Source organism: Phyllostomus discolor, chromosome 14, assembly GCF_004126475.2.
Source record: "Phyllostomus discolor isolate MPI-MPIP mPhyDis1 chromosome 14, mPhyDis1.pri.v3, whole genome shotgun sequence".
NCBI classification, from domain to species: Eukaryota; Metazoa; Chordata; class Mammalia; order Chiroptera; family Phyllostomidae; genus Phyllostomus; species Phyllostomus discolor.
In genome coordinates this window covers 5,199,655-5,267,298 of record NC_040916.2, presented here as the reverse complement: position 1 = coordinate 5,267,298, position 67,644 = coordinate 5,199,655, and the positions used below count along the sequence as shown (strand labels likewise).

The 67,644-nt window shown below is 48.3% G+C and overlaps 2 protein-coding genes and 1 pseudogene across 4 annotated transcripts; 2 read left to right on the top strand and 1 right to left on the bottom strand.

Annotated features, from left to right (window-relative positions):
* The first annotated feature begins 7,415 nt into the window (after positions 1–7,415).
* PM20D1 (peptidase M20 domain containing 1) lies at positions 7,416–28,886 on the top strand. Of its 2 annotated transcripts, XM_028530831.2 has the most exons (13): positions 7,419–7,664; positions 10,985–11,071; positions 12,478–12,710; positions 13,155–13,241; positions 14,522–14,655; positions 14,961–15,080; positions 15,869–15,944; positions 16,314–16,375; positions 16,600–16,678; positions 18,668–18,739; positions 24,608–24,776; positions 27,202–27,301; positions 28,548–28,886. In XM_028530831.2, exons 1-13 carry the CDS (start codon positions 7,499–7,501, stop codon positions 28,669–28,671), a joined length of 1,509 nt encoding a protein of 502 aa, XP_028386632.1. In that variant the 5' UTR covers positions 7,419–7,498; the 3' UTR covers positions 28,672–28,886. The 2 variants fall into 2 exon arrangements, with proteins under 2 accessions (XP_035871400.1, XP_028386632.1); XM_036015507.1 differs by lacking the exons at positions 24,608–24,776; positions 27,202–27,301; positions 28,548–28,886 and adding an exon at positions 20,441–21,001 and having other exon boundaries at positions 7,416–7,664.
* Positions 28,887–41,391: 12,505 nt separating this feature from the next.
* Positions 41,392–45,196, bottom strand: LOC114512100 (annotated as a pseudogene).
* A 52-nt stretch (positions 45,197–45,248) lies between these two features.
* SLC41A1 (solute carrier family 41 member 1) lies at positions 45,249–67,435 on the top strand. 2 transcript variants are annotated; one of them, XM_028530602.2, is made up of 11 exons: positions 45,249–45,647; positions 47,294–48,333; positions 55,538–55,645; positions 56,725–56,796; positions 57,437–57,581; positions 57,720–57,866; positions 58,480–58,627; positions 59,491–59,570; positions 60,484–60,618; positions 61,385–61,533; positions 64,769–67,435. In XM_028530602.2, the coding sequence occupies exons 2-11, from the start codon at positions 47,959–47,961 to the stop codon at positions 64,952–64,954; spliced, it is 1,545 nt and encodes a 514-aa protein (XP_028386403.1). In that variant the 5' UTR covers positions 45,249–45,647; positions 47,294–47,958; the 3' UTR covers positions 64,955–67,435. The 2 variants fall into 2 exon arrangements, with proteins under 2 accessions (XP_028386403.1, XP_035871399.1); XM_036015506.1 differs by lacking the exon at positions 45,249–45,647 and adding an exon at positions 45,792–46,048.
* Positions 67,436–67,644: the final 209 nt, after the last annotated feature.

Genomic DNA, 67,644 nt, shown 5'->3' with positions numbered 1-67,644 from the left:
CCTTCCTATCTCTCTAAAAATAAATTAGTAAAATCTTTTTTAAAAACCAGCATGGTACTGCCATAAAAATGGACATATAGATCAATGAAACAGAATAGAGAGCCCAGAAATAAACCCACGTCTATATGGCCAATTAATATTTGACAAAGGAGGCAAGAACACACAATGGAGTAAAGACAGTCTATTCAATAAATGATGCTGGGGAAATTGGACAAATACATGCAAAAAAGTGAAACTAGACCACCTTCTTACACCATATACAAATATAAACTCAAAATTATTTAAAGACTTAAATGGAACACTCAAATCCATAAAAATCCTAGAGGAAAACATAGGCAGTAAAACCTCTGACATTTGTCTTAGCAATATTTTTTTCTGACTTATCTCCTTGGGCAAATGAAACAAAAGAAAAAGTAAACAAACAGGATTACATCAAACTAAAAAGTTTTTGCATAGAAAAGGAAATCATCAAAAAAAGAGAGACAATCTACTAAATGAGAGAACATATTTGCCAGTAATACATTTGATAAAAGGTTAGCATTCAAAATTTATAAGGAACTCACACTACTCAACATCAAAAAAACTGTATATAATCCAATTTTAAAAAATGGACAGAGAGCCTGAACAGACACTCCTCCAAAGAGAGCTTACGGAAGGCTAATATACATGTGAAGAGATGTCCCATGTCACTAATTGGTAGAGAAATGCAAATTAAAACCACAATGAGATATCACCTCACACCTGTCAGAATGGCTGTTATCAATAAATCTACAAATGACAAATGTTGGCAATATTGTGGAGAAAAGGCAACCCTCTCACCCTGCTGGTGGGAATGCAGCCACTATGGAAAACGATATGGAGTTTCCTCAAAAAATTCAAAATGAATCTGCCGCATGATCCAGTGACTCCACTTATAAGGATTTATCCAAAGAGACTTGAAACACTAATCCAAAAGCATATGTGCACTCCTACGTTCATTGCAGCACTATTTACAATAGCCGAGCTATGGAAGTAGCCCAAGTGCTCATCAGTAGACGTGTGGGTAAAAATGCGTTGGTGCATATACACAGTGGAATAGTACTTGGACAGAAAAAATAAAATCTTACCATTTGCCACAGTATGGATGAAACTAGAGGGTATCATGTCCAGTGAAATAAATCAGTCAGGCAAAGACAAATACCATATGATTACACTTACATGTGGAATCTAAAGAACAAAATAAATGAACAAAATTGAAACAGACTCATAGATACAGAGAGAGAAATGGTGGCTGCCAGAGGTGGCGGGGGGGGGGCGGGGGGGGCGGGCATTGAGGACTGTGTGAAAGAGGAAAAGGGCCTAAGAAGCACAAATCAGTAGTTACAGAATAGTCATGGGGAAGTCAGTAAAGCATAGGAAATACAAGTCAATAATACTGTGTTAGCTATGTATGGTGCCAGTTGGGATACTGAAAATATCAGGGGGAACACTGGTAAAGTATATGATTGTCTAACCAGTAAGCTATACACCTGAAACCAGTACCTAAGAAAATTGGGAAAAAGAAACTAAAATAATGCATAACAATAGCATATAGAGAGAAGGTGATCATAATTCAAGTGTTCAAAGTCTTCATATTTTTGAAAAAAAGGGTTACAATATTCACTTCAAATTTGTTAAATATGCATACTAAATTTTCAGTGGTATATCATAAGAAGACAAAGAATATAATTTCCAAACCAATGGAGCAAAGGAGACTAGAATAAGAAAACAAATTACAACAATAAAAATGTAATTAATTTTAAAGAAATAAATGGTGGAAAAGAAGCATAGAAAAAAGTAGTGCTCAGTAAAACACAGAAACTGTCTGATTAGACTAAAACTTAAATCCAGAGATCCTTCTACAGCATAAGAACACCAAAATATAAAAAAGATCCAAAGATAAATATCCGCCAAAAGAATAGGGTAACTATATGTTTTTTAAGATTTTATTTATTTATTTTTTAGAGAGGGAAGGGAGGGAGAAAGAGAGAGAGAGAGAGAAACATCAATGTGCGGTTGCTGGGGGCCATGGCCTGCAACCCAGGCATGTACACTGACTGGGAATTGAACCTGCAACACTTTGGTTCACAGCCCGAGCTCAATCCACTGAGCTATGCCAGCCAGGGCTCGGGTAACTATATTAATAGCAGACAAATTAGCTTTAAGACAAAGTGATTATTAAACATAAAGAAGACTGCTGTATCATGAAAAAACTTTCAACTCCAAATAAAAATATAACCATTCCACACTTGAATGCACCAAATAAGCCTCAAAATATATAAAGCCAAACTGATATTTTTAAACTGAAAAAAAATAATAAGTCCACCAAAACAATGGAAGATTTCAGTACACCTTTCTCATTGTTTGTAGGTTATAAAGATAAATAACAGCAAGGTATGGAAGAGTTAAACAATAAAATAAACAAGCTTTATTTAATGAGCATGTGTGGCTCCTGCACACACAATTAAAATTTGGAGTTCTTTTTAAGCACACATGAAATATTTATAAAAGTTGATCATATGCTAGGGCCTTTGAAATTCTTGGCAAATTCCAAATAGGTGTCATTCCACATTTTCTGCCCACAATGCATTGAAGTTAAAACTCAGTTACAGAAAGATAACTATAATTTATACAAATTATAAATTTGCACTTATAAACAACTTCTGAACAACTCTTAGTCAAAGAAAAAAATCACAGTTGAGGGGAAGTTCAAAACACTTAGGACCTAACAGTGATGAAAATACTGCGTATCAAAACTTGTGGCATGCAGGGAAGCAGGATTCAAAGGAAATATATAGCCTTAAATGCTTGTATTAGAAAAGAAAAAAGGTGAGAGTTAATGGGTCAGATGTTGAACTAGTGCAGTTGAAAAAGGAAAACAGCCCTGGCTGGTGTAACTCAGTGGATTGAGTGCGGGCTACAAAGTGTTGCAGGTTCGATTCCCAGTCAGGGCACATGCTTGGGTTGCAGGCCATGGCCCCCAGCAACCACACATTGATGTTTCTCTCTCTCTCTCTCTCTCTCTCTCTCTCTCTCTCTCTCTCTCTCTCTCTCTTTCTCCCTCCCTTCCCTCTCTAAAAATAAAATAAATAAAATCTTTATTTAAAAAGGAAAATAAAAGCAAAGAAAGTAAAGATAGGGAGATAGTAATGATAGTATTGCCAACATTTACTGAATGGTTACATAAGCTACATACTCTTCCAAGTGCTTTACATGTATTAACCCATTTAATCTTCCTCAAAACCCAAAGAGGTACATACTCTTCTTGCCCACATTCTAAAGAAGAGGAAACTGAGGCTCAGAATGGTTATGCATGTTAAGGTCACTCAGTACAACCCCATGAATGTGGAGGAGCTAGAATTTTAACCCAGGCAGTCTGGGTCCAGAGCTTAAGCTCTTAACTATGTAATGTTAGCTATATGAATAAACCGCTAAGGAAATGAAATTTACCAAAATGTAATCATGTAACTTAGTAATTTAGTAATTAGTAAGTTAATCATTTAAATTAGTAATTTAAAACCTCTCCACAGAGAAAATAGCAGGCCCAGATTACTTTTTAGAATTCTCAGAAAAATATGTTAGAGTTTTCGCTCGCCTTCATATTCCAGAGAATGCGAAAACAACAAAGACGTGGAAGATCATTCCTCTGTTCAGTGGTTTCAGTATGGTGGTACTCTCTTTCTCTCCCCGCCCCCTCTCCCTCTTCTCCCCCCTCTCCTCTCCTCCCTCCCTCTCTCTCCTCAGCAGGCCACAGGGAGACAGTCCAAAGCTGGTATGAGTGCCCAAGGACTCAGCTCTTGTCCTTCCTCAATGAGGACTTCACCATCATGGTCCAGCACGGAAGAATAGGTATGCTTTACATATTTTTTAAGTATCAAATGTTACATGATAAGAGAATTTAAAGAATATTTAAGGACAGGAAAGTGCTTATGATATAATGCTAAAGAAAAGAAACAGTGACTTATGATCCTATTTAATCAAATGTTTAAAATCTTTCAGTATTTTTGACAAGTTTCCCAAAAATCAAGTTCTAAATGAAATCTTACTGACCTTGAACTGGTTTTGGAATTTTTCAGAGAGTCCCTAGAACATCTCAAAGATTTGTTCTCTCTTCTCATAAAAAAAGAGATGCTTAATCAACTAGACTTATTTGATATGTTCGACTACATGAGAAATATTGTCAAATAAAAAGTAATACAAAGCACTCTTTATGTTGTATTTATATAAATGTTATAAGTGTTCCAGAAAATTATATGAAATTCTCAAAATTCTGACATGTCCTGGTGTAATGTTATTGGTTATAATTCTAGTTATTCTCTTCAACTGTCAAATTTACTTGTAAGTTCCATTATTTTCATTATATAGGTATGTGAACTGTCACCACATCTTTAACTACGGCTATTTTTAAGATTTTTTTTCATTTACAAACGGTTATTGTTATATTCTGATGTTTTTGTAAAAGAGTTCCTGCAGAAATGCTTCATCGTCAAAAAGGTTCATGAAAAAGATCCTAACAAGTACTCTAGAATGCAGGTTTCTGATAACTTTAAGATTATAACACTAAACTGGGTAAGAATTTCTAAAACTCTAGTGAAAAGTTAATTGGTTCATAAAGCTGCCAACCCAAGATGAAACAAAACAAGAATTAATTACATAACACTGAATGAACTGAGAAAATAATTACAATTTTTATGATTTCATTTAAAACATGGCTGGTTCTCTAAAGTTTTATTTCCCAGGTTTAAAGGACCCTTTTTCTTCTTCCCTTTCAAGCTATCTATAATGTATAGCAATTTGGTAAGTTGTGTCTTTGCAACAATGGTTGAAGCATTTATCTTTTTATTTCTCTACCTGGAACCTCCAGAATTCTGTAACTCTTATTAAATAGTCTTTTTCATGACAATATATGTATTTGTATAAATTCAACAGGAATCTGTTCTCCTTATAACAGGATGCAATTGAACAAGCCCTTGGTTTGGCTTTTCAGCCTAAAGAGACCTTAAAGACCTAATCTGAGATTCCTTATGAAAAGTTCTAACAAAGCAGGTTTAAAAGAGCCTATATTGTCACTACTATTCTTGCTGCACCTGTGTAAATAATCAAGCCAAATGTATTGAAACTAGGCTTACTTTGCAAACAAGTTAGTCTTACTATGGTTATCTTTGATAGAAATGGTGATTATTATAGAAAGAAAAATTATATTTCAGTAATATACCTTTGTGGATATCAGATCCTAGTGCTGTTCATTGTCTTTGGGCTTGACAACCTAGAAAAAATGGCCTTAGTGGGAAGCAACAAGCATTTATTTCAATAGCTATTTGGGAAGCACTGATTAAATTAGGAGACAAAGGCAAGGGGTATGGATGTGAAAGGGAAGGGAACAATAACAGCAGTGGAAGGGAGGCATTTGTATAGGTGTGGATAAGCTGACATAATGATGTTAATTCTAAATGATGTTTTCAATTTTCAGTCCAGGAACCACAAGTGTTCAGTCATAATACCTGCTTTTTTGTTGTTGCTATCCTTGGAAGCAGTTCTTTGGGACACAGTGTTGTTGCATTGGGCCCAGTCTAAAAGGTTATTTTGCCCTGCTTTAACATTCCAAAGGTTCAAGGCATAAGACATGCAAGGCAGTTGTGGGATGGCAGCTCCCTCCCCATTTTAAAATGGCTCCGTTTATATCATTATTTTACAAAGTTTTGTTTTCTACCTGAAAACTGAACTGAATCCTGAATTCTTCTAGTTTCTTCCAATATTTTGCTAGAATTTTCCAAACTAACATTTTCCATTTTCTCCTTGTCTTTTGACTTGGAACCACCATGAAACTAAAACTGCCTCTTTTCTAAAACCATTCCAGCTAAAACTTGACAACTTAGTATCAACTTTGGAGAGATCACTGCAATAGCTGATAGGGACAATCTTTGTGCCTGGTGGTCTGTGGGCCACTCAGATCATCAGAGACATTCAAACTGCAAACCAGGGAAACCTGTTGTTGTATTGCCACTGCTTGCCCTCACTCCTCCTGATGATGTTTCAGACCTGACATCTAGAACTCGGCTCCACTGGCTGCTCTCCAGACTCAGAAACTGAATTTATAATTTGCTCAAACTATTAACCTTTGTTTTTCTTTTGTTTCCACAGAAATGCCTTTCATTAAATTACCTGATTGCTCACAACATATAGACACCTAATTTAGAAGGAAGCTCATCTGCAAAACCAGCTCCTGAAGTAAAACATCCTTATGTTCATCCTGTCCTCAGTTATCACTTGGACACATTGTGTGGTGCCAACATAAACAACTTTTAAAACATTGAAACCCATTTGGATCATTTAATTGGTTAAATATTGACTCCTGGTAATCTCTGGAATGGGAAAGTTTTCAATCCTTGCCTATTATGCTCCCTGTGGTCATCATATTAACCTTTCTAACACATTATACTCTTAAGGGTTTTAAGTGCCTGTCAGCAGCCACTCACATGCCAAATGGTGCCCATCAGGATCAAACAAGTGAATGAAACAAACAACAACCACATAAATGATGAAAACGGTAACTACATGGCCCTCTGGCCTGACGACTCAACTAGTGGAAACAGCCAATGTGTGATTCCTCGACCTGACTACGTCATCGGGGTCACCAGGAGAGCTGCTCTGTGGGTGGGTCACACTCTCAGCCCACTGAGCAATGACCAAAAGGGGTGAATTGTCAAAATCGAAACCATGTGGAAACCAGCCATGAAGTTTCCCTGAGCAGATGGAACCAGTTTAGTCATACAAACAAGTTTAATGTAGCATATTTTGCAAGACTAACTTGACGTGGTTATTTCTCATTTATGCCTCTGAAAATCATAAGCAAAATCTAAACTGTTTCCCAAGGGTGATATGAAGTAATCACTGAAAATTCAAATATTGTAACCAATCACTGTGAAGAATAGTCACTGCTTTTCTCACTGTATAAATTCCATGTTTTGGTTTTAAATGCTCCAGGTTTGAAGACACTCTTTTTAGTGTGTGCACAATAAGTTTTTACTCATTATTACTACTTCAGTGATTGATTGGTTTTACTTTGGCTGTTTATGAACCTTTGACAAGCTTCACTCGTTTTATTTTGCTTTCCCCTCCACCCCCTTTAATTTGATTTAGTGTCATATAGCAAGAGATTTATCAGTATCTCAAAGCAGAAGATCAAGCACAGACACGACTTGTCACGTGCCTGGAGCCCTACCTACATCACCTCCCTCTACAGCTGCATGCTAGATAATTAAGAAACCACAACCCCCAAAAGGCCTTGCGGGCCTGGGGCGGTGCCGCCCCATCGATTGGTCAGCCCACAGACCTAGAACAGCGATGATTGGCTGAGTCTGAGAATGAGGTGGAGCTAAGGCCATTGCTGTAATTGGACCAGTGACTGGGCCAGGACCGCGGGCTGGGCTTTTGGGTTCAAACTCCAGCTGCAAAGCAACAGGAAGAACCTGAGAGAAGTATGGCTCGGCAATACGTTTGCAAGGTCCTGGCTGCTCTGCTGCTGCTAAGTGTCGCCGCTGTCTCCACATCCAAGGGTCTGAAGGGCAAGGAGCATCAGAGGGCCTCGCGGATTCCTTCTCAGTTCAGCCAAAAGGAACGCGTCACGATGAAGGAAACGCTGAAAGGTGAGCTTGGGTTCCCTTCGCCCACCTTAGTTCAAATATATGAGCCCCTCTCTCCTCCTGACAGCCCAGTACTGCCCTCTCCCCTTACAGAGCGTCCACTACTCTAACTGGAGCTCCGTTACACACCGCAACCTAGTCCAGTCCTAACCTCCATCCCTGCACCTGGAGCCCGAAATTAGGGAGGCCACTTCTTCCCCACACCTGACATCTGGGGACTCGGTGTCGCCTGCCTAGGCTGAAAGTTCCAGCTTTGCCGGCAGGGCAGTCACCCACCCTGGCTCCTGCTCCTGCTTGCTGTTTGTACTTTAGATTTTATTTATCTATTTTTAGAGACAGAGGAAGCGAGGGGGGAAGGGAGGGAAAGAAACATCAGTATGTGGTTGCCCCTTGCCTCTGGCGCGCCCCCAACCGGGAACCTGGCATGCCACCCAGACATGTGCCTTGACTGGGATGGGACCAGTGACACCTAGGGTTGCAGGCAGACGTTCAATCGGCTGAGCCACACCAGCCAGGGCTATTTGTACTTTTAACCTTTGAAAGTTTAAATGTATGTTAAATCTCTTGAGTTATTTTAAGACTAATTTATCTTAATCTTATCATCTACAGTGCGGGAAATTGGGGCTTAGGTAAGTTCAATGATCTTCCCCCAGGATCCCACAGCAAGGAGTAGGCACTGGGTGGGTGACGAAACCTCGCACCTGCAGGACCCGCTGAACACTAGGTGGCTCCAAGAAGGGGGTGTCACTGGACTGTAGCACGTTCCTAACTTCTTCTCCTAATTAGAGGACATCTCTCTCCTAGACCTCAAACCAAGGCTTAAACTCATTTACATTCTGAATCTGCATTTTTCAGGAGAAAAAAAAAAAAAAAACGAAGATTTCTGTTAGTGCCAGATACTGTAGGATAATGTGCCTTTTTCACCACTGGGCTTAGCTCCAAGTAATGGATTACAAGAAACTGCCTATGTCAACATGTGCAAGCAGATGCAGAAGCCAAGAGTTAACCCCTGTGATTGAATATAACCCATGAGAGCTGGAATGATAGGCCTGGGAGGCAAAGCAGTGCATTTTCAAAGCTCAGAGTAAAGAGTGCTCGGGAAGGCATCGGGCAGCTGCTCACCAGGGTCTCCACACAGAAGAAAGCAAAAGCTAGATAAGGACCTAAAGTAGGAACCTGAGAGCGGCATAGCTTAGAACTGAACAGAAGACAAAATGCCAGACTCAGATCTTGGATCTGCCTCTTCTGTAGGCAGTTTATTTAATCTTTTTTGAACCTCGGTTTCCCCATCTGCGTAGTGGGCTGTAAGGTAGGGCTGATCCTTAGAAGAAGGGAATACAGAATTAAGCTTGTCCTTCAGAGGCCTTCCCTTGACATGGAGCTGCTCCAGGTACATTTTGTCCCCCACTGTGTTTTGAGGTAGCTTTCTAATCAAATAATCTCATAATTCACTGTGTTTCCCCTCCCGGTGGTGTTTGCATTTGATAATCGGACTCTTTAAAAGACTATAAAGCCCTCCTGGCTCAAAGGGATGAGCATATTGACAATTCAGGAACTAAGACATCTGGGTTGGGCAGATGAGATTGTTTAGGATTGAAGAGCTTGTACTCAGAGCTTCCCAGGCATGGAAAGCTGGCCCTCACTGGGAGGCCCATGAGACTGGGTGAGCCAGGCCAGGAGGAGGCGTCCCATTCACTTCACAGAGCACGCAGAGCCTCATCTGTGGAGGGACCCCGGACTGTGGGCTACTGGTTCGTCAAAGGGACGGTGGTCTCAGAGGCAGAGTGAGGCCTTAGGAAGCAATTTATAGCAGCTCCCACCCAGGGCAGGGTTCCAAATCTACTTTCCTCCACCTCTCCACCCCTCATCTTGGATTATGTTTCCCTCAAAAAACCATATCAGCCTCAACAAACCCAACAGTTCTGCATTTAAATTTCAGGTCTGCTGCTCGTTTCTGGACAACCTGGAGGGACTCACCTAACCACTCTGAGCTTGTTTCCTCACCTTCAAATTAGGAAAAACAGCAGTACCTACTTTAAAGGATTATCTTTCCCTCCACAATAAGATAATGAAGTCAAAGATGTTTTCATACCCAGAGTGCTGTGGAGAAACCAATGGCTGTTGTGACCTGTAACCTCCCACTTCTTTTTCCCCCCTCTGCTTTTCTTTTTTTCTTTCATTTTGTTTTATTGTTGTTTTGTCTTTTCCCTCCACCTCTCCCCTCCACACCCAGACATCCCCCACCTCCCACCCTTAATCCCAACCCCCCCTTGGTTTTGTCCATGTGTCCTTTATAGTTGTTCCTGAAAACCCTGCCCCCTTTTCTGCCCATTATCCCCTCCTCTCTCCCCACTGGTTACTGTCCATTTGTTCTTAATTTCAATGTCTCTGATTATATTTTGTTTGCTCGTTTGTTTCGTTGATTAGGTTCCACTTAAAGGTGAGATCATACGGTATTTGTCTTTCACCGCCTGGCATATTTCACTTAGCATAATGCTCTCCAGTTCCACCTATGCCATCCCACTCCTTGTTACAGGAAAAACTTGGTTCTTCTTGCTGATGCAGTAAAGAATTACAGATCAGCAAGTGTACTGGCATGCAAGCAGAGTTTATTAGTGATGTGTTCTCATGGAGGAAAATGGGCCTGGCCAAGGTGGGGGTGAAAGGCATAGGGTTGGGTGGCAAAAGCAAGGGCAGCAAGAGCACCGGGTCCTTTGTCCTGAGGACTTACGTAGCTGGCGGGATGGGGGTGAGGGAGTTGCATATTGATTGGTGGATAAGATGGTGCCAGCTTCCCTGGGAGAATGTGACTACCCAGACACAGATATATGTGGGGGCCTATTTCCCCAAATTCTCATCTTGCTCCAGACCACATTCATTCATCCTGTTGTAAAACAGATACGTGACAGGAGGCAGTCAGTTCAAGTTGGAGCAGTTACCCAAAGTTATTTATGGGTTCTTTCTGTAAGCGGCAGGGACCCCCTCATAAAACAGATAGTGACCAGAGGTAGGCAATTAACCAAAGTTGTTTTATGGGCTTTTTCTTTGGGTGCTGTGGACCCCCTCCTCTTCCCCTTTCCAGGCTTTGGAATGAATACACAGTTTCTAAGCCTTTCTTTCCCAGACAGTGGAAACGATACTTAGAATTTCAAGCGCTCCCCTCCTCTCGTGTTAGCATGGTGCTTCTTGTGATGCTGGAACACCTGGCAATCTTACTGCATCAGGCTCAGGACTGCTGAGTCAGTGTGTAAGACATACCTCCCTCCCCCCACCTCGGTTTACCATCCATCCCACCTAACACTCTGACTGCCCATCCCCCACAGGTGCCATCCAGATCCCCACGGTGTCTTTCAGGCCCGGGGAGTTCAACAGGACAGCGCTGGCTGAGTTTGGAGAATACATGTATAAAGGTCAGCACAAACTGTAGAAAGACAGTGGGAGAGTCAGGAATGGGGACACAGTTCTTTAACAAGGTGATGAAGAGGTTTATTCTGTGACTGACCAAAGGTCAATCTAGTTCCCGTGGGTCTCCTTTGAGTTTGTGCATGACAGGGAGGGGCGGTGGGGAGAATCCAGGTGCTAGAGTGAAGGCAGAGGGGAGACCAGAGATCTGCCCTTTGAAGAACTAACGCACGTAGCCGTTGGGTTGGAGTTGAACTCTCCCAGTCCTTGCCCTTAATATGTGTTAGTCAGGAAATCAGAAATCAGGACTAGGAATTCTTTGTTCCTGTGCAAGTTTCTGGAACCATGCCCATCACTTCTCCCCCACCCCCACCCCCATACAAACACCTACACGCCTGCACACACAGACTTGAGCTATCACATCAGTCCTCCCTCCTCGCCCCCACTGCCCATGAGCCGCAGGATGGGAGGAGATTTGGAATCCCCCACTCTCCATATGAAAAGCGCATGGAGAGTTGTAAGGCCACCTTCCTAAATCAGATAAAAAGCAACCCCTCCAGAGTTGACAGGGTGGGAGCAGCTGGGGGAGGGGCAGCAGTGGCCCGCTGTCCAACCCTCTGGGACAGGTGGACCTGACTGAGATTAACCCCCTGCAGCTGGGTGGAGGCCGGCTGGAAGCCTTCACTATATAGGAGGCGAACAAACAGAAACAAATGTACAGTGACAGTAAACTGGACAAGCTGGCTGACAAAATGAAAGTGTTTTCCACTATGGGTTTTTGTTTTCAGGTATCCACACTAGTATTTGCTGATTCTCCCAACAAATCTCGGTGGGGGAGCAAAGCTCCTCCCTCCAAGCACATCAGGCCACCTGTGTCAAGGCTTATCTGTAGCCCGAATATTGACCCCAGGAACATCCACGCTCGGGCACAGAAGTGTGGCCTTGTGCTGGGCAGAACAATCTCCTACGTCCATATAATACAAACAGCAGGAGTATTGTTTTGTTTTGTTTTTTAAGAAAATATCTCCGATTTCTTTTATATATGAAAGGATCATGTTTGGTTCCAAGTAATTTGGATACTGGGATCTACTATACTCAAAATTTAACACATCCCTAGTTCGCACATCACTGTAACGTGTGCTTGTGGCAACATGTTTCATAGGTCGGGCCATGCCAGGCCGTGAGCCACGGGCTGTCACAGCGGTGGGGTCATTACATTGCAACAGCACATACAGTGTGGGCAAGACACGTTCAGAGACTGTAGGCAAATCCGAAATCAGACTCCCTTTGTCCCGGAAGGCTTCTTAAAGAAGGCTATTTTTTTTTTTTAAGGGCAGAGGCACCAAATGGTAGGAAAACCAAAGGAAACTTAAATCTGGCTTTCTCTCCCTGCTTTTCATCCCTCTGCTCCTAGCCTTCCCTACGGTGTTCAGAACCAGCTTCATCCAGCATGAAGTCGTGGGAGAATACAGCCACCTGCTCACCGTCCGAGGCTCGGACCCACGCCTGCAGCCCTACATGCTGCTGTCGCACATCGACGTGGTGCCTGCCCCCGACCAAGGCTGGGAGGTGCCCCCGTTCTCTGGGTTGGAGCGTGATGGCTTCATCTACGGCCGAGGCACACTAGACAACAAGAACGCTGTGATGGTCTGAAACGCTCCGTTCTCTCTGCCTTGGGGCCCTAAAGATCAACCCAGGATCGGGGGGTGCTCAGCTGACCCCTGGGAGGCAGGACGTTATTACAGGAGAAAGAACCTGGTCCCCAGCAGACCTGGGTTCCAACCGTCAGTTTGTCACTTGCCTTCTGAGCCTTGATTTCTCAACAATGAAATAGGGTTCAGAGTAGATGATCCCCCGGGACCCTTTCAGCTCTGACATTGATTAATTTATACTCTTGCCCAGGTGGTAGAGGTTTTCCTTCCCTACGTGCCACCCCCCGGGACGATTTGCACTTGTTACTTCTAAAGAGAGCCCAACCCGATCCTGACCCTAGTCGTGCCAGCCCTGCTGCAGCTGCCGAGTGTCTCCCCTGCCCGGCACTCCCACGCAAATGACACCCTTTTTTCTCTTCTGTTGTGCTTGTGCCCCCAGGCCATCCTGCAGGCGCTGGAGCTCCTGCTGATCAGAAATTACATCCCCAGGAGATCTTTCTACATTGCTCTGGGCCATGATGAGGAGGTAGAGCCTCTTCCTCCCGCACCTACCTCTGGGACCCCTATTGGTCAGGGTCAGTGGAGGGGGGCGTGGTCTTCACCCAGTCCAGTTGGCTCCCCAGCTGCAGGGTCTTCAGGATATGGTGTGGTGGTTTGCCAACTTCTTTGTGTATCTGTGTGCCAGAACTATCTAAGGCCCTTGGCCAAAATGCACATTCCTGGGCCCCGTGTCATAGATCTGAATTTTTTTTTAAAGATTTATTTATTTTTTTTTAGAGAGGGGAAGGGAGGGAAAATGAGAGGGAGGGAAACATTGATGTGCAAAAGATACATTGATAGGTGCCCTGACTGGGAATCGAACCGATGGCCTTTTGATTCCTTGGGCCATCACTCAACCCACTGAGCCACACCATCCAGGTCTGAATTTGTTTGTAAAAGACTATTTTTTTAGAGCAGTTTTGGGTTCACAGCAAAATTGAGAAGATACAGAGATTTCCCATACGTTCCCTGCCCCTCACAGGCACAGCCCACCCCCCATGATCACATCGCCATCCCCCACCAGGGTGGTTGCATTCATTACAATTGATGGGCCTGCACTGACACAATAATCACCCGAAGCTCATGGTTTGCCTTGGGGTTCACCCTGGCTGTTGTACCTTCCATGGGTTTGACAAATGCATGACAACAGGTAGCCATCGTTGTGGTATCAGACAGAGGTATTTTCACTGCCCTTACCATACTCTGTGCCTGCCTATCCACCCCTCCCTCCCTTCTCCAGCCCCTGGCAACCACTGATCTTCTTACTGTCTCTGCAGTTTTGCCTCTTCCAGAACATCAGGTAGCTGGAACCAGACAGTTTATAGCCTTTTCAGGTTGGCTCTTTCCCTTAATGATATTCATAGATCTGAATTTTTAGCTAATTTCTTAGTAACATCTGAGGTAGGCAGGCAGTCTGTCAACTAAACCTTGAGAAACATCGGCATGATGGAAGGAGAACTAGCAGGGAGATCAGTGAATATGTTTCATTTCCAGTGACACTGCTTACTTTGACCTTTGGCAAGGTACTTTATACTCTGGGTCTCAGTTTCTTTATTTGTGAAATGAGGGGCGCTTGGCCCTCCCAGCTCTGACGTCCCAGGAATCTCTGAGGCAGTATTGTCTAGAACCCATCCCCCTCCCCTTTCCTCCAAGGCGGGAGATGGGCAGGAAGGTGCTGGCAGCCCTAGCTAAGTCAGGTGGGTCTCCTTGAGCTACCTCTGGAGGTCTCGCTGAGAAAGGCTGTGGCTCCGGGTTCAATATCTGCAGGTGTCAGGGGCAGGTGGGGCCCAAAAGATCTCAGCCTTGCTCCAGGCGAGGGGTGTCCAGCTGGCCTTCATCGTGGACGAGGGTGGCTTCATCTTGGATGATCTCATTCCCAGCCTCACGAAGCCCTTTGCCACGTGAGTAAAGCACCCAGCCCCCACCTTGGAAGGCATTCTCACCCATCTGAGATGTCTCCAGCCTGGTATCTGGCTGCACGCCATGCTGAAGCAACTCTATATTCTATTCCTCTTGCTTTAATTCCCCTGAGCTTCAACCCGTTCTGGGCTCCCCCTTTCCCTCCTCTTCTTCAAGTACAGATTTCTCTAGGTAACATGAAGCCAACCTCCCAGCCCCCAGACCACTGTGCAGATCAGCCTGATGGCCTGCGGACTAATTCAGGGTGAGCGGGAAATGGAAGGGCCCTCTCTGATCCTCCCCGCAGGGTTTCAGTCTCCGAGAAGGGTGCACTGACCCTCATGCTGCAAGTAAACATGACTCCAGGCCACTCCGCTACTCCTCCGAAGGAAACAAGCATTGGCATCCTCGCAGCTGCTGTCAGCCGGTGAGCAGCCCCTGGCCCTGCTCCCTGGCACATTCCTGACGGGACACCTGGCACCTTCTCACTTTGAGTTTGAAGCTAAGCTCCCTGCCCTGGCTGGGCTGAGAAGCCATAGGGGTGCTGCAGGGAGGACAGAGCCACCAGGACCCAGGCAAGAGTTAGAGGTTAGAAGGGGATCCACCTACATGGCACGCAAAGGCCAGCAAACGAAAGCCAGCTCAAGTAACCGGAACAGTCCGAGGTCCAGAACAGGAGTCAGAAACACAGGCTGGCAGTGACACACGGTGTCGAGTTCACCACCTGCCCGGTCAGTGCGAGGACAAAGGCTGCTGGCTGTGGGCAAGGACAGCAGGTCCTGTACCAGCAGAGCCTACCTCGGTCTGGGTTTCCTTTTCATTTTTGTTTCATTTTTAGCAAAGTGGGAAGAACTGTATTTATGGGATTAAATATTCTCAGGCTTTGTGCACAGCAGTGGGCATATGGTGGTGGGGAAAACAGACAGTGCCTCTCCTCAAGTAACTCAGTTAGCGGGGGAGACTGAAGACCCAGCCACAGTGTGGTAAGTGACAGGGGGCGAGTGGGCGCCCAGACTGGACGGGCAGGCAGACACAGCTCCTGCTGTTGGAGAAGAGGTGGTCTGGCTTGTGCTTTGAGATGTGTGCGTAGTTCACGGGTGGAGGTGAACAGGAGACCTCCTGGCCAGGCCTGCAGAAACATCCTGCCTCCCTCCTTCAAACCGTCGATCTTTGACTGGGGTTGGGTAAGTCTTGAGAACTCCTCTTCTCTTCCAGACTGGAGCACACCCCAATGCCGAACATGTTTGGAAGTGGGCCATTGGCGATGACACTGCAGCAACTGGCTAGTGAGGTGTGAGAAGAAGTCTCACGTGCTGCTGGTCAGCTGTGGAAGAGGAAGAAAGGGTGCCGGGAAGTAGCCTTTAGAGCAGTAAGAGGGCCTACTGCTTACCAGTGCTCTGCCCAGTAGTTCTAAGCCCCTAGTTCTCAGCCCCTGGCTGAGCCAAGACGCAGGGTCTGGCTTGTTCCCTGGGGCTCTTGGTACTGATCTGAGACCCTAAAACCCGACACCCCCAGGTGCCCTTTGGGAGCTGGTTCCCACTCATCCCTGAGGCTACCGCCGAAGGCAGATGTAAAGTAGGAAGAGACCCAGGCCGCAAGGACACTCACCTGCTGTTATGCTGGCCCCCCTGAAACCCTGCTGACCTGTTTTCTCTTTCAGTTTCCCTTCCCTACCAACATCGTCATGAACAACCTCTGGTTATTTGGACCCTTTGTACGCAGGTGAAGTTTTATCTTTCCTTCCCTCACACTCCCCCGCCCACCACCCAATCCCCTCTCCTTGACGCAACTGGACCCAACTAACAATTGACCAGACACTGCATGTAACCCATATATAGGACATCCTCCCAGCCTTACAGATCTCCAAGGCTCGGGAGAGTGGGTGGCCCTCCAACCCATTTCTTCTCCCCATTTGACAACATCTGACCTTAGTCCTCCCACTTTAGGGCACTGGAGAGGAGCCCTTTGACCAATGCTATGGTCAGAACTACCACAGCAGTGACCATATTCCATGCTGGGGTCAAGGTAACGCCCTCCGGTTCCTCCCATACACCTCTTCCCCACTGTCCACCCAGCCTCCATCCCTTGGCCTTACTCCCTGGGTCCTCCCTCCTCCTCTGGTTACAATGGGAATGGTAGGAGGACCCCATGTGGACTGCCTGTGTCATCCATATGGTGAGCCTCAAGGGCAAGAGTGCAAGCTGAGATTCACAAAGTCTCTGAAACTGCTGGCCGGGTTTTGTGTGTAAGTGTTTTACAGGGTGTCCGTGGCCTCCCACAGGTCCTTTGGGTTGTACAAGAAACAACCATGACACTCATGTGAAGAGGGTTTACTCAGGAGCTCATTCTTGTGACCTGAACTCATTCAACATGTTATGTGTCTGCCCTTATTTTGCCGTGTATAATGCACACATGGTTTTGTGCCCATTATTATACCCATGGTCTGTAATCATTACACCCATGTATAATGCTCATCCTTATTTTTCCTTCAAAAAACTTGGGCCAAAAAAATGTGCATTATACACAATGAAATATGGTACCTAGAATATTACTCATGTGGACTAAAGGTTTCTAACCTATCTACTATCAAAGATCTTTATTATTCTTCCTCATATTTTGAAACATATATCCCCTAACAAATTTAATGAGTTATTAATAATTTTTCCCTAGTGTTACCCTGAGTTGAACAGAGAAACTCACCTGCCATGAATAAAAGCTATCACATTTGTGATATACAGAGCGCTTAGAATGCATCCATTGTCATTCCCCAAATACACTAGATATTGTGTGGCAAACAATTCTCTGTGAGGTTCATTTTCATAGAAATAAATTCCAGGTGAATAATACTTTGATACATTTTTATTCTAAGAACCACTTTTCAGCAAATTAGCCTACTTCTGGTTATGGTAATTAGCATGGGTGTAGGCCTTTCTGAAGCTATGGAAGGAGTTAGACCATTCCCATCATTGTAAGCACCGCCACCAACTTCAGGTACCCCGTTCACCCAGAACACCGTGTGGCCTTGTGAAGCTCTGGTGATCGGGATGAGGAGAAGCGAATGGGACCTCAGAAATAACCCCTGGCATACCTGACTGGTGTGTCCAGTGTGTTGGCTGGACCTGAGCTGTCTTCCCTAGCTACCTGGGATGTCCACCAAAATAATAGTACTGTGTCCTTGCATTTGAATAGTGTTTTTATCTGTTCAGAATACTTTAACATTGTTACTCCCTTTGATCTTCCTAATAGCTCTATGAGTATTACTGTCCCAATTGCCAGTTGAGAAACAGGTACAGAGAGGTTGTACTTACTCAAAATCGGACATCCAGCCTGTGAGAGCCCAGTTTTCCTGTCCCTATCTGGTGCTTTTTGGCACCATACCAGTTCAAAGAAAGATAGGCAGTTGAGGAATCCGTTTTCTGATGGCCTCGAAGGAGGATGAAAATATTTCCATAGCTTAACTCTCGTCTCCGATTAGCCCTGGGTTCTTTCCTGGTAAGGCAAAGATCGGAGTCAAATGTCACAATTGGATGTGGGAAACCAGCAGCAGCAGTAGCACCACCACCATCAGGACCCCCCTCAGGGTGCAGACACGCCAGGGTGGGGCCTGCAGAGGCTCCGGGTGCCCTGCTCCAGGAAGCACTAACCCTGACCCTTGCAGAAAGGTCCTGGGCACCCTGGGAAAAAGGGTGCACAACAGACTGCCAATGGCGCTGCCTGGGGCTAACACCAAGGCGCTGGGGTCCCCCAGAGAAAACCTCACTCTGAGCAGTACTCCGTGGTGCCCTTCACCTCGAGAAGACAAAGGTCCACCCTAAAGCAGAGACACTCCTCTAGCTGTGAACACAACCGTAGGCCAAGGGCCCATGGAAGACATGGGCCTGACAAAAAGTTAAGTCTCAGACTTTAAATCAAATCAGCTCTCTCTCCCCCTGTTGGTGGTATAGTTGGCATTTCCTGGGCAGGGAGCAGGTGCGGGGATTTGACTCAAGCCAGGGTTTGTGGTTCTCCCTCTAGGAGAATATCATCCCCCCGGTGGCCCAGGCCACAGTCAACTTCAGGATTCACCCTGCGCAGACAGTCCAGGAGGTACGTGCTGTATTTTCCTGATGATAGATTAGCACCAGAAGTGTGGCCCTTGGGACCTGGGTTTAGCTGCAGTCCTGGGGCTGGCCCAGTTTCTCATTTGTTCAACCAACACTTTTCAAAGACTCCCTGTGTACCAGGTCCTTGGCCAGGGTAGGAGATCTCTTGTTTGGGGGAGCTTGGAGTCTGGGGGTGGGCCATGAGCACTAATAAATGATAATAATAGCAAGCATAGTAGGCTTGCTACGCATGTGGCACTGCCCTAAGACATACACACACTCGTTCAATCCCCACAACCACCCTATGAGGCAGAAGTTGTAGCCTCCTCATTTCATGGGGAAGCTAAAGCACAGGTGAAGAACCTGCCCAAGGTTATCCATCTAGCAGCCTAGCTCCAGACTCTATGCTCTTTGCTTTAAGCTACCACACTTGGGATGAACAAATGGAAGTAGGACCAGTCCAAAGAAGGGAACAGACGCTACCCCAGGAGAGTCAGGAAAGCCTTTTCTGGCCACTGGAAATTTGAGCTGGGATTGAAAGGACCAGTAGGACTTTACTAGAAGTAAGGCATTCAGGGAAAAGCTAAAGTAAAGCTAAAGAGTAGGATAAATTGGGGGAGAGTGGTGGGAGATGGAAATGGAGGTGGACTTTGGAGACGAAGGCCACATGCGTCATGCCGATGTGTTTGGGCTCTTACCCACGGACAGAAGGGCACTGTCAGAGGCCTTCGGACAGGGCAGTGGTCTGCTCAGATTTGCTTTGAGGGAGGAAATGCTGGCGGCAATGTGGAGGAAGTGCTGGAGTAGGAAGGGACAGTTAGGGAGCTGTGGTGACATCTCAGGCAGTTGGGTACAAAGGTCTCCACTGAGGCAGTGGTCATGGGGTGGAGAAGAATGTGCCCACAAGAGGTGTGAGAGACGATGAGGGGTGAGAAAAAGGTGGGGTGACTCTAAGGTTTTTCACCTGGGTAGTTGGCCAGGTGCTGATGCCTTTGACCGAGATTGGGAATTCAAGAAGAGCAAGTTCGCAGAGAAATATAATGGTTCCAAAGGTCGAGAGATTTGTGAGATATTAACAGGCGATTATAACTGTGTCAGGTCTGGAGAGAGGATGCACTGGAGATACAGGCTGGAGTGCTATTAACATAACTGAAACCCCTAGCATCAATAAAATCCCACAGGAAGGGTGTGCACGGTCAGGGGAGAAGGGGGTGGAGAGCAGAGCCTCCCAACGCTCTGCTACAAACATCGACTTAAAAATGTTAGCAATGAATATATGCTGGCAAACTGTGATGCATGCTATGATGAAAAGGAACCAGGTGCTGTTAGAGAATGTAATGAGGAACCAGACCTTGATCGGGGACAGGCACAGCTTCCCAGAGGAAGTGACATTTAAGCTAGAAGCTGAAGGATGCATAGAAGTCACACACACCGTTCGACATGCACAGGAAAGGCCGGCTCATTCAAACAGCAGGTTGAGTTAAACAGAATTCAGAAGATAAATCTGATCCTTCATAAGGCGATCAAAAGAGGCAACCGAGCCACTATCGGATAGAGAACACGTTCCAGAATTAAGCAGAGTTAGCAGTGGGTGGTCTCTCCTGGGTCTCTGGCACAGATCATCAAGGGTCAGTCACACTTAGACGTCTGTGGTCCCTTCTCCCAAAGTTCTCCCCCCACAGAAGGTTTTTGTCCTGGCACACAGGGTGGGAGGCCTACCCTCTGCAGGGGGGTGGTGGAGACAGGTAAACAGCCTGCCCAGCGTCACCCGGCGTTCCAGGGGAGCTGGGACGGGTGTGAGCCCTGGACTCTGCTGCTTTTCATCAAGTGCCAACCTTTGTCCTCTCCCTGGGGGCTCGTTGGACCAGGAAATCACTGAATTCCCCTCGCTGAGTTTCTTTCCACCAGTTTTTTTCCAGCCTCATTCCCACTCCATGCCCTTTCCAAGGACTGTTTCCACCAGCTGGGGCTTTCATCTCCCCAGGCTCTGGCACCTTTCCCTCCTCTCCGGTCCCGTGCCACAGCGGCCTTCCTTCCCGGCCTCTCTGATGAAAGCCCTGGAATCCCTGGGCCCACCCTGCCCACCTGTCCAGTGAGGAATGGAAAGCCTCCATCATCCTGAAAGCGCACAGCGCCCTTGGTCGTCCCTCGGCTCCCTCATGCCCCAACTCCATGCATTAAGGACACTCCCTGCTGGTCTGAGGGCTGCGGGTTCTGAACCCTGGGCTGGTCCCTGGGAACACAAACAGCTCCCAGATTCCTCTTCCTCGGTCTTTAACTGGTCTCTCCCATACTGTGGGTGCAGATAGGGCTCCATGGTCTATGAGGAACAGAAGTCTTCAGAAATGTGATAGGCCACCACTTGGAAAGGAAGACTTGTTCTGAGTGGGCCTCAAGGGGTAGAAATAAGGCCATTGGAAGATGCTCCAGGGAGCCCCCACTTAAAAAAGGGTTTTGGAATATGGAGCCTTGGCTGGTAATGAGCTTCTGAGAGACTAGATGTCCACACACCTAGAGGGCAGTACAGGAGATTCCTTCCTTCCATTCCCTCTCCCCTCCCCAAGTGTGCTGGAGTGGCTACTATGGGCTAGACATTCTTAGAAGCACTTGGGAAAGTGATGACAAGATTCCCACTCCAACGGAGCTTATGGTCTAGTGGGGAAGACAGCAACCAGCAAGTAATCAAATGAGCAAAGAGGCTTTTTTAAAGAGATAAGTATCACAAGGAAAATTACAAGGTAATGTGTTGCAGAGTGATGTGGGGGTGGGTGGAGGTGGAACAGTGAGCAGATGTAACTCCGGTGGCCAGCCCCCTTCTGAGGAGGCACTGACACTGAGGCCTGAGAAGGAGTGCAGGTCCAGGGAGGAGCATCCGGTGGCAGGAGTGCAGGCCTCTAACTTCCACGGGGGTGAAATCCTGCCGGGTGTTTATGACATGTCTAGTGCTAGATCATATCCTGTGAAGTATAAGCAAAACCAAATAAAATTGGACTGAGATGCTACAGAAGGCCATACTTCAGTCATTGTAAGGAAAGCATTCATGACCGAGTTGCTCAAAAGTAGAATGGAATGTGACACGTGACGGTGAGCTTTCTGCCGCTGGAAGTGTCCGAGCAGAGACTGGATGACAACCTGTCAGGGGTGTTCTGATGAGACAGAAGCTGGCCTTACAGCAGGATGGAAACTGGACTTACCAATTTGTAAGTGTCTGTTGTCCTTGCTTTTCAACAAATTGACCGTGCACTTGAGAGGAAAATGTATCTACACATAAAACAGAACAGCATGCCTTTGTGGGAATGTGCTATTAGGACCGCAGGAGTTTAGACAAATGAGAGATTAATGTGCACTAAAGTAAGTTGGGGGTCCCTCTTACCATTGTCAAGCCTCTCCTCCTGGTCCTGTCCTTGCTTTTCTGCTTATTGCCCAGGACAGTCCCTGCATTCTAAACAGGCAAGTAGCAGCTATCGCTTGTTGAGTCTTCAATGTGTGCCAGGCACTGGCCTAAGGACATTACATGTATTCCAGTAATGGTCACAAGCTCTTACCAGGTAGATGCTGTTAATATCCACATGTTAACAGATAAGCACGCTGAAGCACAGAGAGGTTAAGGAGCTTACCCAAGGCGACACAGTCACAAGTGGCTGGTGGAGGCACAAAGCTTGGGGCCCCCCCCCCCCCCCCAGTTTCCATGCACACCCCTTCTGAGTTCAGACTGCCTTCTGCCAGTTCTCCATCACCTCCATATCCTTTCTTCAAATTCTGGGTCAAAATTCATACCATTAAGGAATTCATTTTAAATGACCACCACCCTCTTGCTAGCTCTCTCCTCACCACATCAACCCGTAGGTTCTTTGGAAGCAATGAAGCGTTGTCTTCTTGATGTCAGGCGGACTGGGTTCAGACACTCAGACCAGCAGTGCTACTGTGTAACCCTGGATAGGCCACTTACGGAGACAACTCCCAGTACTATTTTCATTGGTCCACATCTTTTAAATGCCGTGTATCCAGCATTCCTTGCACGCCTTGAGTGTTCTTCGTACTGAAAGTATAGAATGAGGCAGACCCAGGACTTGCCTTGAGACCGAGCTCTGCAGCCACTCACTGGAAGGGGCCCGATCCATGCACCCTCTTCAGTTTCAGGGGGCAGGAATCTTAAGTAATTTAGGTCAGAGGCTCAGCAGGCACAGTCCCAACCCACCTCAAAGGGAACAACTTCAGGAGACTCCCGGTGCGCCAAGAATATGTCACGACTGTGTACTTTTGTATTAGAGTACTGGGGACATGAAGACTGGAGTGAAAATAAGCTCTGAGTTGACCAATCCCCTCTCCAGCAGGATAATAGCTTGGCTCAAATGGTGGTTTCTGAACCAGAAGGAGGAACCCCCATTTCCTTTCCAGACTCAGCTCCTAGTATGCTCCCAGGGACAGTGACCTAAAAGGGGTGCTCGAGACAATGCCCCATTTAGGCGACCCCCAACTCTGGGACACTCTGCTATCTAGGAAGAGACATGTTTAAAGCAACTGCTGATCCTGTGAGTTGCAACTAGTGCTGGGGCTTTGCCCACCTGGCTGGGTGGGTTTGGGGGCCACCCAAAGCCAGCCTCCTGGTCCATTCCCACGTGGCTTCATATGACCTGATCTTCGGGGTCTGGTCTATATCCTGCCAGCACTTTTGCTGGACTCAGCTCTAGTCATTTCAGACTGAATTTCTAGGAGCTTCCTCAGGTTCCTTCCTGAGGAAAGGAGGCAAAGAGGGTTTTGAGCTTCAATACCACTTCCCCAACTCCTGGCTTTTTGTCTGTGTTGAGCTCATCTTCCTGGCCCCAGTGCAGCCGGTTACAAACAGGAAGCAGGAGTGCCCAGAGAGGGAAAAGCAAAGTGGGTGGCCTGTTCCTCACCTGTTCACGACTATCCCGGGTTGAAGTGAGGTCATCGCATCTATCCCCCACCTCAAGATGGTTGAGATTTGCATTCTGCTGACTCTTCAACGGTCTCACTCGGCCCACGGCTCAACCCAAGGGAAAGACCCATCATTTCCTTGTTGTCCAATTCCCTACCTGCCCCGTGGCTGTGATGAGAGTCTCCCAAGCATGTAACCTAAACTGACTATGCTGCAGCTTGCTTTCCAGGAAGACCCAGCTCTTCTCTCTCCTACAGCCAGTTGGCTGATACTGTGTCCCAGTGCTAAAGTGAGTCTCTGTAACTCCTGCACTCTGCTGTGCTTGAGCGGAATCAGGGCTGTTTAAATTCCATAGTACTTGGCATGAAAGGCAAGGACCTACATCCCAGATTGCTCTATTCAGCAACGCTTTCATTTAGAATGGAAGGGCAGGTAAAGTGCTTCTCAGATAAGGTCAAGTTAAAGGAGTCCATCATCGCCAAGCCCTTATTATATGAAATGTTAAAGGGACTTATCTAAGAAAAAAGGAGATAAAAAACATGTACAGTAAAATTATAGCAAATTCACAATAATTAACCACACCTAAAACAAAAACAAAAACAAACTGAGCAAACAACTAGAACAGGAACAGAACCACAGAAATAGAGATCACATGGAGGGTTAGCAACAAGAGGGGGGGAGGAGAGGGTAAAAGGCACAGAGAATAAGTAGCATCAATGGTAGGTAGAAAATAGACAGGGGGAGGGCAAGAATAGTATGGGAAATGTAGAAGCTAAAGAACTTATGACACATGGACATGAACTAAAGTGGGGGAATGTGGGTGGGAGAGGGTATGCAGGGTGGAGGGGAGTGAAGGGGGGGAAATGGGTCAACTGTAATAACCTAATCAATAAAATACATTAAAAAATACATTCCATAGTACTTGGAGAGCAGATTCATAAGAAATCAGACTCGCTTTTGTCCTCCCTGGAGGTCCTTGAACTAGCCAAGAACATTGTGGCTGATGACCGGGTCCAGTTCCACGTGTTGGATACATTTGATCCCCTGCCTGTCAGCCCCTCTGATGATCAGGCCTTGGGCTACCAGCTGATCCGCCAGACCTTACAGTCTGTCTTCCCAGAAGTCAACATTGTTGTCCCAGGTAATGACTTCATCAGCTATGCCTGGGGTGAGGAGGGCTGGAACTGTTTCCTATCCAACAGCCACCCCCACCCCAGCTGTTGAGCCTGAAAACAGCTGGCTGTTTCCCCTCCTGGTGGGACTGGAACTGTATCCCTCCACCCTCTTCCCTGGAGTGGAAGTGAGAAAGCAAACAGGAAAGGAGCAGAAACAATAAATTAGGTCAGGTCAAGCCTGGTTCTTGCTTAACCTAGACCAGAGTGAATGGAGGAGAGCGTCAGCCCAGACTCCCCGTCCCCTGGAAGAGTCATGGAGGTGGCCGAGGTCCCCCCAGCCTGGTTCTGGTCCGTTCTAGGACACAGCTCAGCAGTGGAATGGGAAGCCCAGCAGTACCTCCCAGCCTACACCATTTGCATTTGCCCCCTTCTCTCTCAGCAGCAGTATCTCTGTGCCCTTCTCCAGTCTTCAGCACACTTTCCAAACCCATGCTGTGTAGGCAGTGGTTCTCAAATTTAAGAGATATAGAGGATCCCCCTAGGGAACTTATTAAAATGCAGATTACCTGGACCTGCATTTCCAAAGAGTTGGGTTAACCAGCTCTGGAGAGGACCTCGGAATCTGCATTTTAAGCAGATACACCCGGGGATTCTAACACCAGATGATGGCTGACCACACTTTGAGAATCTCTGGTCTGTGGTTTGAGAAATGCTCCAGTGTTCAGGACTGGGTCCAGTCCCTTTTTATCTGGGTTGAATCATGGATTCCCTGAAACATTGCCTAAGCTTATACTCAGGACCTGTCCCTTTGCTAGGCATGGGTCCTTAAAGAGCTCACTGTGAAATTCGACATCTGCAAACTCAGACATGAAAAAAAGCAGCCTTGTTTTTTCAATCGACTTAAATCTGACAATAATCCTCACTCCTCAAAAAATTCAGCCTTCCCCTAGCAGGTGCCACTCAGTGGATTGAGCACCAGCCAGCAAACCAAAGGGTCGCTTCTGATTTGATTCCCGGTCAGGGTATATGCCTGGGTTGCAGGCCAGGTCTCTGGTTGGTGGCACTCGAGAGGCAACCATAAACTGATGTTCCTCTTGCTCTCTTTCTTTCTCCCTCCCCTTTTCTCTCTAAAAATAAATAAAGTCTTCAAAAAAGAAATTCAACCTCAGACATTAATGAGGCCTCCAAGGACCCCCACCACTCCCACCTTGAATCAGGCCCTGAGGGTTTTATGTAGCAGCATAGCATTGGGGCGCTTGGCCAGTGGGCGTTGGTCCATGTGGTTACCTCTGAGACATCCAATGTCCTGGTCACAGGGTCTCTTCAGGTTGGAGATTTCCTCCCGTTCATTCCCTGGCCTGTGTGGAGAAGGGGATCTTTGCCTCTAGATCTAAGGTCCCACCTCCCTGAAGACATCAAGCAGCCATCCCCTCTGAGGTCTGCCACTTCCTCGGACTTCTGTCACAGAGCAGGGCCTGAGTCCCCCACCACCATCCAGGGACCCTGGCCCCCGCTGCCCCGTATTCTCCTTTCTTGGCCCTAAAAGGCTTTCTATCGTATCCTCTCCCTTCCGGGGCATCTGCCATAATCCCACTGACCGTTAGGCTTTAACAGAAAAAAAGATAGGCAGCAATCAACTGACAGAAATCCCCAAAGCAAGGAATTGTGAAGGGTCTAGTTACTCTTCTGAAGTCAGGAGTGGAAAATAGAACAAAAGACAAGTTACCATCTCATGCACCCCGCCACACTTCCACGGATGCTGCAGGGGGTGTTGTTGCAAAGCACACTCCTGTCAGGACAAGACCCAGCCCCAGCTTGGAGTCAGGGGAGCTGCTTCGGGACAGCGGGGCGCTGGAGAATACCCTGGGACTTTCCTGACCTGAGGTCAAGACAGAGGGTGAGAATAACAGAAAGTCATGTTCCGTTTTAAGAAGATTGCATTTCGTCACAGTCAGGTTCCCCAGAGAGTGTTTAGTTTTGATCTACAATCACACAGAAGAAAGCCGGGATAATAGAGAAGTGATATTTGGATTTATGGATACTACAGGGGTGGGCAAATATAGGTTTACAGTTGTGAGTCCATGAAACAGTTTACTCTTGTGTTATTATTTATTCTTGAGTTACATATTTTTATACAAGTATCTATAAACCTACTTTTGCCCGCCCCTGCAGATTTCTACAATAGACTGACTACGGGTGTGAAATGAAGGCACTAGCCTCCCTGGTCCTCGTCGTGGAGAGACGACACTTAGCTTTGGGTCATTCGAGGGCGATCTTACTAATGCCCTAGAGAGGAGCGTCCATGTTTCCGGCTGAAATGGCGTTTCAGCAAGGCTTTGAGAATGAGTAGGCTACGTGATAAATATTCATAGCTGCGGGCTCCCGTCTCCAACCTCTTCCTTGGCTTGGTTGCTCACCAAAGCACCCTTCCTCTTGATCTTTCACTTCTAGGTATTTGTATTGGCATGACAGACAGCCGACACTATTCAAACCTCACCACTGGCATCTATCGGTTCAACCCCATCTATTTGCAGCCTCGGGACTTCCTCGGGTGAGTGAGCAGAACAGTTTTGATTTAACTGGCCTATCCCCTTCCCGCCCCTTTCTCCTGAAAGTCCACAGAAGGAGGGAAGGCCAGGTCCGTTTGCATGAACTAAAGTGGACATGTTGTAGAACCCAACTGGCCAGCTTTCCTCACTGCCAGAGTCTTGCCGCTCCCCAGAATGTGTGGGAATAGGCCACTGTTTTTGGGGGGTGGAGATTTAAAAAGATGATTGGAGAGAACCTCGTAGAATTGGGGCCCTAGAGTGCTCAAGGGCCCAGCTCGTCCTCCCTCTGGGAGAGTGCTTACCCTCTGAACTTTGCTTTCTCCCCCGAGAGGGGGAGACTCCAGAGTTCTCGACCATGCAGTGACCAAGCAGACACACATGAGGTCAAAGGTGGGCACCTGCTTTGAACTCTCAGAAGGAAACACGCCAGGAACCAAAGACACACTTGCTCGTTTTAAATGCTCTGTGTGATCACTGCCTTGTGGGTTCTTTGGCAAATTTTAAACCTGGGCCGTGCAAAGGTGACTTCCATTTACCTCTCTGCTCCTTGTCGTATCCAGACCTGATTTCCCCACAGTAAGTCAGTTACCAACAGAATGAAAATATTTTAATATGAGCTGAACAGCTTTCATAGTATTTATTTATTTTTTGGTTTCATTTTAAAGAAGGGGCAAGTCGTTAACTCCATATCTCCCTTCATCTTTGAGATCACTTGGCTGCATGTTTTGTGTCGTGGGGAGTCAGGCTGTGGGCGTGAGGTCTGATGGCGAAGAAGTTTCCTGGGGAAGTAAAGAAGGTGGTTCCGTGGGGAAGTAAAGAAAGTACCGGAGGCAGCTGCCCTCCCTAACTCTTGTGCCCCAAGTGACGTGGGGGTGGGGTGGGAGCCGTGCTGGCTTAGAGATAAGTCTAGATAGGGGCCCTGGCCTAAGAGAAAGAGACTAAGAAAGATCATTTCTCTTCAGAGGAGAAGTTATCGAACGGTTCCAGAGCAGGAGATGACTGTGAATTCCCCAAGGCTTCATTATTATTTTCCCCCACTGTTGTTTGCCATGGGCTCAGATCCCTATATGTCAGAGGAAACCTCCCTTCTTACAAATGCCCCCCCGCCCTGCCTCCTTGCCCACTTCGCACCCCAGACGGTCAAAGGACAGTGGCTTCAGGGTCTATGGGGTGGGGCGTGCTCTCCAACAACACTTGTGCTTCAGCAGTGGGCTCTCTCCTTTCTTCCCCCAAATCTCTTTCCCTCAGCTTCCATGGAATCAATGAGAAAATCTCAGTCCAAGGCTATGAGACCCAGGTGAAATTCATCTTCGAGTTTATCCAGAATGCTGACGCAGACCAGAGGCCAGTTCCACACCTGCACGAGTTGTGAGGTCCAGGAGCGGCTGGACCAGGTGTGCCCCACTCTGGGCCGAGACCTACCCGAGGGAAAAGCCAATGTTGATGAAGCTTTGGGTCAAAACCACATTGTAACCCCAGCTGGGCAGCTCAGTTGGTTAGAACATCATCCTAATACAAGGTTGCAGGTTCAATTTCCGCACATAGAGGAATCAACCGAAGAATGTATAAATAAGGGGAACAACAGATCGATGTTTCTCTCCTTCCTCTCTCTCAATCAGTCAATCAATAAAATGTTGTAATACATCACCACCTACCTTGCTCACTCCTAAATTCACCCAAGAACTAGGTCAGGGGCCAGCCGGCAGGAATCGAGCTTCGCCCTTCCCCCTGCTTCAACTGACCAGCATGTCCTGCCTTCTTGTCCTGTCTGAGAAGGTATGTGACTTGTCTGTTGAATGCTGGTTGTATAACAGTGCCACATTCCAGGACTGACTTACCAAATGCACATTTGACAAGTCTTAATCAGATTTTACCTGCTGAAAGTACTTAATTCAGGGCACTCCTGCCAGGCTGCCTCGGCCATAGCTTATACACTTCTTCTTGCTGTAACTTCCTTTCCCTTTTCTCCCCTCTCTTGGATTATTTAGCTGGCTCTGTGTCTCTCCTCTCCTGCACCTCTCCCCCTACCCTCCAATTTCTTCTGGTGCAGGACTTAGTCAAATTGTACCACCACCATCATTACCACAACAATTGGTCAAAAGTAAAGTGCTCTGTGCAGCATCAGCTGGTCACTGAGAGGTGAAACTGAGTCAGGTGCTTTAGAGGAACCCCAAACCTCCTGGTCCTGGAGAAGAAAGTCCCTCCCCAGGCTGTGCTCCCTCCCCTGCCCTTTCCTGCCACCTGCTGCTGCTGCCCTACCTCAGGAAGCACTAATGAGCGGAAACATCTCCCTGGCACATCCTGTGGGCCGAGCTTCTCCGGGAAGGGCACTCGTGATCCAGCCTCTGCGAGAAGCCCGGGACCAGCGGGGCCCAGGCCCCTGGCACCCTGTCTTGGTTCAGATTTATCAAAAGGGAGTGGAGGGCGGGGGAGGGGGCAGGAGGAGGACAAGCTGCCCTCCCTTCGGGGCTGGCACAGCTCTGACTTTTTCTGGAATCTAACCCTAAGCGTATTTGAATCTGCTCAGTAGCTGCCAGGTGGGGGGCACTGGAAGGTAGCATTTCTTGGCTCAAGGCTGGGAGCTGTGCTATGTGGATCACACTGAAGGGGGTCGCAGAGAGAGACCCAAAGGGAGCTGGGACTTGAGACACTCCCTCCGTTCCTCACCAGCCCAGGACCTCCCTGGGGTTTGACAGCAGCGGGCCCCTTCTCCCTCCTCACACTCCCTGTCCTCCTCCCGCCCCCAACCCCTCACCTCCCTCCTGGGTGTGGATGCAGCTGTTCCTTGGAGCTTGAGCTTAATGGAAAGTGTTAAAAACACTACTGGGATTATTCGGGCTTTTTTCTACTCCCTGAGATTCACATTCCTTCCCTCACCCTCCCTTTTTTGGCCAATCCAGTACTTATTCAGCCTTTGTTAGACAGTGAGCTGAAGAACAAAAATAATCCTTCACATTTGTACAGAGCTGTACGGAGTGCTTTCACACACTTTATCTCATTGGAGCCCCACAAAAGCTCCATGGAGAAGGTGCTACCCCTTCATGTGAGAAGCAGTTGGTTCTCAGAGAGGTTACATATCTATCTGGGGCTGCACATCTGACCCATGTCACCTGGCCCCAGACTCACTGGAACTCTGAAACCCTAAGTTACTGCTGGAGCCTACTTCCCATCAGTGGTCTTGTTTAATCCCGGCAGCTCTAAGGCATCACCCCTGCTTCACAGATGGGGCAACAGCTGAGACTCAGCTCACATAGTTGTCCAAGGTCACACAGGTGCTATGGGCAGAGCCTATCTGCTAAGAGTACTGAAAAGGAAGCCGACTCTGAGGAGTCATTTGCCCAGGATCAGACAATTCTTAAGAGACAGTCCCAGAATTCAAATACAGGTCAAAAATCCCCAAGTTTAGTTCTTTTTCAATTGCACCACACTCTCTGCCCCAGGAACCTGTGGTGTGTGGCTTATTCATTCGGGTCCAAGGCAATCTCAAGGACAAAGGCTGTTCCACTGTTGGATTTCGTTCTTAGCTGTCTGTGTTCCCCTGGCTGACCTGCCCCTATTCACACCTCTCCCTCTGTCTGCCAGCCCTTCCTACCACCCCACCCCCAGCTTCTGGGTTGAGCTCTCCCTTCTCTCGTTTCAGGACAGCCAGGTCTCCAATGACCCAGGGGATAACTGGGAAAAGAATGAGCAGGGGACCCTGCCCCATATGGTGTCACCACCCCTTTCTAGCATCTAAAAGGATAGTCTTCTAAGGCCCTGGAGTGGGAACGAAGGCTCTTGGGAGGAAACTGCTCCAAATCCTGGCTCTGAGCACAGGTGTGGCAGCCCTGTAGCTTTTCTGGAGAGACCAGCTGGAAGTGCTGGCCGGGCCAGGACAGCATGAGCCCCCAGACTCTGAGCAGGTGGGGGTGAGGAATCTGGGACTGCCATCTGCCCCCGCCTTCGTCCATCCACCACTCCCCAAATCCCCCTGCGGGAGCTCTGGGGGATAATCACAGATATACCCTGCACTCCCACCAAGGACTTAGCTCGAGCTTCTTACACTCACTCCCTAAGGTGGGAAGGAAGACAAAATATTCATGAGCAAAGAAAATGAGAAAGGAAAGGAGTGAAGTTTGGCTGGAGTCTTTAGATGTTGAACCTTTGATTTTGAGTCCTGTACTTTGGCCATTCTAGATCTAGTATTATTTTTTTCCAGAGCAGACAATAGAAAGAAACAGGGTCCCTGCTGAAGAGCTGGACACTAAATTAATTTTTTTTAATTTAAATCGAATCAAATATTTTTAAAAAAATGAAAGTATTTACAATTTTACTGTTTGGTGTCCGTGTAGTTGTCAATAAAGAGGATACGAATCCCCTTTCGTGAGTGCTACATCCAGACCTACCAATATCAACACGGAAGAACAGTTAAATCATTTAACACTACGTGCTAAAACGTAGCACGTTTAACTGCAAATGGTTCTCAGCCACCATGTGCAGTGCTGCAGATAGCACACTAATTCACGAGTCCCTCGAGAACAGGACACTGGAACTCACAGAGGAGCAGGAAAGCGGATGGCCAGCGGCACTGGGAAATTCGGCCGGCCAGGGTCCACCGCAGCCCTGCGATCTGGGAGGAAGGACTTGACCAGTCAGTTTTCTTTCCTCTTAGCAAAGCGCTTTGACGACTCACTCCTCCTTGCACTCCAAAGACATGTCTGTTTCTGAGTTCACACCGACACAACCCACAAAACTTCAGAGAGTTCAGATGTAATTTTTTCCCTAAAAATGTAGGGCAAGGTAGGAGAAGTGTTTCCCCAGGGCTTGGACTGTGTTAGTCTTGGGACTGTGCGTTTAGGGTGACGAGATGCTCTGAGCCCGCACTGAGTGCCAACTTCCCAGCGACAGGAACACCCCTGGGGTTTTGATAGATGTAGCTCTTTTGTGGCTACACTATTTGGTGCCTTCTAAAGGGTGAAGTCCAGAGCAGGGGATTCTCTTGCCCGAGTCTAAGAGATAAGGTCTTATTTTATATATTCCACTGTGCCTGGTCCAGGAAGTCAGGAAGGCCTCAGTAGTGAGGAGGCCATGAATAAGCTGAGACTTCAAGACTGAGTAAGAGTGACATTATATAGAGAAAATCCTAAAGAGTCTACCAAGAAAACTATTAGAACTAGTAAATGAACTCAGTAAAGTAACAAGATAGAAAATTAACATTCAGAAATCAGCTGCATTTTTATACACTATTAGCAAACTATCAAAAAATTAAGAAAACAATCCCATTTACAATTGCATTTAAAAAATACATAAAAATAAATTTAACCAATGGGGCAAAACACTGTGCTCATGGATAAGAAGAATTAACATTGCTAAAATGCCAGACAACCCAAAATGATCTGTAGATTCAATGCCATCCCTATCAAAGCACCAACAGCATTGTTCACAAAACTAGAACAAATAATCCAACAATTTATATGGAACTACAAAAGATTCAGAATGGAAAAAGAAATCTTGAGAAAGAACAAAGTTGTAGGTATTACACTACCTGATATCAAACATAATACAAGGCCACTGTAATCAAAACAGCCTGGTACTGGCATGAAAACACACACATAGATCAATGGAACAGAATAAAGAGCCCAGAAATAAACCCAATCCATAGTCAATATACAGCAAAGTAAGCAAGAATATACAATGGGGTAAATACAGTCTCTTCAACAAGTGGTGTTGGAAAAATTGGACATATACAGGCAGAAAAATAAAACTAAATATTTTCTTACACCACATACAAAAATAAAATCAAAATGAACTAAAGACCTAAATGTAAGACTTGAAACCATACAACTCCTGGAAGAAAACATAGGCAGTAAAATCTCTGACATTTTTCTTAGCAATATTTTTTCCTGATATATCACCTTGGGCAAGGGAAACAAAAGAAAAAATAAACAAATAGGACTACATCAAACTAAAAAGTTTTTTCATAGCAAAGGAAACTGTCAACAAAATGAAAAGACAACCTACTAAAGGGAAGAAGATATTCACCAATGATGCATCCCATAATTTGGGTTAATATCCAAAGTATATAAGGAATTCATACAACTTAACACCAAACAAACAATCTGATTTTTAAAAATGAGCGAAGGACCTGAATAAACATTTTCCCAGAGAAGACATACAAATGGCTGATAAACAGATGAAAAGATGCTCAACCTCACTAATCACCAGAGAAATGTAAATTAAAACCACAATGAGCTAGCATCTCCCACCTGTCAGAATGGCCATCATCAATAAATCAACAAACAAGTGTTGATGAGGATGTGGAGAAAAATGAACTCTCATGTACTGTTGGTGAGATTGAAAATGGGTGGAGCCACTCTGGAAAATAGTATAAAGGTTTCTCATAATATTTAAAATGGAACTACCACATTACTCAGAAACCCCACTTCTAGGTGTATATCCAAAGAAATCCAAAGCACTAATTTGAACAGATGTATTTACATCTATGTTCATTGCAGCAGTATTTACAAGAGTCAAGATATGGAAGCTACCTAAGTGTCCACTGATAAATGAATGGATAAGGAAGAGGTGATACATATATACAGTGAAATATTACTTGGCCATAAAAAATGAAACTGTACCATTTGCAACAACATGGATGGACCTAGAGAGTATTATGCTAAGTGAAATAAGTCAGAGAAAGACAAATACCATATGATCTCACTTATATGTGGAATCTAAAAAAACAAACAAACAAAAAATAGAAACAAACTCATAGACACAAAGAACAAGCTGACAGTTGCCAGATGGCAGGGGGTTTGGAGTGCTGGGTGAAAAAGGTGAAGGGATTAAGAAGTATAAATTAGTAGTTACAAAACGGTCCCAGGGATATAAAATACAGCATAAGGAATATAGTCAATAATACTGTAGTAACTACGTATGGTGTCAGGTGGGCACTAGAATTATCAGGGTAGGGGGCACTTTGTAAGTTACATAAATGTCTAGCCATTACACTGTATACCTGAAACAAATATAAAATAATATTAAATATCAACTATAATTGAAAAATAAAATTGTAAAAAGAATAAGCAATCCCTGACAAGGACCAGACAGATAAAAATTACAATTAAAAAACAATTTAGTGGATAGAACACAAACTTTGAGTTTACATAGAAATTAGTAAAATACCAATTCCAGCAGATATTTTATTTACCAATTGGAATAACTTGAGCAGATGATGGAAAGTGTTAACATTTTATGTAATGCCTGATATAAACAAGGTTTTATTAAATGACAACAATTGTTACTGATTGTTAAAATGTATAAGTTGAATATCTTCTCTGTATCTAATTTTTTCTTTAAAAAAAAACTCCTTCTTCTTATAGAGTTATGCCGAAATTAGCTGCCAATTATGTAGACTCAAAAATGAGATTTAAGACATAATTGCCAAAACTTGGAAGCAACCAAGATGTCATTCAGTCGGTGAATAAATAAATAAACTGTGGTACATCCAGACAATGGAATGTCACTCACCACTAAAAAGAAATGAGCTATCAAGCCATGAAAAGACATGGAAGAACCTTAAATGTAGATTACTAAGTGAAAAACACAATCTGAAAAGGCTACATACTGTCTGATCCTAACTATATGACATTCCAAGGAAGGCGAAACTATAGAGACAGTAAAACCATCAGTGGCTGTGTGGGAGGGGTTATGAGCACACACACACGTTTATACACACTTGTCCAAACCCACAGAATGTGCAATGCCGAGAGTGAACCCTAAGGTACACTGTGGACGTTTGGTGATTATAGCGTGTCAGCGCTGGTTCATCCCGGGTGTGAAATGCACCAGTCTGATGAGTGGTCATTGATAATGGGGAGTCTATGCACATATGAGGGCAGGGTGTATATGGGAAATCTCTGTACCATCCTCTGAATCTTATTGTAAACCTGAAACTGCTAAAAAATACAGTCTTAGAAATTACTATGTCAGCAAACACCACAGTAATTTGTAAATATAATACACTTTTAAAAATTAATATAAATTTTAAAATATGAAGTCACTGCTAGAGGACCTTGTAATCTAGTTGGAAAAACAAAACTAACACATAAAACAGTAAGCACATGCAAAATAAGTATTAAGCTGTGTAACTTATTTTTTTCAGTTTTTTTATTATATTTTATTGATTATGCTATTACAGTTGTTCTGGGTTTTTCCCCTTTGCCTGCCTCCATCGAGTACCCCCTACTCCCTCGGGCAATCCCTACACCATTGTTCATGCCCATGGGACATGCGTATAAGTTTTTTGGCTACTCCATTTCCTATACTGTACTTACATCCCTGTGGCTGTTCTGTAACTACCAACTTGTACTTCTTAATCCCCTCACTTCTTCACCCATTCCCCGACCTCCCCACCCCCATCTGGCAACCATCAAAATGCTCTCCATATCCATGATTCTGTCTCTGTTCTTCTTGTTTGCTTAGTTTGTTTTTTAGATTCAATTATTGATAGATAGTGTATTTAATAGCATTTTATTGTTCATAGTTCGATCTTCCTCTTTTTCTCAAGTAAGTCCCTTTAATACTTCATATAATGTTGGCTTGGTGACGATGAACCCCTTTAGTTTTTTTTTGTCTGGAAAGCTCTTTATCTCCCCTTGGACTCTAAATGATAGCTTTGCTGGGTAGGACAAGATTGGCTGTAGGTCTTTGACTATTTCTTGCCATTCTCCTCTAGCCTGCAAAGTTTCCTTTTGAGAAATCAGCTGACAGTCTTACAGGAATTCCTCTGTAGCTAACTACTTTTCTCTTGCTGCTTTTAAGATTCTCTCTTTATCTTTAACCTTTGGCATTTTAACAATTATGTGTCTTGGAGTGGATCTCTTTGTATCCATCTTATTTGGGACTCTCTGTGCTTCCTGGACTTGTATGTCTATTCCCTTCACCAAATTAGGCAGATTTTCTTACATTATTTTTACATATAGATTTCTAATATCTTGCTCCTTCTCTTCTCCTTCTGGCACTCCTATGATGAGAATGTTGGAATGCTTGAAGCTATCCCTGAGGCTGCTTACACTGTCCTCATCTTTTGGGATTCTTTTTAATTCTTGTTGTTCTAATTGGTTGTTTTTTGCTTCCTTACGTTCCAAATCATTGATTTGATTCTCAGCGTCATCCACTCTACTGTTGTTTCCCTGTAACTTGTTTTTTATTTCAATTAGTTTATCCTTCGTTTCTGACTGTATCTGTTTTATGCTGCCGAGGTCCTCACTAAGTTCTTTGAGCATTCCTAATAACCAGTGTTTTGAACTCTGCATCTGACAGATTGTTTATGTCCCTTTTATTTAGTTCTTTTCTGGAGTTTTGATCTGTTCTTTCATTTGGGCCATGTTTCTTGATCTCCTCATTTTGGCAGCCTCCCTGTGTTTGTTTCTATGTATTAGGTCAAGCTGCTGACTCCCTGTTTGGTAGCATAACCTAATACAGTAGGTTTCCTGTACGGTACAGTGGCACAGCCTCCCCTATCACCCAAGCTGGGTCCTCAAGGTGCACCTTCCATGTAGACTGAATACACTCTCCCCTTGTAGTTGAGCCTTGAATGCTATTGACAGGTCAATGGGAGGGATTTACCCAGGCCAGTCAGCTGCAAGGATTGGCTGTGACCACTGACCACCAACCTCCATCCTCCGTGGAAGATCACCTGTGTGGGGGCAAGGTGGTGGTAGTCCAACATAGCTGTCCACTGGGTGCACAGACTCTGAGGTTTCCTGGGAAGTACAGGCCATGGTCAGCCCCAAACTGTGCTCTGCCCAGGGCCACCCTGCCTAAGCTATAAAGCAATCTGAGGTGGCTGCTACTTGTGCTGTGGTCGGAGATTCCCAGGTGAAGATAAGCTGTGAATTTAAACTGGCTGCTGCTAGTGCCAGGTCTGGGGCCACTTAGCAAGCAGTTCAGGTGCTGAGGGCTCACTGATGTCAGCTATTGCTTGTTTGAGAGGATTTAGGAAGTTGTGAAGTATGAACCAAATCACCGTTAACAGCTTGAGTGGGCCTATAAATTGGGTGGGACAGAGTCTCAGAGTATCTCCAGGGTGGGGCAAACAGTGTTAGCCAGGTTGATGGAGCCTCTGATATGGCACCCTCTTGCCAGCTCTGTGGCTCTGTTGGGGTAGAGCTCAGAAAAAGGACAACGACCTCTGCCTACCTTCCTGTCTGGGAGAGAGCTGCCCTCCAGCTCACATCTTGATGCCAGACACTTTAGTTTCTCCCTGTATGCAACTGGTGCCTTTCAAGCTGCTACCCTGGTTCTGGAGCTCAGAGGGAGTAAGTCTGAGTAAGTCCATGTGGGGTTTCTGTAGGAGGAACTGCTTGGGACTCTGGAAGTTTCTCTGGAAGTTTCTTCCATCCACTTAATCCCTGCTGGTTTTTTAAGCCAGAAGTTATGGGGATTTATCTTCCTGGCACTGAAGCCCTGGTCTGGGGAGCCCGACGTGGGGCTGGGACTCCTTGCTCCTGAGATATCCCTCTGAATTTTTACCCACCACTCATAGATGTGGGACCAGCCCTTTCCACATCTCCACCTCTCCTACCATTCTGAATGGATGTGGTTTCTTTAATTCTGTAGTTGTCAGACTTCCATTCAGCTCAATTTCTGACAGTTCTGAGTGATGGTTGTTCTGTATTTTACTTGTAATTTTGATGTGATTGTGCAAGGAGGTGAGCTGTGTTTACCTATGCCACCATCTTGACCGGAAACCCTTAAGCTATGTAACTTACTATATCAAATACTACCAATATGACCCATGTGGCTCAGTTGGTTGAGCATTGTCCTGCAAAGCAAAAGGCCACTGGTTTGATTCCTGGTCAGGGCACATGCCTGGATTGCTGCCCAGTCCTCTGGGGGAGCTTGAGAGAGGCAACTGATAGATTTTTCTCTCACACATCAATATTTCTCTCTCTCTCTTTTCCCCTCTCTTCCCCCTCACTCTAAAAATAAATAAATAAAAAATATTTTTAAAAATACCATTTCATCTTTCATCCTACATTTCTCCACATGCATCCAGCCACATGTTGAATTATCTCCTGTTCCCTAAAAATGCCACAGTCTCCCTTCCATGCCCGCTGTTTTGCTCTTTCCTCTGAGTAGAATGGCTTTCTCTTCTGTTTTCAATTCTTTCAGTCATATGCCTAAAGTGGAATTACTGAGTGATATGGCAATTCTATGATTAACTTTTTCAGGAAAAAACAAACTGTTTCTGCAGCAACCACACCATTTTACATTCCTACCAGCAAATGTACAAGGGTTCCAATTCACCCATATACTCACCAACACCTTATTTTCTGTTTTTTGCCCCCTTTTTTTTTTATGGCCAACCTAGTGAGTGAGAAGTGGTTCCCCATTGTGATTTTTATTTGCATTTCTCTAATGACTAACCTAAATAACTGATTTAATTTTGACCTGTTATATTGCATGAGCCTACGTCATAGGGTAAAAATTGGGATTAAATGAATAGGCTTTCTTTAAAAGATTTTATTTACTTATTTTTTAGACAGACTGGAAGGGTAGACGAATGAGAGGGAGAGAAACATCAATGTGTGGTTGCCTCTCAAATACCCCCCCATACTGGGGACCTGGCCCATAACCCAGGCACATGCCCCGACTGGGAATCGAACCAGCGATCCCCCAGGTTCACAGGCCAATGCTCAATCTACTGAGCCACACCAGCCAAAGCTAAATGAGTTAATATACAAATCCACAAAGGAAGATTCAATCAAAACATCTTCATGTCTTCGAAGACTTTCGGAGCCTTCCCAGACAAAGTTCAGAGCTTCCCCCTATGACAAATGTATATTCTGGTTAAAGTGCCCCGGAGGTTCTAATACGCACCCATGTTTCAGAACCAGCAGATTGGAGCACTGTTTCCCAAACTGGCCAGATCATGGGAGCTGTGTGGGGAACCAATTAAAACAGTGGATTTCCTGGCCCAGCCCCATATCTTTGGAAACAGAATTTCCAGGAGTGAGGCCTGGAAATCTATATTTTAAAACAAGTACCTACAGGTGATTCCTATGACCAGGCCAGTTTAGGAAACTGGGAGCCAGCAGATAATCAAAGGGCAGTAAACACGGAGGGCAGTTTGAAACTAGAAAATCTGGTTGCAAAATACAATTTTCTTGCATTCTGGCTCTGGAAAGATAAAGCTTACTCATCTTTGGCTGATGACTCACTGCAGAGAAGCGGCTCCTGAGACCAGCTGCCCACAGGAATCCAGGAGTCCACGGTGTGGTGCAGAGACTGTCCTTCCTTAACCCTTTGCAGTTAGGAGTGCCCTCACACTGTGGGAAGTCCAGGCTTCAGTATGGGTCCTTCCACGGGCATCGTCCCTGTTTGTGGCTCTTCTTTTTTGGTGAAATCATAATATCCCTACTATGTGAAAGCAATGTTTCAAACACTATGTAGCCACTAATTCTCACAGTATCTCTGAGAGAGAGTAGTGTCTCCATTTTACAGATGCAGCTCAGAGACACAAAGGAGGTTGTCCAAGGTTACACACCTTACATGGGTGAGCATGGAGTCAAGCCCACGTGATTGCAAAGCTGCGGCACCTTCCATCCTGCCTCTCGAAGGTGACGACTCCTCCACCTCCAGTTGCAGTTCACACTTTTGCTTGCTGCTAAGGCTTCCCAGCTATACCCAGTCATTTCAGAACTGAAGCTCCAAAATACCTGGAACCATTCTGTGCAGAGCACAGGTGGCAAACACAAGGCCTGCAGGACAAATCTGGCCCTCCACCTTGTTTTATCCAGGCCAGCACCTTGTTTCTACCTGCTGACAGCGCTGAGCTCTCACTTAACTGTCAAGGAGTAGTTACATTTACACAGTCCTAAATTTACATTCGGCCCTTTGAAGGCAACCTTGAGGCTGATGTGGCCCCCAGTGAAAATGAGTTTGACACCCCTGGCCGAGAGGACTCTCAGGGAGGCAATCCAAGGGTCTTTGGGAAAGGGGAGCTCCGTTAGACAGAAGCAAAGAGGATGGTGATAGCAACTGGCTCTGAGCACAGATGGCCGCACTTCCCCCCATTCCACCCCCATCGCTACATCCCCATCCTTCCTAACCGGAAGGGGATATCACCTCAGCTCCGGGTAGCAGGAAAGAAGTTGACCTCTAAGAGGGAGATAGCAAGGGAGGGGTTATAGCCTGGGGAAAAACGGGCGGGGGTACCCATCCCTAGAGGGAACAAAAGATAGAAAAGTTTCCAGCCATATCAGGCTAGTCTTATGACTATACCATGCTAGTTAGGGGACCCAGGATTTACAGGGCTCTAGACACTTGTGTTTCAGGATGAGTATCCAGTCGGTCCATGCAGAAGCCATTGGTAGACAGCAGCTGTCTCTGAAGGAAGGCCATGGGGCCTGAAGGACCTCAGGGTAGAGGCTAAATAAACCATATATTAGGAAAAGTGCCAAACCAAGAATAAAGAAGTCTGCCCCACAGAGCTGCTTCCCTCACAGGCTTCTCCGCAAGCCTCTGGCAGTGATCAACACCTCCCCCTGCCCCCAGATCTCCCACCTCCACCAACAATCTTAGATTCTAAGTGAAAACACTGCGTCACTTCATGACACATCATCTAGACTGCTGCTCTAGATAGCTTACCCTACACAGATGATCATGGAGCTACTACTAGCCTTGTCGTCTTCTGCAGGACCCAAGGAGAGGAAGCTGTGAGTTTGTTAGTGTATTGCAGGGGGAATCTTTCTCCTATTGTAATGAAGGACAGTCTGAGACTTCTGACCTGATGTGGTACCAGCTATGGTACCAGAAAGGAGGAGAAGGAGAGGACCCTGGAGGGGAAGACAGTAACAGAAAAGTGCTGTGGAATGCAGCACATCTGGGAAAAGACTTCTTGGCAGTGACCTAATGGTCTTCCATCTTCAGGATGGATATTATAAACCATGTGGAAGTTAAAGCCAGACCTGGTTTAAAGAAAAAAAAAAAAAAGATTTCCCAATGGAGAGATAGGAATAAAAGTCAACAAAGTCCTGCAACAAAAGTCACCTCCTTTGGAGAGGGAAATGTGTTTTGTTTTGTTGTTTATTTTGTTTTGTTTTTATGTGTGTTCTTATTTATTTGTAACTCTGAGAATATCTCATTTCTGACTGGACTCAGACTCAGAGGTGGAAGCTCTCAGGGAAGACAGCCTACGTCTCTTGGAAATCTGTTCCTGGCATCTTTCTTTGGTCTCCTTCATTCTTTTAGCCAAAAGTTTTAGCCTATTCTGTGGCCTCTCCCTTATTTTTCTTTGTATGTTGTTTCTTCAGAGCAATATGCCGATGTTTATGTTGCAGGACACGTGGAGTAATAAGACACTGATCTTGGATGCTTTGGTCCTAGGTTTCTTACTTTCTTTGTTTAGGAAGACATCATCTTTATTGGCAGACATCATCTTTAGAGAGAATGAAAAGTTTGCACATTCTGCCAGCTCTTTTGGGCCCCAGGCAACAAGGCACAGTAGTGGCAGTGAATATTTTTCTCCCCTTTTTTTTTGACAATGACCAAGTTGAAAACACTGAGATTGGCATCCACCATGCAATCCCAAACAGATTTGCTCTTTCTCTCTCCAATCCACCTTCATCTATAGCAGGCATGTCCCATACTCAGCAGCAGGCAGACAAGGTCATGGGGCAAGACACCCTGCTTCATGGGGAAACCTTGCTTGCCATTCCCGCCACTGATTCAGACCATGTAACCCTTCCATTCTGCACCCAGAGCATCAGCTGCAACTTCTGTGTCCACACGCTTCCAATAAAAGGTATGAAGTTTGTATTCCTCATCCACTTCAATGAGTTTCTGGCAGCCAGTAGCTAGGAAGGAAATATTCGGCTATATCCTGAAGCAGCTGACCACCTCCAAGGTGCCACAAAAAAGAGGGAAAAGTGTTTCTGGGGGTAGAAGAGCTCTTGGCTGATAAGCTTTAGTAGAGGGCATGTCTTGAGGAAGAAGGGTGACTGACATAAACTTTGGAAGTCCACTGTGATGCTCACCCTCAATGTCTCCCCTACACCACAATGTCCTCCACCCCAACTGAGTCTCTCCTTCTGAAGCTTCTGGCTGGCTTGCTACCTGCTATTTCTGCTTTTTCGGTAGGGAAGAACTGGGTGTCTTCCCCTTTCCAAGGTCACAGTTGTCTGGGCTGGAAGGAAATCTGCTCCCTCCAGCTCCTCTTGCTGTTTGACCCTAGGAATCAGCGGAACACATGGCAAACTACCTAGATGAGTATCATCCATCTTATGTATTCAATGTGCCTATTGAGCACCTACTAAGTGCCAAGAACTGGAAATACACTAGTGATCAAAACAGACATAAAGCATAAAGTCTTGTCCCAGTGTCCCTGAGGCTTCAGAAGACCCAAAAACTGAGGTCTTCTGTATTTATACACGTATATACATATTTGCAATACCTATAACCAACAAAGGACTCATATTTGAAATATAGGAAGAACTCCTACAAAACAATAAGACAGAAAGCCTAAGAGAAAGCTGACCCCCAAAATGGATAAAATACTTTAACAGATATCCAAGTTGCAAATAAATATATGAAAATGTGTTTAACTTCATTGGTTATCAGAGAAATATAAATTTAAACCCCAACGATATACCACTACATATACACACAAATGGCTAAAGAGTTTAAATCTTTTTAGCTTGACAGTACAGTGTGGACGAAGATGTGGAAACTAAAACTCCAAGATACTGCTGGCAGGAGTGTAAATTAACATGAGCACTTTGGAAAATTATTTCGTAGACGTACTAACACTTAAATATATGCCTACTCAATGACCCAGCAATTCCGTTCCTAGGTATGTGTCATAACAGGAATATGAACATAAGTATACCAAAGGACTCGAACAAAATTGATATAGCAGCATTATTCCTAAGAACTCCAAACTGGAAACAACCCAAATGTCCATCCACAGAATAACAGATGAGTAAATTGTGGTATATCCATTTAATGACATAATGCACAACAATGAAAATGAATACACTAACCCTACCACATTATGCATTAATTTCACCAATATAATATTGGGTGTGAGGAGCCAGACACAGAATGGTACCTACTGAACGGTTTCATTTATATAAAATTCAAAAGCACACAAAACCGATCTGTGGTGTTAGAGAGGGAGAGAGGGTGGGGCAGTGACTGGGAGGGGATATGGTGGGGGTGCTTCTCAGCTGCCAGTGATGATCCTGTTCTTGCTCTGGGTAGCAGTTATGTGTGTGTTTACAATTCATTGACCTGCACACTAAGGCTTTGTGCACTTTCCCCGGACTGGTGTAACATCAATTAATTTTTTTAAAAACCCACAGGAGAGGAGAGCTGTTTTCAGTGGAGGGGGGTGGGGAAGGAAGGTGGGAAAGGAATAGGAGGCAGATCAAGATTTACATAGAAGTAGCTGAGCTATAGCAAGATTAAGAGGGGCATGAGGACTGTTTAGGTGAGCAGGGCAGGAATTGTTCCCAGCCCCAACTGAAAAGTCTCCAGGTACATCAGCCTTAATTCCACACCCAACCCTACAGCCCCTACTCAAAAATAGATCCTTTGGGGTAAAACCCACTGTTTCTGTGCAGCTACTTCCATCTCCAGACTGAGACACCCAGTGTTTAGAGCCTAAAATGGGGTCCTGAGAATAGGTACTGTGAGATTGCAGGCCTCTTATGCAAATGTCTCAGCAGCTAAAGGAGAATCATCCGAAAGACTGAAGTGGGAGGTAGGGACAGGATGTTTGTGTTGTTATCCTTGTCCAAAGGAAGTACCTGGTTGCTGTGTTCTCGTTCTCTTCCCCCCACCCAACTCTCTGCTCCCCTACTCCCCCTCTTTCTGAAAAACAAAGTCAAAAGCTTCATGCCCAGCACTGTGCTTTCCTCTCCCTAGGCACACCTCTACTCCAAACCCAATCCAGGGGTCTGAAGTCGCGCTTGAAAGCCCCCTGAGCCACTTTCCCGGAGGAAAAGGACAGGAAGGAACCACTGGTCACAGGTTCCACCAACAGAGGGGAAAACTCAGGGTGGCGGTTCCTTTGTGGGGGAGGTCACACCCCCTGCACAACAACATCCCAAAGAGAACCGGTACTGAGTTTGTGTTGAAGAGGTGGAGATACCCCAGGGAGGAAGTGGCAAAAGGCTAGATGGGAACACCCCTCTTTGATCCCACAAGGTGCGTCAGGGAAAGTTGGATTTCGTTTAGCCCGAGATGGAGACATCTCTCCCCATGCTGCCACCAGGTTCAGAGGGTCAAAGGAAGCCGGCGTCAATCCGCCCAGACCTCAGGTGATGTGTGTGGGACCGCAGCCGAGAATCTGACATATTTTTCCTCCCTCCCGTCCGCCCATCCCCACCCCTTTCAAGGCCTGGCCTTTTTAAGGCCGGTTCCGTTCGGGCTGAGCCATCTGCTTAGAAGAATGCGAGATGTGGCGGAAGCACGAGGTGATGAGGCAGCGGGAGAGGAGCCGTAACCAAGAACAAGGTAGGGATGGTTCTTTCCGAGTACGGAGCACAGGGAAGGAGCCCGGGGGCTCCACTGGGTATTTTCCCTGTCTTCCCGAAGGCCAAAGGCTCAAGAAAACACTCAAGATGCCAGAGAGGTCGCGCACAGGCTCACTGGCCTTTACCGGGCGAGGGAGGCTCCGGGTGCGGTGGGCAGGCCCGAGGGAGATGAGATGGTACAGCGTGACGACCGCCAGGCAGCTCGAACCTAGGCCACGGCCGAGAGGCAGTGGGACACGCGCCAGCGCCGTGTGGGGGGACCCGGGGCTCCCAGTTCCCGTCACCCCACGCACCGGGTCTCCCGATGCCCCGCCCCTCCACACAAAGCGAAGGAAAGGGGCCGGACGAGGCGGAGCCCGCCCCCTTCTTCATCTCCGATTGGTTGCTGCGCCGTCCATCCGGAATCTATTTTTGATGGAGAGGGGGTGCCACCCACTCTGCCCCAGATCTCGTTTGCCACTAGCAGCCAACCAGTCGGGCCCAAGTCCGCGGACCAAAAGCGATTGGGGGCCAGTGAGCTTGGCCCCAGAGTCCCTGGTGCCCCCGCCCCGGCCCCAGGCGGTGTATCCAGCCCTCCCGGCCGCCTTCCTCTTGTGGAAGTGGAACAGCGGCCTCGCTGTAACGCAGAGGCGAAATGTAGCGAGCCGGGGTTCGTGGCTGGACGCTCGCCTTGGCTGGGGGTGTAGGGGAGGGCACGCCGGGGGCCAAGGAGGACTGCCGAGGAAGAGGAGTGATGAGAAGAGGGGGAACCTTGCACCCCCTAAGACCACGGGCCCCTGCTGCCACTCGCCAGGCGCCCCCCTTCCTCCTAAACGAGGGGCAGGTCAGTCCAGTTGGGGTAGGGAGTGGGGGGCGGAGGGCGGGAGTCCTGGCGCAAAGCGCATTTGCTGAGTCTGAATCTGGGAGAGGCAAAGGAGGACACCCATTTACTTCTCCCCTACCGTTGGTTTGGGGATAGTAAAATGGGTCTTTGTGTCCCCTCCTCAGGGCATCCTGGTTGCGTTTTGCTTCTTTCACCCCACGGTCTAAGGCCTGTCCGAAGTCTCTTTACTGGAAGGAATGGAGTAAGGGACTGGCTTCGCTTCCTGCCAGTCCCTTCAGGTTAGGTGGCCTGCGTGGAAGACAGGAGGAAGAGGGAGGGTCAAGTTTTAGCAGACTCAGAAACTTTCCTAGCACAGCAGCGGCGGACTCCCTCCTGCTCAGAGGCTTCCTCCTGGATCTCCAGTGAGTGTCTTTGAAAGAAACGCAAGACTAGGTTAAAGGAGACTGGAAAAGGGAGTCCTGGTGACTTGGGTCCATGGGCCAGTTCCTGGAGTTGGACCCACCCTTTCCCAAACTGGAGTTGACTAATTGTGTGTGTTTGGAATACTTAAGGACCTATTCATCTTACCTCAGGGAATTCCTTTTAAAATTATTTTTTTATTTTGTAAGAGTTATTCTGGTGACACAGAATGGGGTGGGATCAAAGCCTGGGGGGTCCTTTAGGCAAACAAATGCTGGATAATTACAGCTAAAGAGACATGACTTGGGAACAAGTGCATTTTGGCTTATGGTGCTTTGTTTTGCTTTGCTTTATTTTTATTTTTTTTTTAATTGGTGCTTTTGGGGGGTTTGTTTGTTTGTTTGTTTGTTTTTTAAGAATTCCAATATATCCAACTCTCAGTAACCCAGGGAACAGGGAGAACGTGGGAACTGAAATGTGTGCATAATAACCAGTAGTTTCACCTCTCTCTCCTCCAAGTGAGATAACGCCCTTGTCCTATCTGACAAGCTCACAGGGCCCAGACCAGGAGGAGAGAAGTAGAGACAGAGGCCTGGATCCAAGTCAATGTCTGAGCTTTTTGTAACACTGTTGACTCTCAAGGGCAGGAGTGGGTAGGCCTCTGGCTCCTGGCCTTGGTCTGGCAGGCTTGCCTCATTACCCTGGGAGTCCTCCTATTTATTTTTTCTCAGGGGCTAGGGCACTTGGGGGTCTGGGGACCTTCACTCAGTGATCAAATTCTCCCTGTTTAATTGCCCAGTGTGGCTGTCTTATGACTGTAAACAGTCATGTTCTACAGTGGTGTGGCTGCGTGGCAGGCAGTCTGTGACTGAGTCTGTGACTGACTTCACTGGGAGACCACATCTAAATAATCCTGGGTTCCTAGTGGACATTTAAGAAGGGGTATCCCCAAGACATCCCTGCCCACCCCTAGTTGCTGAAAAGAAGATGTAAAGTCTCCTGCATAGCATCTTCCCCACCCCGGCTGCTGCCACTGTGGCGATCCCTGTGTGGAGGGTTGGTGCCGATTTTAAGGACTGTGGGGATAGTGCCTGCTGGGCCTCCAGATGTTACGTGCAGGGGTGGTAATTTCAGTGAAAAGAACAAACTCTTTATGTCTGGCTCATGCCCACTTTTATGCCTCCCAGTATGGGCTGTCTTTTGCTATACCATAACACTCTCTTTTTCTTGTCTTCTTCCCACATAAGGTGTTCCACACAGGTTCTCGTGACTTGAAGAGCCAGGGATTTGGGGAGCTTCAGGGTCTTCCCAGGAAGGAAGGAAATCTCCAGAAGAAAGGTGAAAGACAACAGACGGTGCCCTGGGACCAGCAGAGCCCAAGAAGCTGTGGGAAACTTAAGGATCCCAGCCAGAGGTGTGGGAAGAAGCCACAGCTCCAGGCCTAGGCTGCCTTCTGAAAGATTTGAACCCAAGCTACTTTTCATGAAAGAAGGGCCACCTCAGAGGGTACCCCAGACTTGACTGGGCTCTTCTGCTCTGGATGTCCCTGCTCTGAGGAGCCTGCTGCTGAGAACCAAAGAAGATAAGAGGTCAGATTAATTTTCCCCCAGCCCAGTGCTGGACGACAGGAATCAGGCATCTGCACCCCTAGTGGCTGGCTGCTGGGTCTGGTGAAGAGTTTCTGGTTCCCTCCAGCTTGCGGTTTCAGTGCTTGATGGGGCTGCCTGTTGGTAGATCAGTTTTTGCAGCGCCTGGTATGAGCAGAGAGCCGTGGGAAGAGGTCCCGCGGCACCCAAGCCTGGATTCACCCCAAGACTAAGTTCTTTCCCGAGTTAGAAAGGGAGAGAGAAAAAAAACTAGAGAGAGAGAGAGAGAGAGAGAAGTTTCCCCCTTTCCATCTTCCCTTCCCGTCATGTCCTCTAAGTCAGAGCCAAAGGACATCCACCAGCTGAACGGGACTGGCCCTGCTGCTTCACCCTGCTCTTCAGATGGCCCCGGGCGAGAGCCCTTGGCTGGGACCTCTGAGTTCCTGGGGCCTGATGGGGCTGGGGTAGAGGTGGTGGCGATTGAGTCTCGGGCCAACGCCAAGGGGGTTCGGGAGGAGGATGCCCTGCTGGAGAACGGGAGCCAGAGCAATGAAAGTGACGACGTCAGCACAGACCGTGGCCCCGCACCACCCTCCCCGCTCAAGGAGACCTCCTTTTCCATCGGACTGCAAGTGCTGTTTCCCTTCCTCCTGGCAGGCTTCGGGACTGTAGCTGCAGGCATGGTGCTGGACATCGTTCAGGTAGGACCTGGGAAGGGCAGTTCTGAGTGTGAGCCTTGGGGCCACCTTTCCTCCTGGCAGAGCTTGCTCTCCGCCTCCCTGTCAGAAGCAGCTGCAGCTTCCTAGAATACGGTTTCCCTTTGGGTCGTGTCCTCAGTTTCCTCTTGGTTTGGTTACTTACTACAGAAGTCTCGAGGAAGCCCACTAGCCCCAGAGAAGTGGTTGGGGCAGTAGTGCTTAACAGAAGCAGAGTCGGTTCCAGGGCTCAGGCTTGGAAGAGGAGGGCTGGAATGGGGCTGTTGCCTGCCATTCCTCCGGGCATTCCTGCTAAACCCAGCTCAGTAGGAGACATTTAGATGGGCCTCCTCTTTTTCCTTTATTTGAGGTTTCAAGGATACCCATAGCAGGAAGCTCAGTTTCAAGTCTCCTCTCCATCCCCCTGCTGGGCAGGAATTTGTCTGGCTGCCAAGAGGGTCTCAGATTAAGTGGGAAGGTTCTTAAAGGCGTTTTGTGTTGCTTATCTGCTTATAACCTTGGCCCAGTCTCCTTGGGGAATGAGGGTGGGCACATGCTGTCTGATACATGCTCTGGGGAGTCGGGTGGGGTGGCGTGATAAGACCTAGAAGTGCTGATTATGTGACATAAATGGGGACAAAATGTAACCAGGCCTGGACAGAACTGGCCTCTTTGCTCCATACCTGTCTTCATGAATCTGCCTTGGGCAAAAAGTTCTCTTTTTGAGGCTACTGGGTAGAATTAAGGATAAGAATCAGAAAGTTCTGGAAGATAAGAGCCAGAGATATGCTATATTAGCATATTGTGGGTTAGCGCTTACCCAAAGCCTGCAGGTCCAAGAGATAATTAAAGTCTTCTTTCTAGATAAGTTTTTGAAGCACAATAAGGCACACAGAGCTTTCTGAAGATACTGCATTTAAGTTCATCATTAGCAGGTATCGAATTCCTGCTGAGTGCTGGGCTCTGTCCTCGGTACTCAGAGAGATACTTAGGCCAAGGGAGATCTGGCCTTTGCCCCTTAGGACCCCTCAGTGTGTCCCTGGCCATGAACTCTCAGGAGGATGAGGACGCAGAGCTCAGCATCCCCTCCCCTGTGCCAGTCCAACCCCACAAACGGTGCATGTGGTGATGCAGAGAGTTCTGCTGGTGGGCCTCACCATGCTCATGTCCTAGGGAACTGGGGGTAGTTGGTTCTAGATGCTTCCTTCTTTGACGTGAGCCCTTCGGGAAAACCCTGCACCTTCGGTTGCTAATGAGGGTGTTGTTTCTGTCATACCAAAGTGCCCCATACTGCCTCCTCTCACCCGTGACCTGTTACCTTGAGGATTGTTCCTCATCCAGGTGAGGAAGCCAGCTTGGAGCTGAGAAAGCTTTGGATTCCTCTCACCCAGCGGCTGCCTCTCCTCTTTGGGCAGTGAGTGGGGGGTAGTGGAAGGAGGAGAAATGAAACTTGGGTAGCAATTTCTCCACCCCTTCTATTCCTTTCCTGCGACCTTGGTTCTCATGTTTATAGAGTTTCTGAGCTCTGGTTTGCTATCTACAAAGGGGTACAGAACCAGGGTCCAGCGATGACCTGGGAGAGGGTTGTTTTATTTCTGGATGACACTGGTATGAGGTGCACATGCTGGGCTGCTCTGCAGGAGCCAAAATCATCCCCACTTTGTAGACAGGGAGCCTATGGCTTGGAGCAGTCAGGTAACTTGTTCTCGGTCCTCCGCATCAGAGCCTGCCTGCACCGCTAACCTCTGCGGCCTTCGCCATGGCCACGGTTCACCAGCTGGTTGAAGATTCTGGGAGGAGTCTGCTCTCTTTGTCTTCCCCTGAGCAGGGTGGCCTGAAATCTGGAACAATTGGAGTTATATTCTAAAGTGAGCAAGAACAAAAGTTCTTAGAGGGCCCCCTGCCTTCCCATCCCACACACTCTGAGAATTCTACAGCTAGAAAAGGCTCTGACATCTTGCCCCAGCCCACACCACCCCCATAAGCCAGAGACATTGAGAGACCTAGGTAGGGAACCTTTGGAGCCCGCCCAGTGTACCCGCAGAGGGCCAGCATTTGTCCTTGGTGTGGCACCTGAGCTCACTGCAGAATTAGGTCCAGTTGGTGGGGATGACAATGGCTGGATTGTCTTTGTCCCCCTCCCCCGACCTCCCTGCCAAGGGCTGGAGCAGGCCGTGCAGATAGCTGCAGTGATATCATGGCAGAGAGTGGGTGCCAAAAGAACAGGACATGGGGCCAAAGGGAGACTTTAGTCTGTACGCAGGGGACCAAAAGAGGCAACTGATAATCTCAGATTCAGGAAGAGCAGGATGATTTCTAAGGAGTCCTGCCTGCATTCCGCTTTCACGAGCTAAGATGGCCTTCAGAGGGCAGCGTCTGGGAGTGCTTCAGAGTCGGGGGCATCTGGAGGAGGTGGCTGGAGAGTGCCCACAGTTGTTCCAAGGCAACTGAGCAGAAGTCCATGTTGGTGCAGACACGGGCCCCCAATCTTTTCCTGCCACTGCAGGGGACCCAGTCCCTTCCTGGAAAACCCACTTCTGTCTGCTTACCTGCCCTCCACTCACTGTGTACAGCCAGCTCTGCTGTGAGATGAGGGGCTGGCCTACTGACCCAAAGCAGGAAAAGGCTAAATGGACTGTGACCCGCTCCAGTTTCCCCATGGTGGCTGAAAGTTCCTGCAGTCCCATTTGGGAGGGAAAGCAGGATTGGGCCCAGTGTTGGAACTGAAGGGGCTAGAATATGGCCCTGGCTGCTGCAGGGCCTTTTTTTGTCAGCCTTTTGAGGGATGGGGGTGGCAGAAGGCGGTATGCGTACCTTCACTGGAATTCTCAGCTGTGGTGAGACAGGTGGGATTCCTAGGTCCTTATTTTAACTCACTGCTCATCCGCTGAGGATCCCAAGGAAAGTAGACCCCCTTCCCCAAGCACCTCCTTCTCTAGCTTTCCTTCCTGCTCTGTATGTGGGAGCACCCACAAAGATGAAAGTCGATAGCAAGCAGGGGCTTGGGAAAGTGGACTGGGAAAGAGGCATTCTCTCCAGGCAGGCCTGCTTCCGTGTCTGGGGCATTCCTGGCCAAGACACTCAGGTCCCGTTACACTTGACCACCCCTTTCTCACACTTTGTACGGCTCTCTGTTTCCTAGCATTGCCCTGAGGCCCTTTCCTTGGACAACTAGAGGACACCTGCAGGGTTGGTGGGGGAGGGAGGCTCAGATAGGTGAAGACAGGGCTTACTCTAATCTGATCTGGAAGGTCAACTCCAGTCTCACTTCCCACGTTCTCCCACAGCCTGGGTTTAGAGCTTATCTCTGTGGATTTCAGGCTTAAAGTCTTGACTGCAACTCTTCCTGGCTGTGACTTCCTTTCTTCCCCCTTACTACCCTCCTGGAGGGGCAGAAGTTCGGGAAGAAGGCAGGCAAGGGTCCGTGTCTGCAGCTGGAGTCGGTAAGGGGTGGGAGGACAAAGAGGAGGTACTGGCAGGCTCATGAGAATGACGGCTGTGAATCGGGATTGTTTCTGAGGGCGGGCAGTCTCATTCCTCACCCCCAGAACTTCAGGGGCCAGTGAGCCCCCACCCCCATAAGGAAGAACTGGAAAAGGGGCTGCCTTTCTAAGAAGCAGTGAAATGTGTAGATATACCTCCTCACCCTGCCCCCCAGCGGAGCCCTGCCTCCTGGGCCTCCCCCTTTTCCTCCCCAGCAGAGCAAGAAGGTGTGGGTGAGGCTGGGCTGGCAGGGCTGGCAGGTTTGACTTCAGGGGCAGGCACTTCCAGTCAGGATGAACAAGACGGGCCTGGATTAGGCCGAAGCAGGAAGGACACACTGCCTGCCCCTGCCACAGACTGTGGACCCCTGACCTCAGGGCCACCCTGCTTCCAGCCTGCTTCCACACCGCCAGCATCTCCTCCCAGAGCCATGTGTGTGCACGCATGTCCTGAGCTGCATCTCTGAGAGAGTTTTGTGGGTAAAGAAAGAATGTGTGTAGGAGTTGGCAGCTCTGACCCAAGTGCCAACTTGGCATTGCTCGGGCCGTATGAGGTTCCAGGCTGCATTCTGTGTGCATTGGGAGAACTGGCTTATTCTCCTTGCCTATCTATCTCTCACCTCAGTGCTGCTAAAACCCTATACCTTCTAGGTCCTTGTGTAATTAAAGGGGGTGGGGACTTGGGATGTGCTTATGGTGGCTGCCAGAGGGGCTTAACTGAGCATCATACGTATTTTTTCTTAAATAATTATAAAGACAAACAATAGTCCTTAGAAACATTTCGGGAACTATTACTTGCATACACCTGGAGTATATCTTTCTGACTCTTCCCCTTAGCCAGTACGTATGCACTACGCAGTATGCATACCTGCCTGGAGAACTAAGCTTTTCACAGAGCTGGCAGCCAGGGAGCTGGGAGGGAAGATGATTTGCAGTGAGGAGGGGCTATGAGGCTGTGCTCAGAATGGAGCTTTGAAAGCCCACAGTTGGCCATCCTCCTGAGGGGAGGGGAGCAGAGGGAATGCTTCCCTCTCTGAAGCTGCTTATCCAGTTTAGGTGAGGAAGGAGGAGGCAAAGCGGAGCAAGGCCGAGCCTGCAAGGACCTGGAACCCTAGCAGTGTGCACCAGCAGCCGAGAGTAACAGTCCCCAGGTCCCTCCAGGGCACATGGGGCTCACTGGGGCTGCAGTCTCTCTGGGGCCCTGACGGTGAGAAGAAATTCAAATCCTTCCAGCCTTTGGAAGGGTCTGGCTCTTTCTGTGGGTGCCTGAAAGCCCAGCAACTCTTACTGGGGGAGAGGAGCCAGAGAAGGGGGTTTCTGAGAGGGGCTTCCCTAAATAGAGTTCTAGGCCCTCCACCTGTAGGGGCCAGGCCAAAGGGCCCGAGCAAGGGCTCTAGCCCTAATGAGATGAGCCCTTCCCCAGGGTAGGGCCCCTACCCCGCCAGTCACACACACACACAGAACTCTTGAGGAGATAAGAGAGGTCTCTACCTTGTAGGACTGACCCCCAGTGTCTAGCCTCCGCTGGTCTCTAGTCCTGTCCCAGTCCCCTCTGATATTCTCAATCATCTTTTGTTAATTATGGTTAAAAAAAAAAAAGGCGCGGAGCATGAACTTTATCATTTTAGCAGCTTTCAAACGTACAAGTCAGTGGCGGTGAGCACACTCACACTGTCGTGCTGCCATCAGCACCGTCCCTCTCCAGAACATTTCATCTTGCAACACTAGTGCTCCGTGCACACCACACACTCAAGGCCCCTTTCTCCGCACCCCGCCCCCGGCATCGCCACCGCACTTCCCTTTTCTGTGAACTTGGCTTCTTCAGTCACCTCATGTAAGTGGAATCCCACGGCGTTTGTCTGCTTGTGTCTGGCTTATTTTATTTAGCGCAACGTCCTCCAGATTCATCCATGTTGTAGCATGTGACAGGATAGCCTTCCTTTTTAAGGCCAAATAATATTCTAGTTTATGTCTATACAACATTCTGTTTTTCTGTTTATCCAACGAGGGACTCTTGGGCTGCTTCCCCTTCTGGGCCCTCGCAAGTAGCGCTGCTGCCAACGTGGTGTGCGGTACAGATGCCTCTTTGAGAGCCTGCTCTGAACCCTTCTGGGTGTGCACCCAGCAGTGAGATTGCTGGCTCACGTGACAGCGTCTATTTTTAATTTTTTAATTGAATTTTAAATTTTTAGAGGAACCGTTATGTCATATTCTGTAGTGATGGCACCATTTTATGTTTCTACTAACAGTGCCTAAGGGTTCTAATCTCTCCACATCCTTGCCAGCACTTGTTATTTGCTGAGTTTTTTTTTTTTTAATAGAAGCTATCCTGCTTGGTATGAGGGATGTCTCACTGTAGGTTTGGATTGCAGCCTTGCTCATCCACAGCTATAGTGTTGGTGCTGGAACTGCCTCTAGAGACCATTTGAGCTGGCCCCTTCATTGTATATTTTATAGTCAGGAGCTTGGGGTCCTTGTACTTGTCCCAGGTTGCCCCTGGCCCTTGTGGGGAGGATGTTGGAGAGGCAGCGTGAGGCTGAGGCCGGTGCTGTCCTGTAGGAGCCCAAAGGCTGTCAGTCCAGTACATCACAGCGCTTTGCCTCGACCTGCGACCTGCGTGCTTCTGCCGGGTTGCCTGGCCCCTCCTCCCTCTCCAAACCTGAAGGCTTTCCATTCTTAAAACAAATAAAGGAACCCACATTGCTGCCAAGGTCAGGGAGGGAGATGCAATTCCAGCCTTTTCTACAAGTCTTTGGTTTCAGTTACAACTAAAGTAGCTTTGAAATAGCCAATCCCGGCTCCTACTTTTTTCCTCTTAGCATGAATGAGCGTAGTGCTCTCTGAACCTTAGTTTCCTCATGTACAAAGTGGGGTTACCAAAAGCCCCTACCTCATTGGGATGTTGAGAGGGCGGAATGGAAAGGGCATGGAGAGCACTTCGCCTAGCATGGTCTACTTAATGGACGTTAGCTGATGGAGCTGGTGGGAAAGCCAGGCCTGGCAGTCCCGGGGCCAGCACCCACATCTCCTGCCCCCAGCCCAGTGCCCTCTCTGCAGGGGTATACTTGCCTCCTAGATCGGAGATTGGGGAAGGTATGTGGGGTGTGAGAACACAGAGAAGGAATAAAAAGCCTCTTGCAGGCGAGCATTTTGGGTTTAGGGGCCACAGTCTTTAATTCAGACCCTGTTTGGAAGGAAAACTGCTATGGCTCAGGCCCAAAACCCTTAGAGATAGAAACCAAACAAACTCTAATCTCCTCAGCCCTGTGGAGCCCAGCTCTCAACAGCTGAGACAACACTACCCAAGGCCGAGGCCACAGAGAAAATGGACTAAAGGCAAGGGGGCCGGGGATTACGATTTTAGAGGGAATCTCAGAAGAATTTGGGGTTGTAAGCCCCCTGGGGCGACTCAGTGGTGTGGGTCCCCACCGTTCTCTTTCCCCTGGCTCCAAATAGCAGACTGGGGAAGTAGAGTCAGGCTAGGGCCTCCTGACCAGAAGAGACTCTCCACATCTCCCCTGTTCTGGGTGGCAGGAAGCGGGGGCTCTGCTGTTTGGCGCACCATGGGCTTGGTTTGGTTCCAGGGTTCTCCGAGGAAAGGTGGCTGGTGTGCTTACTGCCTGCTGATTCCATTTCCTCCTCAAGCCCCTGATCCCACACTATCCATTCAACCTTGAAGCGGGCCCCTCTGGTCACTGAAATTCCTGAGATCTGTTTTCACCTTGCAGCATTGGGAAGTCTTCCAGAAGGTGACAGAGGTCTTCATCCTGGTGCCTGCACTGCTGGGACTTAAGGGGAACCTGGAAATGACCCTGGCATCCAGGCTGTCCACCGCAGTGAGTGTCTTGGCTGGGAGGCCTGGGGTGTGCAGAGGACTCGGGCCAGCACAGAACCAGGCTAGGAGAGCACGACTGGCCTTTCTCAACTGCCCACGCCTGGAGTGTGGGGCTGGGGTGGGCAGGTGCAGGGAGATCCCAGGCTGGGTGTCCTGTTCCTGGCAGGGGCTCCCTGCCCCGAGTGGTTCCCAGGCTCAGTTTCTGGATGTCCCAGCCGTCCCTGGACTCATGCCCCACCCCCTGTTTTGCAACCTGCCTCGTGACTATTTGTGCAGCTTTGACAGGCCAGCATCATGCTGGTCCCTCCACCTGCACAGATGGGGGCCTCCTCTGATCTCCAGCCCTACTCTGCAGCTGGGCCGGAGCAGAGCCAGGCCTTCCCAGCCCCCCTCCCATCCCATTCCCTTTCCCCTATGGCTTTAAAGGAATGGATGAGGAGGAATGCTCATTGTTCTTACCTCCCACAACCACTTAGATCAGCCATGACGGTTCAGAGGTGGAACCACATACAGGGCCCTGGGATGGGAGGCACAAGGCAGTAAAACTCAGGAGGCTGGGGGAACCGACCAGGTGGCAGGGATATCCCTACATGGCCACAAGTCTAGAGAAGGCAGCAGAGAGAAGTGGCAGCCAACCTAGTCTGCCCCAACCTGCCCCACTCCTGGTCTTTCCCATGCCACCTCGCTCCTTCCCAGGCCCTCTTGCTGCTGCAGTTCTCCATCAGCAGCTAGTCTTTCCTCCCCTAGGACAGCAAGCTGGCGTCAGAGCTGGGGACCCATCGAGTCATTGTAACCCATGCAGGAATGGTCTGCCCTTGCTCAGTGGCTCTCCTGAGAGGAGGGAAGCAGAGGAGGCTGCCTTAGAAGCCGCCTTGCTGCCCCCACCCCGCTGCAGGAGCTCAAGGAGCTCCATCCCTGTCACTCTAGCCCCCCCAATCCTGCTTCCCTCTGTGGGGCTCATGTTCTGGTTCCAGAGTCTGAGGCCACATGCACTGCCTCCTGATCTAGGTGGGGTTCTAATGGGCTGGGCTACAGGCCTTCCCCAGCCTGGAGTTCCAGTCCCTGTCCTCCCTCTTCCAGGCCAACATCGGGCACATGGACACGCCCAAGGAGCTCTGGCGGATGATCACTGGGAACATGGCCCTCATCCAGGTAAGAGAGCAGGAGCCAGAGGTTGGGCTGTGCATGTTCCTTGTCCACAATCTGAAAGCTTCGATCAGCCCCAGCTGGGTCCTGAGGGGAGCTCTGGCATCCTGCTGAGCTGGCTTCTCCCAAAGCAACTTCAGGAGGTAACCAGGTTTCCCAGGAAAACAGCCAAGAAACTCCAGTATCTCAGTGTCAGTTCTTGGCTCCCTGTGCTTCAGGGGCTCATGTCCCCACAGATCAGACGCAGAAGACTAGAGTGCTGAAGTGTACTTGACCACCCTTGTCCAGCGTCCCCAGGAGGCCCCACAGGTGCTGCACTGGAGTCTTTCCCCTTTAGGCCCAGGCCCTGTCCCTGGACTGAAGTCTTAGGCGCTGTTGAACTCCACCTCAGTCCCCAGAGGAACACTCACTCATTCAGCCAGTAACATGTCCTGGGCTCCTGCAGGGTGCACTGTCTTGTACTAGTGTCTGGTGTGAAACTAAATAAATAAAGACATCATTCCAGCTTGGGAGGACTGGACAGTCCCGCCCAGCCTGCCTCCTGGGGCTGCTGAGGGCCAGGAAAAGGTCTTGTCAAGTGCTCAGTGGCCTCAGCTGAGAAGCTCACTGCTCCCAGGGCTCTCCAAGTCACCACGTCCCTCCTTAGGTACAGGCCACAGTGGTGGGCTTCCTGGCATCCATTGCAGCCGTGGTCTTTGGCTGGATCCCTGATGGCCACTTCAGTATCCCGCATGCCTTCCTGCTCTGTGCCAGCAGCGTGGCCACAGCCTTCATTGCCTCCCTGGTACTGGGTAAGGAAGGAAGGGGAGGGTCAAGGGAGGAGGGAGGACTGCCCCAGACGTGGCAACTGGGCCTGTTACCTCCAGTTTCTCTCTTCGTTGCCACCTCTTTATGTCTTACCCTTCCTGGCCTCTCCCCTTCCTCTCCAGGTATGATTATGATTGGGGTCATCATTGGCTCTCGAAAGATTGGAATCAACCCAGACAATGTGGCCACTCCTATTGCTGCCAGTCTGGGTGACCTCATTACCTTGGCTCTGCTCTCAGGCATCAGCTGGGGACTGTACCTGGAGCTGGGTGAGGCTGAAGCTACCAGGGGTGTGGTCCGGGTGGGCTCCTGGGTGGGATTGGGAGAGAGGGGTGTGTGTGTGCAAATGTGTGAGCATTTCTTATGGATTCTTTATTTGGTTGGAGCACAGCTGTAGGTTTTCCCTGCCTTAGAGAGATGAGGCTAAGTGCTTACTCAAGTTCACGCTTGTGGCAGGGGCAGGGGTGGGTGTATTGGAGAAATATGTATGCTCCTGCTGGGTCCTGTGGCTTCTTGCGTCCCTTGGAGGGGTATGGTGGGAAAGGTGAAGGAAAGTAACTGAAGGCTGGAATCTGCTTGCAAGACAAAGAAGGGGAGGGGAGATGGTGATTTCTGGGGATCAAAGCAGGAAACATAGAATCTGGTCTCCGCCCTTATGAGGCCAGTGCTGGGGGGTTTTCCCTTGGTTTTCTCCCCTACAAAATGGAAAGGCCAGCCCTACCCATCTCCTGGGCTTACAGTGAGGGTCAGATGAGGCATTGTGTTTTCAGGCCTTCAGTGTGGCCTTGCCATTGGTCTGTTGGGATGTTGCTCGGCTCGGCCGAGGGGAGACTGGGAGCAGGGAGCCACGGCACTCACCTCCCTCTGATCTCTGCTTCTCAGGTAACTGGCAATACATCTACCCCCTGGTATGTGCCTTCTTCGTGGCCCTGCTGCCCGTCTGGGTGGTGCTGGCTCGACGGAGCCCATCCACAAGGGAGGTGCTGTACTCGGGCTGGGAGCCTGTCATCATTGCCATGGCCATCAGCAGGTAGGATCCGGCCTCAAGGACATACTCCCAGCCTTTCCACCCTGCCAAAGACTCCCTTTTAAGCCCTGAAGATAGGGAGCATAGCACAGGCCCTGGAGATGCCTTCAGTAGTGTATCAGTCACATGTCCTTCTACTGCAAGTGACAGCAACCATCAGAAATGGGTTTCATTGAAGATGAGAATGCATCGACGTAGGGAACTAAAGAGGCACAGCTGGATTCAGGAACAGAAATTTTATCATCAGGGCCCCAGTATTCTCCATCTCCAGGCTCTGCTTTCCCTCCTGCTGGCCTGCTGTTCCAGGTTTACACTTTTCTATTTTTCCTAGTTTCAGTGGTAAGAGAGAATCTTTCAACAATTTCACAAAGTCCCGTTTTAGAATTTTACTGGCTCTTCTCCAGTCACATGACTATCCGTGAGCCAATCACTTCGGCCGTGGGAATGTAATGCTTTGATTGGATGAGTTTGGGGCCTAGTCATTATTCGAGTAAGGTCACATGAACTGCAGTGACTGAGTTTGAGAGAGGCCATTCCCCAAGGAAGAGCTCAGCACTGTCACCATAAGGGGAAATAAATACAGAGCAGGCAGAACAGCCAGGTTCTCACAAGCAGGTCACCCTGTGGGCGGCTCCTCTAGCCAGCTTGGGAGGTGGGCACCACCAGCTTGCTCGGGGATCACCGTGACAGTTATGAGCAGCAGCTGGTTCTGGCAAAAGAAGCCAGGACTGGAAGACGAGGGACTCCTAGGAGCCCCCTTGCTTCCCTTCCTGCCCAAAGCCAGGTGGGCCTGTCCCTCGCATCCCAGGGACTGGAACAGAACCCTTTAATGGCTTTTGTGTCATTTTGTCTTTGTGTCTATGTAGTGTGGGAGGCCTCATCTTGGACAAGACTGTCTCAGACCCCAACTTTGCAGGGATGGCTGTCTTCACACCTGTGATTAACGGTGAGGTCTTGGTCTCAGCTGCCAGGGGAAAGGAGGGGGAGAAGAGGATTTAGGGGGCTTTGTATCAGTCAGTGTTCTAGCAGCAAAGAGAATCCTGCTCAGCTAGTTGAAGACCTTAATGAAGGGTCTGCTCCCAGAGGTGGGAGCAGGTTAGAAAGACCAACAAGAGATGTTAAGGCACCCAGAGACTGGCAACAATAGGAAGCCCCAGTCCTCAAGGGTCACGGGGAGAAAATAGCGTTACGGAAGCCCAGAGAGAGCCCTTCTCTGTCCCCAGCAGGGGTAAGCTACTGCCATAAAGCAGAAAGGGATCATGGGAGAAATACCTTACCTGTCTCCCTCTCCTCCCACCCTCTCTGATCACCTACTGATGCCTCCTGTTGAACAAACCCAGTCAGAAGCACCAGCTCAGGGGTAGGGTAATACAGTCTGCAGAAGCCGGCCTCGCAGGGCTCAGCACAGGGAATAGGTTGGCCGGGGGGGTGGGGGCGGTGGCAACAACTGCAAGCATGGTTCCTGGGCAAGGCACCAGATTACAGAGCTCAAACCTGACACTGGGCATTGGTTACTGGGACCAGCGCGTGAGCACTGGGTGTCTGGGTCTGCTTAGAACCCCGGAGAGGGGCTGGGGCAGCGCAGGGCCTCGTCCCCTAGGCAGTGTGTGACCGCAGGTGCACACGCTGCGCTGCTGGAGAAGTCAGGCCCCTGAGCCTGAGGATCTGCCTGTGTCCTGACTGCCACGTCTCCATAGCGGGAAGGATGGGAGCAGCCTGGGAGAGTCCCTGCAGTAGGGTGGGGGGGTATCCTCCTTTTTCTATTTAATGTCTCACTCTTCTCTTAGGGAATAGTGAATGGGTCAAGCCCTCCCAACTCATCCTTCCCCCCATGTCTGAAGTCTTACGTCTCTCTGCAGGTGTTGGGGGCAATCTGGTGGCCGTGCAGGCCAGCCGCATCTCCACCTTCCTCCACATGAATGGAATGCCAGGGGAGAACTCGGAGCAAGCCCCTCGCCGCTGCCCCAGCCCATGCACCACCTTCTTCAGTCCTGGTAATGGCAGAGTCCCAGCCTGCTAGGTCCATTGCAACCTGGAGGGAGGGGGGTCATCAGTCAATAAACTTCACTTAAGAAGCAGCTGGGGGATAAAACAACTATGGCACATTTACACAATGAAATACTATTTGGCCATAAAAACGAGAAATTTTACCTTTTGCAATAGCATGGATGGACCTGGAGAACATTATGCTAAGTGAAATAAGCCAGTCAGAGGAAGACAAATACCATGTGATTTCACAGTATGTGGAATCTAACGAGCAAACTAAAGGAGCAAGCAATAGAGACTGACTCGTAGATAGAGAGCAGGCCAGCAGCACTGCAAAGGGGAGCGTTAAGGGGTGGAGGGATGCACCAAAAAAGAGAAAGGATTCATGGCCACAGACAACAGCATGGTGATTGCAGGGGGAGGGGTGATGATTATAAGGGAGACAAATGGTAATGGGGGAAATGCAATAAAAATAAAGAAATAAATGTTCGTAGGGTTAAAAAAAGAAAGAAAAGAAACAGCTGGGCCCCGGGTACACAGGTCCCTTTTCTCCGCTGGACCTCGCCAGCTGCTGTGGAGGGAGAGCGCGGGCAGGAAGGCTCTCCTCCCTGAGATGCCCTGGGCCTGGCAACCTCGGGCTGCAGAGGCAGAGGCAGAGGCAGAGGCAGAGGCAGTCCGCTGTCTGCTGCCCTGGAGTGGGCGTGGCATCTCCTAACTTTGAAAAGCTCTCTGGGGCCAGGATGCCTCCTCAGCCCTTCTGTCCTCCCATCCCAGATGTGAATTCTCGCTCGGCCCGAGTCCTCTTCCTTCTCGTGGTTCCAGGACACCTGGTGTTCCTCTACACCATCAGCTGTATGCAGGCCGGGCATACCACCCTCACACTCATCTTCATCGTCTTCTACATGACAGCGGCACTGCTCCAGGTAGGACTGCTGGGCACCGATGAGGCAGGGCTGCCCTGCAGGGGTGGGAGGGGAGGCCCAGGCTTGGCCCATCAGATGCTCTGCTCCTCTTCCTGTGGGACTGGTTGACAGGTCGACACGGGACAGGGGCTCAGGAGAACAGGTTGTAGTTCCAGCAGAGTCGCTATGACATGCAGTGTGACTTTTGCCCTGGTGGTAGAATTATCTCTGAGCCCAGGGATACATTTGTAAACTGAGAGGAATGGCCCAGGGTGGAGGTTTTGGGGCAGGTGGTTGTAGGGCGATGAGCAGGTGGGTTTTGGCCACAGAGCTCCACTTGGCTCTGCTTTGCATGCTGGGCTTCCTCGGGAGGTTTCATGTGCATAAAGGGTTTCACAGCTTAGGGGAGGGTCGAAACCACTACCTAGATAATCTGTAGGGTCCGGTTCAGCCCTGCCATTCTGTAACACTATGCCACCTCTCCCTTGTTGTATTATTACATTTCTGAACATTTTATTTTGAGATAATTATATATTCACAGGAAAGTGGGAAAAATACACAGAGCAGCCCAGTGTACTGTTCACCTGTTTCCCCCAGTGGTAACCTCTGATGTAACTACAGTACAGTGTCAAAAGCAGAAAACCAACCCTGATACAACCCACAGGGCTTCCTGAGATCACAGCAGTTGCACACATGCACGCGCGCGCGCGTGTGTGTGTGTGTGTTTAACTTTGTGCAGTTGTATCACATGTAGATTCAGGTAACAACCACTGTAGTCAAGACAGAGAACTATTCCATGAGCACACGGATCCCTCACACTCTCCCTTTATAGCCACACACACCCTCATCATTACATTTTAAATGCCTGTAGATTGGTTTTTCGAATCAGTAGTAACAGTCACATTACAATGCAAAATGTAAAAGGCTCACAGGGAAGCCTCAGTGAAAGGTCTTCCTTTCTGCCCCTCCCCAGCCACCCAGTTCTCCTCCTTGCAGGCCATCCCTGTATCCATTTCTCATCTACCCTCCAACTCTTTCATATTTATACAACAAACATATATTTTTCCTATTTTCCTCCTTTTTAATTTGTTTTAAAGATTTTCTTTATTTTTTAGAGAGGGGAAGGGAGGGAGAAAGAGAGGGAGAGAAACATCAATGTGCAGTTGCCTCTTTCATGCCCCACACCAGGGAACCTGGCCTGCAACCCAGGCGTGTGCCCTGACTGGGAATCGAACAGGCGACCCTTTGGTTCGTAGGCCAGCACTCAGTCCTCTGAGCCACACCAGCCGGGGCTCCTCCTTTTTTACACGCAGGTAGTCCTGCTTTTTTCACATAACAGTTTATCTGACATGAAAAATGTGCATAATGTTTCACATAACAGATCATCTCACATCAATATGTAAAGAGAACACCCTGATTTTTTTACAATTGCATTCTATTCTGTTATAGAGGTGTACCCTAATTTTATGTAACCAGCCCCCGCTATTGGCAGTCACTTATCCCTCCAACCCCTTATCGCCACCTTGAGAAAGGTTGTGTGTTTGGACTTCTTAGCAAGGACAGGGCTGAGAATCAACCAATCAACCACATGCTGTTTCCTCAAAGCAGTTACCTAGGCCACCACATTCTCTTGCAAGTGCACTTGGTGGGAAAGAGGAGGGTCTGTCGCTAGAGGTCAGCCCTTGGCCCACGTTGGGAAGGATAAGCCCTAGCTCCATTATCCATGACAGACACACTGGGGGACACTGTCACCTCTGCTGTCTTCTTGAGGCCTGTGACGGGCCAGAGCCTGGCACTTATTCCCCACAAAAGCCCTTCCTGACCCCTTGCTGCCTCCTCTCAGTCAGGTGTTCCAGGGCCTGTTCAGGAGGCTGGAGTGCAGAGACAGCTGCCATTCTTTCCTGGGGCATGTCCTGAAGTCCTTCTGCCGCATTCTTTATTTGGGGCTCTTCTGAAGCTGCTGGAGAGGGTGTGAAGTTATTGGGGGTGGGGGCTGGCTGTGTGCTGGGCAGGGGAGAATGTGAAGGGTGCTAGAACTACAGCCTCCAACTCCCTGGAGAGAAGTCAGGAAGACAGCCAAGTTTGTCTAAAAAAAGTATCAATTCTAGCTTCTTTATCCCCCAAGTCCCTGCATCTGAGCTCCTTAGGGCAGGATTAACATACCACAAAATTTGCAAAGGGCAGTCAAGAGTAACAACTCCCAAATAACTGTTGGAGCTTTACAGCTAGCAACCATTTCGTTTTCACACAGGTGCAGTCATTTAGGGGGCCCACGTGTCAGGGGCGGTGCTGAGCACACAGACGGCATGGGTCTGCCCACTCACCCATAGCATGTAGATGAGGTGCATTTCCAACTTAAAAAGTGGGTGTGAATCTTGTTGAAACGCAGATTGAGATTTAGGAGATTTGGGGAAGGTGGAAGGGGGCGGCTGAGCCTCTGCATTCTCCCAAGCTCCCAGCCACTGCTGACGCAGCTGGTCCTGGGCCCACCAGCAAGGTTCTAATCTACATCTTTCTTAGTTGTCTGAAGTGATGGAGGGAACACAAGGGCACAGAGAAATCAAAGCAGCGCATAATCCAAACTGTCTCCTGAATTGCTGTGTACTGTCCACTTGCAATGTAGCAGACTTGTTCATAGTTCTGTTTTGCTAGGACTCATATTAAAATACACTTGCATTCTTGGGGCACACAGCAGCAGCATGGAAAGCGTCAGGAGGAAGCCAGCTTGGGTTAATCAGCTGTTGCTCAGCCGACTGCGCCGGCAGGAGCCTCGGACACTGTCCTTATTCCACTCCACTCCTAGGAGGAATCCCTCTATGAAAAGCCAGCCCCAGCCCCAGCCCCAGCCCCAGCCCCAGCCCCCTGCCTTTCTCCATCGTGGCAGGAACTGGAGTGACCAGAAGATAGGATGACCTAAAATTAGAGGCAAGAGGGCTGCATTCCTGCAGCGAGGAGGGTTTTGGTCAGGAAGCCCCTCATTTGGGAAATTTGGGAGCAGAATGTAGTGATGACGTGGGTGACCCCGGAAGTGCAGCATCCTCCTTTTTGAGGGGCTCGCATTATGCCTGTCACCTGTTTGAGGCGGCGATTTTGGGATGGAGGAACACAGAGAGGTCGCCCTTTGGAAGGGTGAGCTGTCCCAGCATCAGGACTGGAGGGCCAAGCCCTGCGACACAGTGAATGGGTCTGATGGTGTGGCCTCTGGCTCCCCCTGGAGAGAGGGATGGCCACGGGCTGAACCCTTCTGTCTCTCCAGGTGCTGATTCTCCTGTACATCGCAGACTGGATGGTGCACTGGATGTGGGGCCGGGGCTTGGACCCGGACAACTTCTCCATCCCGTACTTGACAGCTCTGGGGGACCTGCTTGGCACGGGGCTCCTAGCGCTCAGCTTCCATGTCCTCTGGCTTATTGGGGACCGAGACACGGATGTCGGGGACTAGCCTGGTCACTCAACCTTCTCCCCACCCTCCGCACTTTCTTCTTGAATTTTGTCTCCTGTCCCCCTTCCTCCACCCACTCCATACTCCCACCTCTTTTTAGGACTTCACCTTGATACCGAATTCTCATTATTTTCAATGGGAATTTTTATACATTGAGCCAAGTTTGTATAGCAAGAATTCAGGCAGGACGGATAGACTGAGACAAGCAGGACAAGTAGATTTTGAGACAATCACCAAGTGCAATTTCATGGTGGGTGCCTCCAGGTGAGGTGGATTGGGGCAGGAGTTTCCATCTGGAATCTGAGGACATGCTGTAGCAAACTTAGTCTTGGCCCTAATGAGAAACCCTTTGTGAGTGGGCTCTGGTGTTTTTGTTTTCTTTTTCTTTTCTTTTCTTTCTTTCTTTCTTTTCTTTCTTTCTCTCTTTCTCTCTTTCCCTCTCTCTCTCTTTCTTCTGGTTGAACAGAGGGATACATTTTACTACTCCCCACCCCCACACACACATACACTTCTAGAAAAGGACCAACTTCAAGGCACGAGGCAGGAGACCGCTGCTCTGGGCTCCATGTAACCCTAACCCTGTTCTCTGCCCTCTGGACCAAGGCCCTTCTGCTCTCGGAAAGGGTGAGGTGGACTGACTGTTCGACTTGTGTGCATGCCCCTCACCCACTTGCCTGGTAAGCACCACTAACCCCTCCCGGTCATCTTTTTGCAATAGATTGTCACATTCAGGAAGAAACGAACAGTGGCCTGGTTTCCTCGTTGACCCACATTCACCCATACGTTTGCCAAGATCTATTCTGTTCTCTCTGGGCCCAGAGGATTAATTCTTCATCTCTGTTCACCTTCATCTCTAATTGTCTCTAAGCGCTACCTTCCCCAGAGCTTGCCAGATTGGGTCCCGAGGTTAGGGGCGGGAATGGGTATGTGGAGAATGTTAGGAGGTTGAGGGCAGCCAGGGGTGTCTCTTTGCTGCTGTTTCTCCTGAGGACACATGGTCATGTGGTCCCCTTAGACTGTCACCTCCTAAATCCCTGCATTCTGTCATGTCATGGAGGTCAGTTGTCTTCTCTCTTGGCTCCTGCCTGTACTCACCATTCATTCACTTACTCATTCAGCAAGTTCACAGCCCCTCCGAGAGGAGGGCTTCTGCGGGCATGGTCTGAAACATTCATTGAGCAGTATTTATTGAGTGCCTACATATTAGGTACTGTACCAGGCACTGAGTAGCCAGTGGTAAGGGAAATACAGCTCTAACCTCACCTCATTCCCCAGATAAAGGCCACATGTTCCTTTGAACCCAGCAGAAAAAGTTTCCTTGCTGTGTTTGCATCTGTATCAGCAAGCCAGGTTCTGCCTCTGGATCTCCCCCCTAGACCCCGCCTTTGTAAACACTGACCGCAGCTAGAGCCCCCAGCCCCATGGCTCAACCAGTGTTTATTTCTCTAAATGACCCTTCCTCGCCTTCCATAGCCTCCACCTCTCTTCACCAGTCACCCAAAAAGGGATTCGAAGCTAGTAGACTAGACATCAGAACTAGCAGACTAGCTGTCAGCTGGCTGCCTCTGCTTTTCTCTGACTAGCACAAGGTTTGGAGAACACTGGAGTCTCTGTATCTTACCCACATGTTACACTGAACGGATCGGAAGCCTGTCCACGCTCACACACGTACAAAACTGGGTGTTCAGATGCAGGGCTTTTTTCTAGCCTATCTACAGCCTTCCCAGAAACCCTCCCCTCTGTCCCCTGAAGGACCCACTTCCAGGGGAAGGCCAAAAAAGGACCTTGTCTCTTACCAGCACCATGCCTTGTCCCAGGAACTTGCCCTGTACCTCCAGGTTCTGTCTTCTCTCTCCCTCCATTTCCACCCAGGCCACCTAGTGGAGTCTAGAACCTTAGAGTTGGAAGGAATCGTAGAGGTTATCTAGTCAGAGCTGTGTCCAGCAGAGTTCATTAACACCAGCCTGGGCTTGTTTCTGCTCCTCGGGCCTCGAGTCTTGTCTCCCACCTCCAAACACATTTCCACACGGGCTCTTCTCCTACAGGCACCAACACCAGCTCCTCTGCCCCTGAGGCTGTGCCCTGTGGTCCCCAGTCCCTCCTGCCCCCGTCCGTCACACCCTTTCCTTGTCTCTGGAGTTTGGCCAGGCTCCCCCAGAAGACTCTGGAGCACCTTCCCTTGCCAAAAATGCAGGAGGGTAGGCGCGCCCGCAGCCCTGGATGTGTGAGCAGGAGGACTCTGGGGCGAGACGGCAGGAGAGTGGAGTGGGCTTTCATGGGAGACTCGCTTCTTTTCCCCCGACCGCACAGACTGCATGTACTTCGGCCTGGCTGCAAGGAGCGACATTGGTTTACTCTCGTATCCTTAAAAAGTTACAGAACTGTGTCTTAAGAGAATTATTTATAGTTACTATAACTGAATTGACAAATGTCAACATAACTGATAAATTATATTTGGTAAATAAAGAGGACGTTTATTTAGCTGGTTGGTGGTTCTTGTGTGTCTCATCAAAAAGCTTCGATGTTTTGGACCCCCTCTGCAGTCTCGCCTCCTTCTCACTCAGACTTGTAAAGGGGCCAAAGTGCGACAAGAAACAAGACATCTCTTAAGCACAGAGGCCTGTGGTAGAAGACACACATCAGTCGTCTCTGAGAAACAACCACTGGTGCTCGGGCATGCTCCAGAAGCT

Excerpts from the sequence above, each read along its gene's own strand:
- PM20D1 (XM_028530831.2), top strand. The coding sequence starts at position 7,499 with ATGGCTCGGCAATACGTTTGCAAGGTCCTGGCTGCTCTGCTGCTGCTA. Across the intron at positions 12,711-13,154 it reads ACAACAAGAACGCTGTGATG|GCCATCCTGCAGGCGCTGGA; the intron begins GTCTGAAACGCT and ends TTGTGCCCCCAG. Across the intron at positions 16,679-18,667 it reads TATTCCATGCTGGGGTCAAG|GAGAATATCATCCCCCCGGT; the intron begins GTAACGCCCTCC and ends TTCTCCCTCTAG.
- SLC41A1 (XM_028530602.2), top strand. The coding sequence starts at position 47,959 with ATGTCCTCTAAGTCAGAGCCAAAGGACATCCACCAGCTGAACGGGACT. Across the intron at positions 60,619-61,384 it reads CACCACCTTCTTCAGTCCTG|ATGTGAATTCTCGCTCGGCC; the intron begins GTAATGGCAGAG and ends CTCCCATCCCAG. Across the intron at positions 61,534-64,768 it reads TGACAGCGGCACTGCTCCAG|GTGCTGATTCTCCTGTACAT; the intron begins GTAGGACTGCTG and ends CTGTCTCTCCAG.